Below are 68,119 nucleotides of genomic sequence, written 5' to 3' on the forward strand. Positions count from 1 at the left end.
ACCTCCAGGCACCCCCTTTGCAATAGCACCCACCTTGCGTTGAACCCTCCTCCCCTCTTTGCACCCCTCCTTGCATCGCATCTTCCTCCTCCACACACCCCCTCTGCACTGCACCCCCTCTTGCAGCTCCTGCGCTCCCCCTTTTCTGCTCCAACCCCGCTTTGCAGTTGCACCTTGCTTTGTACTGCACCTCCTTTTCCACTAGCACCCCACACTCCTGTGCTGCCCCCTTTGCCCCACACCCCTTCTTGCACTAGCACCCCCACTCCCACGTTCCCCCCTTCCTGCTCCCCCCTGCTCTGCAGCAGCACCTGGCTTTGTAGGGCACCCCTTCTTCCACTAGCACCCCCCCACTCCCGTGCTCCCCCCATTGCTCTGCACCCCTCCTTGCATTGCACCCCCTCCTCCACGCACCCCCTTTGCCCTGCACCCCCTCTTGCACTAGCACCCCCAGCTCCTCCCGCCCGCTCCACAGCAGCACCCGGCTTTGTAGGGCACCCCTCTTCCACTAGCACCGCCCCCCCTTGCTCCCCGCTTTGCCCCGCACCCCTTCTTCCACTACCACCCCCCGCATGCTCCCCGCTTTGTCCTGCATCCCCTGTTGCCCTGCACCCCCTCTTCCACTAGCACCCCCCGCGCTCCCTCTTCCCGCCGCACCCCCTCCTCCACTAGCACCCCCCGCGCTCCCCCCTTCTCCCCGCACCCCCTCCTCCACTAGCACCCCCCGTGCTCCCCGCTTCCCCCCGCACCCCCTCTTCCACTAGCACCCCCACCCCCCCCGCAGGCCGCCCCATCCTCCGCGGCCCCCCCCGCCCCGCCGCCCTCCTCCTCCTCCTCCCGCCGCCGCCGCCGCCGCTGCCTCCGCCCCTGCCTCCTCCCCGCGGCCGCTCGGTGGGATGTGCCCCGGCGCCGCGGCCGCCCCAGCTGCGCTCCGGCTGTCGGCGGGGCGGCTCCAGCCCCACGCCGCCGGCGGGCCCCGCCGCCCGCCCGAGCCCCCCGAGCCCCCCGCCGCCCCCCGCCGCCATGGGCACCGCGGCCCTGCGCGCCCTTCCCTGGGCCCTGCTGCTGCTGGGGCCGCTGCTACCCGGCCAGGGCTTGCAGGGCCAGCCGGGCCCGCCGTCGGGGGGTGAGATCGGGGGCTTCACCCCCGCGCCCCCCGCCTCCGCCCAGGAGATTCATCCGCTGAACAAGCAGCCGGCCAACGGCTCGGGCGAGGGGCACGCCAAGCCCCGCAAAGCCTTCCCCGTCCTGGGCATCGACTACACCCACGTCCGCATCCCCTTCGAGATCTCCCTCTGGATCCTGCTGGCCTGCCTCATGAAGCTGGGTAGGTCGGCGGCGTGGCGGCGGGGTCCCGGGGGAAGGGCACCGGGGAGGGACCCCCCCAGCACCCCGGGGAGGGACCCCCAGCTTCATGGTTCTGGCAACCCCGAGCATCCTAAGGAGGGGCCCCCCGGAAGCATCCCAAGGAGCAACACCCCCCCCCCCCCCCGAGCATCCCAAGGAGGGACCCCCCAGAGCATCCCAAGGAGTGACCGCTCCCAGAGCATCCCAAAGAGGGACCCCCGGAGCATCCCCGGAGCATCCCAGGGTGGGACCCCCCCCGCCCCCCCCAAGCATCCCAGGGCAAATCCCCCAGCACATTCTATGCGACCTCTCAAGCACCTGGGGTGGGGGTGGGCACCGCTCTCCCCGCGACCTTGGGTCTCTGCCCTAGGCCTGGCAGGCAGAGCAGCAGCACCCCAACCCCTTTGCTCGGGTGGGACTCGCTGGTCTCGCCGGCCGGCAGCGGGGCTGAAGGTGCTCCCCGACCCCTGACCATCCCCTGCTTGGTCCAGGTTTGCTTTCCTCCCTTTGGCACTCCGGCAGCAGCAGGGAGGAAGCATCCGGTTGGTTTCTTTGCTTCCTTTTTCAACCACACATGCCTTTTGTAACCTTGGAGAAGTCACTTAAAAATCTCCTAGTGCTTCAGCCTCCCCTTCCTCCCCCTCCGCAGCAAACCAGGGTGAGCAGCTACCTCTGCTGCAAAGCGTCCGGAGGATTCCTGCGTTAAAGATAACAAGCATCAGGGGCCAGCAGGCTGGGAAAAGTCACCCGCTACGATGACCCACTCTAGGAAAGCACCAGTCTGTTAGGGCGGGTGTTGTTGACAAAGTGTTTTCCAAACTTCTGCAGCTGCATCAATACCAACCGAATCACCCAAAAGCGTGTGACGTGATGCAACTGCTCCGCGCTCGCTGGCACCGGCGTGCCGGACCCGGCCTCCGGCAGTGCAGAGGTCGAGTTGGCCCCGGTCCCGTCAGTGGCGATAAAGCCAAGAGGGCAGGTGAAACGTTTGCCTGTTCCTGCCTTAGAGCGGGTGATGGGAAGGAAGGGAGCTCTGTGTTCCTTCATTTTGCTCCAAAATTACCATCAGCGATTTAATAACGCTAACAGCAGCGCTCTTTATGGAGCACTCCAGCTTGCTGATTGAGATCTTGCTTTGGGAGCTTTTTTAAGCTGGTGCCTGTTGGAAACTGAGCCCTGTCCTGGCCCAGAGGGGTCTGAGACCACCAAGAGTCCAGATCCTCCCTGTCCAGTTTTTCCTAAAAATATCTCATCCCCTTCCCAGCCTGCTGTGAGCGTGCGTAGGCAGGTAAAGCCCCATTTTCACAACCCTTCCTGGATGTTTTATTTACATGTAGGCACAGGAGTGCCAACACTTCAGACCCGGAGGCTTCCTGCCTCTCTGGGAGACAAGTGGTTGGGGCAGAGTGGAACCAGGCGGGATCTGTGGGGTTTATCTCTTCCCGACTTTGCCCAAAATGATTTAAGTCATGTTTAGCTCGGAGGTGCCTCACCGTAGGAAACCCAGTCGCGAAATCTCCTTTCTCAGGGCTCACCCAGCGCGTGTTAAGCGACCTCTGCTAGCTGTTCGGGGCTATTGCACTGCGTTTTCAGTCCTCCTGCCTCGCAGAGCAAAGAGTGATGAAATCAGAAGTATCTGTGCGGAAGCTGCTGGAGAAAGGAGGGGCTAACAGCGCTGGCCTGCGGCCCTGCTCGGGGCGTGCTTTGAAAAACCGCCGCTGGAAAGCACCAGAATGGGCAGCGGAAAGCGGTTCCCTGGGGACGTATGTGATGGGGGACACGGGGGCATCGCTGCCCACCGGCTGCCCCCCTCCCCTGGGCACCCTCCGTCATCGGCGCTGCGCTGGGTCGCTGCCTGAAGCTGTTTCTGCCACCCTTGCCTGAAGTTAGGGCTCGTTTGTGCTGCGGGAAAAGTTATTTCTGGCGGTGAGCTGAGCCCCGTCGGTTCTTACGTGTTAAAAGTATTATGCAAGACTGCGTGTTTAAGGGGTGTATTTTAGGAGGAGCTGCCTTGCAAGTTTGGCAGGGGTCCTCTGGAGATGGCAGGTGCTCTGCAGAGCTCCAGGGATGCTGGTTATGCCAAAATCCACACCTTGGGTTACCTACACCTCTAACAGGGGCTTCGAGAGTGGAGCGGTCCTGGGGCAGCCTTTTCCTTGGCCTTCTCTCCAGGGTTTTGAAGGGGATAGCGTTGCTTGTTCATGGTGTCTTGACATGTAGTTCCCAAGTTGCTGGTACAGCTGAATATTCAGGCTCCCTCTGCTCCTGACCTGCAAAAATGTCTCACTGCTCAGTATCTAAATACCGGCCCGGTCGATCCTGCCCTGGATCAGAGGATGTTGTTCAGGAGCAGCAAAATGTGCTTTTTTTAACCCAGGGATAAGCTCTTACACAACCGGGCACTGCTGCACGCCTGTGCAGTACAACCTGTGACGGCAGGATGGGGCACACACATCTCCAGGCTCCCTAAACCGGCCAGGGTTTGGAGCATCCAGTTTCCATGTAGAGGGGAAGGGGAATGACGAGCAGAACAGGAATTTGTGGCACTTTCTTTCTCCCCCCCCATCCTGTTAGTGTGCATCGGGGTAACCCTGCAGGGGACAAGCATCTTTTCTCCAAGAGTGGGAATTTGTGCAGCATGGGCTGTGCATGACAGCTTGGCACCCCCTGATTTCCCTTCCCCAGCTTCGGATGCCCCTTTGCTGGGTTAGGGCTGGTGATTGAGCCACATGTTGCTGCAAAACTGAGTCTTCAACCCTGTGAATTGCTTGTGGGTGTCATCCGCTGGTGTAGTGCAGGGTGACAATGTAGAGGAGCTCAGAAGTGCTTACAGGGCTCTTTTCTGGGCCAGGAGAAGCAACCTGACCCTTGTCCCATTGCTCCATTTCCCCTCATCGCTCTTGATGCCTTAGACAGCTATTCAGGCTTAAATGAGTCCCGGCATTGTCCCTTGCAGGTGATTTACCCTCTCTCCAGCAGCTCTAACTGCGAGTTTGTTTGGGGAATCAAAGGTGTGAGTTGAGCCCTTCCCCTCTTGATGCAGTTTTTGTAAAATGCCTCAAAGGATGTTGGTTCCTGGAGGATTCACCACCTGACAGGGGGGTGGCTTTCTGGGACAGAGGAACTTGTCACACCAGCATGTCCTGCAGGCGTGGGCTGTTTCTGCTTTGCTCGTCCCAGTAGAGAAAGGGAAGACTGGTGCTGGCTGCTTTATTTAATACTCACGTGGTATTTTAAGACTGTGGGAAAGGAGGCGGTAAGGGACAGCTACAACCACACCTTTCCCAAGCTCCACCAGCTACGTGCAGACCCCATCTGGTGATGGCTTGACTTTGCCAGTAAAAGTGGAGAAGCCTTCATGGCTGAGGGTTGCAACCAGACTTTCTCTCAACTTGTTGCATTGCTGCAGAAAGTCAGACCTTCGTAAAATATCCAAATCAGAAGCCCTCTGTGCCCGTCTCCAAGGTTTTACAAGGATATTGTAAGGGTTTCCTCCGCGCCGTGCCCAAGGAGTGGTAGGGAGGAGGCTGGGGAGTTTCTCAGCACAAGAACTGGTTTCCTGACTCTGAGGACTGACCTTTCGGCTCACATGGTTCCAGGAGACATTCAGGGGAATTCAGGTTTGATTGTAAATATGTTTCTGTCTCAGGAGAAAGGAAAGGAGTGAGTCAGGAATGTAGATAACAGACTGGCTAGCAGTCCCTTTGCTGGCTGTGTGGACACAGGCTGGAGCCCAGTGGTCAGAGCTTTATTGCAAGCCACCAGCTCTTACCCACCTTGGAGAAGTGTTGGGGTTACCTGTGTCTCCAAAACACATTTCAGGCCCTACCTTCTAAAGCAGAAAAGCACAGAGGTCATATTTCCATCCTGCATTAGGAGCCGCCTTCGATCGAGGCATGCCCTGTCGTCTGTCTGCGGGGCCGTCTGTCTGCACCAAACAGCTCTTCAGCATCCGAGAGCTTCCCAGCCTCCTTGGAGCACCCGGGCCATTCCACCCCGCAGCTCAAGTGCGTAGTGGGGGCTTGATCTTCTATGTGTCCACGCCGGAGACTGCTGCGGAGGGTCCCTGTGAGGCACTACTCCATGGCTGAGCTCTCTTAGCCTGCTTTTGCTCGCTGATGTGCGCTAGACGCTAGCTCGCTGCCTGATGCGGCGCTCCAGTTGGGGTTGGAGCCTGTAGCAATCACTGAGTCATTGCTCTGTCTCTTCTTCCCCCTTCGCAGCACTTGCCTTTTTCGTGTGTCTGGGTTGGGGCTGTTGTCTGGGGTGTTCCCCCTCCCTCCAGACTGTCTGACAGCAGCCAGCGCCAACCTGGTATTTGCAGAAAAATCACCACTGTGTGGTTGTCGGGCTGGTGTAAAGCGAGCCGGGGAGAGAGTCTGTGCTAAGCGAGCAAAAAGGGAGCCCAGAGCTGTGGGCAGCGGTGTGTTATGCTGCTGCTTTGGGGGTTGTTTGGTGACACATCTCAGCCTGGTTTGCCAGGCACGGGGCATCCCAACGTCAGGCTCCAGTGTCAGTGGTTGCCTTTGGCCACTACCAACCGTCCCCATTGCTGCTGGTGTCAGGAGGAACGAGATTAAGGAAGTTCCCGGTGCCTGCGGGCTGGTGATAGGAGCTGGGAAAAGAAGAGCAAAACATGATGGATGCAAGTGGGGTTGTGGAGCCTGGCAGAGGCTCTGGGCATGGCTCCTGCACTTGAAGGAGCAGGGACGATTTCAAAATTGTCAAAGAAACATTTTTAGAGGCTGGCAGCGGCTGGCTGGCAGTGACATTTGGGTGCTAAAACACTTGGGTGCTTTTCAAATGCTTTTAGCAGCCCACATCCTTCCCCTGAAACTTTGGAGGGGCCACCCCAGAGGTCTTACAGAGACCTGTGAGTCAGGGACTCGAAGATTTCTTTGGGTGAGGAGTGATAAGCAGGGTAAGAAACTTGTTGCGGTGGTGGCACAGGATGCAGGAACTGGATCTTGAGACCAGACGTGGCAAAAAAACCCCAGAGCAAAGCCACCAGCCTGGGGACACTGGTGCCACCTGCAAGGGTTGGAAAGGGGACAGCAAAGAAGCGTTTGAAGACGTGCGTCACCCCAGCTTTCATCATCCTGCTAGAAACACGGGTGTCTGACGTACGGGATGTGTGCGCCGGAGGTTATCTCTGTTGTCCTTCTGCCACCACAAGGTTGGCTTCTTTCTCTTGGGCGCCAGGCAGGGCTGTGCCGGGCAGGCTTCGCTGGGGATGGCCGTCGGCAAAGCTTGGCTGGTGGGAAGAGCTGCTGGAGGTTTCGTGGGCTGTTTCATCTGGATATGTGGGACTGGTTGATGCGGATTCCCTCACTGAGCCAGAGGGAAATGTTTGTCTTAAAACCTGCCCGCTCGCAAGCGGCAGCCCTGGATTATTTCATGCGTGGGCTGCAGATACCAAGGTGGAGTGTGGTCTGAGATCCCCCAGATGCTTCCCTGTTTGTATCGGTGAGCTGGTGGCTGTTCTGCAGGGGAACTGAGGCTTGATGAATAACTGTCAGCAAAGGATTTTGAAATACAGATGCAGCTGTTGCCACAAAAGTGTAAATTGTCATGATAATGAATTTAAACAGCCTCTTCTAATGCAGACTTGTTGCGTTCCCGCTTCCTTATTGGGGAATGATTCAAACACAGGCTGTGGTTTCCCTTTCTGTCTGCTTTGCCATCTCAGAAAGAACAGCCACAGCATTTTTTTTCCTCCCTGGTCTGCCCGTTGCTGGTGTGTGAGCAAAAAACCATCCAAACTCTCTCCTCCATGGATCTGAGAAAACCATTAGATTAATTAGGGCTGGAAGAGTGAAAGGTTCCTGCTGTGAAATACGGGATACTGATGGAGTGGGAAAAACTGAACACATCTGTAATCACAGCCCATACCTCCCTGGTGAGCCCTAATGTCCATTAAAGCAGAATTACGCTCGGTTTGCAGCCATGGCTTTGCTCCCCCCAGGGACCTGTCACCCGCGGCAGTGCCCACTTCTGCTTTCTGGACCTTGAGGCCACTCAGGAACTGAAGCTGTTGTTCCATCCCGTTAATTAACGAAGGCTTGGGACACCTCATGCCGGGTGTCAGGGACGGGCTGGCTTCCTGCACAGTCTGCAGGTGGAATTTGGGATGTGGGTGTTGACTTGCTGAGTCCTGCAACGGCCAGAGCCCAGATGGGTGATGGCCTGGCTTTCGGGGAGATGCCGTGAAGTTGCCCTGAGACCTCCAACAGAGCTGAGGTGGTTTGTGGGGTAGGAGGAGAACATGCCAATATTTGGCCTGTTTGGTTCGTGTCCTTCATCCCAAATTGCCCAGGGACCCAGCTGTGGCTTGTCCACAATACTCAGAGATGCTGGAGTTGCCTTGGGAATTAGTGGGGTGGAGAACGAGTCTTTTGTCTGCAATTAGTGTGGCTAAATAGAGTCCTTTGGGGTTTTAGAATTACACGTGGGAGAAGGGGAAACTGGGTGGTGGTGGAGGGAAGGGGAGAGGGTTGTTCTTTGGGTGACAAGTGTGTAAACCTGTGGCACTGAGGGACGGGAGCCCCTCTTCTGCAGAAGAGAGACAGACATCTCAAAGGCACTTGCATAAACCAGAAGCTCATTAGGCTTGCAAAAGAGAATTTTGTTAGCATAATCCTTTCCCTTTTCCCTCCTGCAAGTCCTGGGTTGTGGCAGTAGACTGCAGAGATGATGGGGGTTGTAGAGACTGTCCCAGGGTCATGTAGGAGTTGGTCCTTTACTAGAGCATTGTTGGAGCTGTGGGTACTTTAAAAGTAAGCAATAATGAGGATGAATTACTGCAGCTGCCTCGTAAACATTTGATTTTTTTATTATTTTTTTTTCTCTTTTGGGTCCCCAAGGCTTAATTTGTTCAAATAAAAACTGAACTCCATCCGGAATACTCTGTGAAAACACAGCCTTGCCGAGCGGAGACGGAGCTGGGATACACCGCTCCCCTCCGCTGGCTTCGCTGGGCTGCCTGGGTTGTCAGCAGTTTCTTCTTGCCTGTCGGGGCTCAAAGCTGCTGGGTAGGTTTGATGACAGCCTCTGTGTTTTGAAATCTGGGCTGGCCAGCTTCAAAGGGAACAGCAGAGGAGCAGGGAAGTTGTGGCGATGGTTCGACTTGGACCAAGTATCGATGCTTGGTCCTCTTGCTTCATGGTGCCGGCCCGATATACCGCCCTAGGCAAGCTGTGTGATTGCCGTCTATTCCACGTGGTGTTTGATATCTTGCTTATCTTTCTAATTTTTCAATGTCTTCCAGTTGTTAATTGAGGGATGGCTATCTTGTCATGTTTTGTTCTTCTGCTTTTTCCTCGGGCAGAAGAATCTGTGTGTTTCTGCTTGGGAAGGAAGAAGTGAAATTAAAATCTCTACAGACAAGCATGCACACACACGTTGCTGCGTGTTTTTTTCAGAAGAGGCGAGATCAAAGATTGATGATTGCTTGGAGTGGAGTGGTGAGAATAAATTTGGTGGTGTGTCACCTTTGGTGGTACATCACCCCATGGCTTGGGGTTCCTTCCCCAGAGAGCTTGACCCACCTGCGTGATGGATTTGTTAGGGGCAGGACTGACCAAAGGCTCGTTTGAAGTTGGGGTGATGTTCTGAGATCCCCGAGCAGAAGGTTGGAGAATGCAAAGTACTCTTTGTAATCGGAAGAGAACAAACGCGTTTCCTCGGGTTGCCCAGGAGTGACTCACAAACGTCATAGCATCTTTGTCTCCAGAAAGTCACAATGCAATCAACCTCGAGGGACAGCTGGTAGGGAAATAATTCTCCTCTCTCTATCAAGCCTGCAAGACGCACATTTGCAGAAGCAGACTCCCTTTTGCAGTGGGTTTTTTTCAGTGCCTGGAATTATTCTGCATTTCAGAGTCATGCCATGCTAAGTCTTAACGATGTATTTGGAGAGAAGGCAGTTTCCCACCCCGACGCTGGAGATTTTAACAGCACAAATGCCACAGGCGCAGAGTTAAGCACACACAGGCCTTTAAAGAGAAGAGCTGGTGTATCCAGCCCTGCTAGTGCCTCAGTTTCCCTTGGGAGCGCTTTTCCCACAGCAGCCTCGGTCCCTGGGGGGGTTGTTTTGCAACGTACGGGCTCCTCTCCTGTCTGTGAAGTGCTGCGTAGAGGAGAGAGCGTCTGCTCCCAGGAGCCCTTCTGTTAGCTTGGCTGGGTGTGAAATAGCATCGCCTGCATCCCGGCTGAGGGGGGACGCTGGAAGGCTGAAATGGCGTCTGATGGGGACGGCTCTCCAGCCCCCGGCTCTCACTGGCGCTGCAGTTAGCTGGTGGGGTCTCCACGTGCCGGCAGCTCCTGCCAAAAGCTGGGAAAGAGGCAGAGGTGACTGCGTTGGCTCTCGACTTGCCGCTGGCGTATGCTACGAGTGGTGTTGCTTTGTCTGGATTTGCAAAGCCCGGTAGTAATCAGTGATAATTGCAATTACCTCCTCCCTCCTGTTGGAGTGGAAACCAACAGGTTATTTCCTGAAGAGCTTTTGTTTGTCTTTCCTGCCCCTGTTCCCGGTAGGAAATCTGCCCTTCCTGGGAAGGGCAATTGGCATTGCTCTGCCTGGGGAATTTGTCTGTGGTCACCTCGGGCTGGCTCAGCTTTAACTCTTCCTGAGGCTTCGCGAGCCAGGAGGAACCATGTATTAAATGCTGTGCCATGAGGGTAAGGGCAAGGAGCTGGGAGAGCAACTGGAGCCTTATTTTGGGTGACCACATTGTAGCCTTGTTTTGGGTCACCGGGTGCTGCCTCTCCACATCACCTTGACTACCTTCTGCTCCAGAACAATACAATATCTGCATTAAACAGCGTGAAGTTTAGCTTTGCACCATGCAGAAAGTAACTCAGAGGGTTTTATTGTAGAAATCCCCCAGCTTGAGGCAGACATGCTGTGCTGACCCCTCCTAGCCCAGCTATTCATGGCATCCAGTGGGCCTTGTGACAGCTGAAGCAATCTGGGAAGAGCATGGCTAGTGAGAGTTATGTTTAGCTCCTGGCCCCTTTCCCTGGAGCTGGAGCAGTTTTTCTAGACCTTTATTTTATTAGGCCTCCTCCAAATGTGCAAGTTCAGCTGCTGTTGCTCTTCTGATACTTTAGAAGGATATAAACCTGGATGAGGATGCTTTTGTCCTATAGAAAACTCATTTTTCCAGGGTAAATGAGCTGTGTCAGGAAGAGCCCAGCCTTGCTGGCTTGGCTGTGGGATACACCTATCCAGAAATGGTGGGAAAAAGTCAAAGTGAGTCTTGGAGCAACAGCAGCAGCAATTTGCATGGCAGTTTGTCCTCGTGTACCTCCGTACCTGCGTGCCCAGCTCCTGCTGGGTGAATGCCACAGGCTGGTAAAGATTCATACGGTCCCACCTTAGAAAAACCATGCATGGAGCACGCCTGAAGGCTTTAAACAGGTTTGCTAATCTCAGCCTGTGGTCTGGGAGCAGCCTTGTAACATGCCCGTTAGAGGAATGTAGTCATCAGGGATCGGGGTTACCGGCGTACCCGTGAGTCACCAGAGATTTTTAATAGCCAGCTTGGCACGTAATGCCAAACCCTCAACCGGTTTCTCAAAGCTCCTCTGGAGGAGAACGTTGGGTTTTGCAGCATCTCATTGTGGGGCAGCTCTGGAGCTGGAGAGAGGTGGAGGAGAGCTGCTCTGCTCACAGCTGCGCACAGCTGGATCTGGAAGAGTTTCTTCAAGATGCCATGGAACCAAGCCTTGAGGCTTCCCAAGCCATCACTGCTGCTCCATCACCAGCTCCAGCTGGCTCTGTGTTTTCCTCCCTGTTTAAAATGCTGTAGCTGTTGGGTGACAGTCCAAGGCGCCGTGGGTTTCTCAGTCTTTAATGGCAATTAGGTTCTTCTTAATGTCTGCTTTTCTTGCAGGCTGCCCTTGGCTTTTCTTCTCGTTTGAAGGAGAAACATTATTTAAACATGGGACTGGAAATTGGGAGCTGCTGGGTTCTCACGCCAACTCTCACGCCATTCACTTGGGGACTTGGGCAAGTCCATTTAATGCCTTTTGTCTCTCATTTCCTTTTTACAGCTGGGAGGAAATTAATACCAGCTCTGTAAAAGACTCCCAATTGATCTGTTAATTTCTTGTGAGTGCTTCAGAGATAAAATGAGGGTACGTGCTTTTGCTGTATCGGTTCTCCCTGCTCTATTCAAGTGTTTCTACTAAACGCCTGTGTCCATGGATTGTCACGGCGCATTACGGTAGTGTACGGGCAACTTCTCCTGCCGGGAGGCTGATGCTGCCCTCCCTGTCCTCCCCGGAGTTATCACCAGCGCTCTCTTAACCCAGCCAAGGTGCCGTTGGGCGAGTGGCAGGCTGTGGTCTGTCCCAGCCTGGGCAGAGGGGGATGTTGGTCCCAAAAAGCTGCTGTTTGATGGTCACTTCCCACACCATGAGCCCTCGGGGACATCTGCCTGCACGGATGCTCCCTGCGAGCTGCCCGGAGCCTGCCTTTGGGCTGCCTGCTGTGCTGCCGTTTTCCGTTACGTGCGGGGCTGGGCAGGCGTCCTGATGTGAAGTACGTGGCGGGGAAAAAAATGGGCTTTTTAGGGCTTGCCTGTGAGTCGCCAGCTGAATCAGGGGCGGGTGAGTCAAGGGAGGCAGCAATCACTCAGGCCCTGCCCTGCCCTGCCCGTGAGAGCAGCTGCAACCTGGCACTTCTCTGCCTGTTTTAGGAATGTTTTCCTGGACACAGGTCTCCTCCGAATGCGGCTCTTGCAGCAGGTGTCCCAGGTCAAGGCCAGCTCTGCAGGGAGGTGCTGTCTGGGCTGGAACCCTGGGCTGATTCCTAAACCTAAGCCTAAGGCAAGTGAAAGCACAGGTTGGAGTGGTGCAGATGGGGAGCAGGATGACTCCCTTTCCCACTGATGGACGCCAGCGCCACAATTAGAGTTTGCTGCAAGCTGCTCCACGCAGCACAGTGTAGCCAACTGTTTAGTTTGGGTTGATCTTAATTAATTAGTGTATCTTTTAGAATTGGAGGGGGGAGAATTAGGCAGCACTCGAGCTGTTGCTGGCTCGCCTGGCAGACCAGACCTTCTGGGTCAGGGCAGCAAAGCTTAATTGGGAGGAATTGCTGCCGGCTGTTTGGCACTTGTCTGCAAAGTTGCCGGCTCTGTGGCATGAATGTTTGCTGTCTGGTTTGCAGAGCTGCAGGGAAGGCTGGGTGGGTGTTGGACCATGCAAAAGTCTCAGCCGGCTTCCCTGAGCTGTCCCATGCCGGGAAGAGAGAGGGACACAGCCCCTTTCGGATGGGGGAATAGCTGAGCAGGCAAAACACAAACCAAGGAGCAGCCCCCCAGCTTTGTGCTGGAGGGGCGAGCTGGTGCTGAGCCTGGATTGGGCCCCAAGGAAGAGATCTCTCCTTGTTATTGTTGAAGTTCTCTTGGTCTGCGTAAACAGCTTGTTTATAAGTGTATACAGCGGCTTTCTGCAAGGGGGGTCCGCCCATCCTGGCAGGCTGATATCCAGGGTGCCTGCAGATGATTCACAGCTCTCCAGCACGCCTGGGTTTGTTGCATCCTCCTCCCGCTTTGCAGCACTGCAGTGCTGCCATCGAGGCCCCGCAACACCCGCATTTCACTTGACTGCAGCGCAGCATCCTCCTCCCCTGCGACCTTCTTGCAAGGCTCTGGGCAGAGAAAATGAGATTTCCCTTGCCAAGGGGAGCGTTTTGTTTCTGTGGGGGGTGTCAGGGCAGGTAGGGAGCTGGGCTCATCTGCATGCAGCTCCTGACTCCAGCTGCTGCAGGATGCAGTGACGCCTTTGGTTGTGTTCCCCAGGCTGCTCATCTTTTCAGGACTTTTCTGCATCTCCGAATCCAGCCCTACGCTAAAGGAACAACCTTGTGGTTTCCTGGTAGTGCCATCATCATCCTTGGGTATTTCTCTGCTGACGCTGCCTGTGGCTGGGAGGGGGCTGCATTGACAGGGTGTGACGTTTGTGGCACCCCTGCACCCCTTTGGAGCCAGGCAATGCCTGCCACAGCTGCTACGGCCCTCGGCAGCCCTGGGGGTGCTGACCAGGCGCTCCTGGGGGAAGGCAAGGCCCTGGCAGGACTGTGAGGATTAGAGGCACGTTCCTACATGACGCTGCTGCAGGCACTGAGCTACCAGAAGAGGCTTTGCCCTTGCTCGGCTGTGGCCATTGCTGCCTGCGCGGGGCTCGTGGGTGGTGTGGCTCAGCTCCTCTGCGCTCCCAGCTGCGTCGTGCCAGCGGCCGGTGTGGGGAGGTGGGGGAGTGGTACCTGCCTGCTCGCCCTCCCCTCCGTGCCTCACCGTAACGGACCCTTATCACCAGTCCCCACGGCCCTTACTTATCCCAACAGCTAAAATACATGAAATGGCTCTAAATAACTGCTCCCTAAAAGGCTCCAGGCGTGGAATAGCACAGCCTTGCCCCCCCAGACCACCTCTGAACTGGCCTCTCCTTGGTCCCTTGACCTTGCAGAGTGCCAGACCAGCATCCATCTTGCTGATGCCCTGACATCCATCCCCCATGTGCGCAGGGCATGGGGAGCTCTCAGCATCCTCCTGAGGAGGAAGGCTCTGGCTGCAGCTTATTCTCTGTTTATCCTCTTCTGGGGTGTGGGCTTTGCTCCCCGAAAGTGCCCAGGGGACACAAGATCTGGGAAAGGCAAGTGCGTGTCTGCTCTCTCCAGCTGCCTTGGCGGTGCAGGGTGGCTAGACTTGTCTCCCCTCCCATCGAAGGATTTATTTGGGGCCTGCCAGTGGGAACTGGCTGCAAACTGCTGCTGCTACAGGAGGATGGTGCAACTGGGACACTGTCAGACATCGCAGCCGTGCTGCAACCCCCCCCCGCCAGCCCCTCCTGGCAATAGAGATGCAGAGAAGCCGTCTGCCCTTTGCCAGGGATGAAGGGCTCTTTCCCGACGCTGTGATGCTGCGCTGGCGGGACTGCCTGCTTTTGCTAACGTGGCTGTACTTGAAGGGCTTGACCAAGCCAGTTTGCACGAGTCCTTGCAAGGTCTGCAAGGGCCAGGCCACTGCAAATTATCAGTTGCTGTGACTGACTGGCTGAACTGCAGCGAGGCTGTTGCACGCTGGTACCTGACAGTGTCTGCTTTTTGTTCTGTAGCTTTCAGGTTTTGACTCATTCGTGGGCTGGCCCGATACTATCAACGCTGTTCTTATCTTCTGCAAAGCAGGCAGGGTCCAGGCAGGTCACCTTCTCATGCACGCCTGCCTCGCCGTAGGCGTTAGGGCTGAATACACGAGATTGAGTGAGCTGGAGGCTGTACCAGGCGGCTCTCGCTCTCCTGTCGCAGGAAACTCTTTCCATTTGCCCCCAGTTTGTTTGCAGTATTGGGGGGAAGAGAGGGAAAACAAGGGGCAATTCAGCGGCTGTTTGAACAAGGTCTGTAGGCAAGGGGGACAGTAACGTCACACCAAGAGAAAATAAACCCGTCCTTCGGCAACTAGCAACGGGTCTTAATGGTTATTGACGGCAGCGACGCAACTTGCAGGGGTGTTGTGTGCAATCCAGCTCAGAGCTGAGGTCTGGGAGTTGGTACGATGGCAGCCGGGCTGAGCTGGGCACCTTGCGTTGGGGTGGACAGACCCGGCACAGGGCTTCGTCTCCCTCCCCACCTGCATCCCGTGCGGACGTGCCCTGCTTAAAGCAGACAAAATGGTTCTACTCGATCCCTGCTTCTTGCAGACTGAAGATGTCTGGAGGCTGCAGTGCTGGATGCTCGTGAATTTTAACCTGAGTCCTGCGCATCAGGCTGGTCACAGCCCCCTGCCCGCGGGCTGCTGGGGTACACAAGCATGATCCCCAAAATGAGGGCTGGGTGTCTTGCTTTTCACTTCTCTCCCTGTCTTTGCTTTGCACACCAAGCCCATGGTGAGGTTTGGGTGGGTGCCGGCTGTGTGGCCCCTGTGTGGTATCTGCATTAACTCAGTGAGTCACAAAAAGCAGTATAAATTAATTACCTTCCTGGTTCTTGGCTTTTCTTTGTAATTAGCGACAAGAAAATAATGAAGCTTGAATGAAACATTTGGTTTAATCTGAGGAAATTGTTTTGCTTAGGAGCTCTTTCTGTACCTGTATCTTTAAAAAAAAAAAAACCAAGTCAACTTCTAACCAGGAAATGTCATTTTGGGGTGGAAAATTAAAGCTTTTCCATTCTGGACATTGAGGCCATTGAATTCTTCTCTTAGAGGTTGCCCCAACCAACCCAAATTGCTGAAATCAACCCAAAGAGAGCTGCAGGAGAGCACCTGGGAGACGGGGACCTGCATTAAACCCCTGCCTGCTCCGTGGTGAAGCAGAAAAGGGGTTGGCAAAGCCAAAGCTGTGTCAGGACCCCGCACGTGCCGTCCCAGCGGGGTGGCTGCCGGAGCGAGCCACGCTGGTGCTCGGTAGAGCTGGAACCTCAGGGCAGATGATGACGTTGGAGCTTGCGAGACGCAATGGATGTAATTTAAGTATCATGGTTTTACCACCTCCCCTTGCAGGGTGACACGAGCCGTGGCCTCGCTCTATTTTTAGGTGTAAATCACCAGCTATTTAATTCCTTTCTAGCAAGTTCAATTTTCATCCCCTTCCCGTGAGACTTCCCCATTACAGCTGGGACCCGTGCCGGTGCCGGGCGCGTGCAGCTCTCTCTCTGTGCCCTTCCCAAGGCTCCTCGCTCCCTGTCTTTGCTGGCAGGTCGATGGATCCGGCTCCGTTTTACAAGGGACGCTGCACAGCGGGGCTGAGACACGCTCCCAGCAGCTACAAGACATCCCACGAGGGTTGTGCTGGAGGCCACCAGCAATCAGCAAAGCCTGGCTGATCTTTGGGCAACTGTAGCAGCAGCCAATGGTCAGGAGGGGAAAGAGAAATCCGGCGACTTTTTTTGGGAGGAAAGGGGATAAATGGAGAGAAGCTGCAGCCAAAATCTGTGAGCCTGAAGTGGGTTTTCCCCTGGGAGCCAGTTGAAAAACATTCTGCTCCTGCGTCACCATCCTCACAGGGCTTTAACCCTACCAGGGGCTTAGCCCCACATCTTTGACCCTTTACCACTGCACAATAGAGAGCGTGAACACCAGGTCACGGTGGTCTTGGTGCTTTGCAGACCTTGGAGTCCAGCCCCAGCCCTCCCCCTCCCCTGCTGTTTCTTCTAAGTGGAGAAAAAAGAAGGGGATGGTGCTGGGTAATGGCTTTGCGGATGACTAGTCCCCGTGGATGGTGACACATCAGTGACTTTCTGGCTCATCCAGCAAAGCATCCACGTGTCAGGGCTGCCCGTGGTCCCTGTGTCCCACGGGAGCGTGGGAAGGTGTTTGCACCTTCCTACATCCCTCACCGCTGGGTTGATGGATTTGGTGACGATGCAGGGCTGCTGCGTCTCTGCATGGCCCACCCAGACCCCGCCAGCCCGGTGTCCTAAAGGGTTAAAGTGGCCTTTGGAGGGGCCCTGGTGCTGCTGAGACACGTGTGTCTCCTCCAGCCGTACTCTCTGCAGTGTCCTTCAAGAAGGGCAGCCCTTCTGAGCATGCCTGCTCCCCCTCGCTGCCTCCTTCCTGGACCCTGTGCCTTCTCCCGGAGCTTTTCCAGCACCGCAGCACGCTCTGCACCCAAGCCATGCGGCCGCTCGGTCCCACCCTCCAGCCCAAACAAGCACCCATGGGTCCCCCAGGCTGCAGCAAGCGTCACCCGGGGGTCTTCACCACCCCCTCACCCATCTACCGCCTTTCAGAGAAAATCATTCAGGGGGTGGAAGAGCTGCCTAATCCCTGGTTAATAATTGTGTAATTTCTCTCTCGGGGCTGCTGCCTGCCTGCTGGAGCCTGCAGCCGCGCTAATAAACTTCTGAAGCTTGGGAGGATGGGGTGTTTTTGTAACCGTTCTCATTTCTTGTGCCTCCTCTTAGCTAACAAGCATCTTCCTGGAAGCAGCCTGACTTTCCCGCAAGGCTCCCCGCAAGGCTCCCCATGTGTGGGCGCTTGGGAAGCCGGGGTGAAGCCGCAGGAACATCCCGCTTAACCATGAATGTGCCAAGCCCTTCCAGCCATGCCGTGTGCTCCCTGCCCTCCTTCCTCCCCCTGTTTAGCTGGCTCCAACTCAAACACCAACCTAGTGGGTTTTCTTCCCTCCTCCTTCACATTGCTTTTCCTCCTGTGATAGGAGAGGACGTTAATCCCAGCCAAATTCCACCTGCAGCTCTAGGAGGGTGTGATGGCTGATGGCAATCCCAGCTGCATGGTGGCTCTGAGGGCCAGGGGGACCCCACAGTCCCCAGGGCTGGCACGCTGTCTCGTGGTGCAGGCTGCCTCCAGCATTGGCCTTAGATATATTTTTTTAAAATATATAAAAATATTTTTATTTATTTTATTTATCGCCTCAAACACCAGTATTTTTCAGGGCCATGGGGACTGCAGGGGCTCTTACAGCTTTGACTCCAGCAATGTCCCCGTGGTGGGAGCCAGGGTGGGAGATGCCGACGTCTCTCAGAACTGGCCTGGAGCAGGGAAGTGCGTGGAGGCTTTGCCTCCTTTCTTTCATCATAAGTGTTCTTTTGAAGTGTTTGATTAAAAAGTTCTTAAAATGTTATTTCTGCACTGCTTTGAGAGAGGTCTTTAAAATTAGGGGAGCGCTGTCAGAGCTCTGACTAAGCCTGACCTTGGGTCCCATGCCATACGGAGCTGTGTGGGGTGATGGGAAGGGAGAGAAGTCCTGCATGGGTGGGACAGGGAAATGCCATCAGGGAGGGAGGGAGGGGGCCTTAGAGATGCTGTAGGACACAGTGCCTGTGGTCCTCGGAGCTTTCTGTTGTGGGATGAGGCTGGGCTGAGCAAAGGGGGATACTCCCTGCTTTCTTTTGCAGTAGGTTCCCAGCACCGGAGCCACCTCGAGAGCTGTTATTGGTTTGAGAGCTGCAAATCATCTCCTTCTGGCCTTGAGAGAGGGTTTCCAAATTGCTGCGAGCAGCTCAGGGCATGGAGATCGCCTCTACTTCAGCTGCAGTGCAAGAAGCATCACCCCAGGCGAATGCTCGTGTGGGACCCAGCTCCTTTTGACAGCAGTGCTCGCCCAGGGCGGGGATGCTGGGTCTGGGTTGGGTGCCCTTTCCTCCATGTCCCTTCCCTCCATATCCGTTCAGGCTCCTCCTGCCCAGGCTGAGGATGGAAGGAGATCAGATATGGTGGGTTTTGAGTCATTAGGCAGCAAAGGAGCAGACGCTGCTGGATGGAGCGTACGTAATGCCAGGCACAGCATCCGGCCTGTGCACCGGGGCTGCGGTAACCCAGATACAGCTGAGGGAGGAAAGAACCACACGTAGGTCAGAATCTCTCCCAAGCTGTTTGGTCGGGAGTAAATATTTACATGGCACTGCATCCGCCAGCAGCCAGGGCCTTGGGAAATGCAGCCCAGCTCCCCCTTGGTGGGATGGGGAGGAACCTTTAGCAGCTTGAAATGGGAGTCCTCACATTTGGTGGGGCAAAGTCTGAAGACTGAAGGCAGCTCACCATGCTGGGGCCATGCTCATGTGTCTTCATTCAGCTTCCACAACCTCCAAAATACGAGCCTGCTTTCTGCACCTAGGGGCAAAATTAACCTGCCTTGCTGCAGAGTCCAGCAGACACTGGTGGTTCTTGCCACCGCCAAAGTTAGTGAAGGAAAATTCCTGATGTTGCCCTCGATTATCTGCACTTGGATAGAAGTGGCCCCGTGCAAATCTGCTGACATCAAAATGAAGAGAACTGGGGTTCAGAAGCAGCAGAGCAAACTTTTGCAGCATGAGCATTGTCTTGCAACAGCTTTCCTTGCTCAAAATCCCTTTAATTTGAAGGATGGTGATTTCCTCCTGTCCTTCAAGTGCTTAGACTGTGGTTAAAACTGGAAAACCAGTCCCCAGCTCCTTTCTGCCCTAACCCGAGGGAGAGCTGACCACCAGCAGAGAGCAATTCCCATGTCACCTCGCTGGGCCCATGCAATCCGGGGTGCGTGATGTGGGCAAGGAACTGTTTTAATAGGAACTATTAACTTCTGGATTTCCTTTTTGCTTGTTTGCTTAAGCTCTCGGGGTTGATGTTTACTCAACTGGTCTTGCTTTTAATAGTTTCTGTGGTGTTTGATGCTGTTGATAGGGGAACTGCTCCCATGGAGTTTTGTTTTCCAAAGGAAGAAACTCGGGTGACTCCGTGTGCCTAGTGCTGGTGATTTGGGGATCGTGGATCTCTCTCAGGGAAATGGGGTCTCGGGGGACTTCCCTCCTGGTGGGGTTCAGGAAAACCAGCTGAAACCCAGGGGGTGCTTCTCCATGGGAAAAGCTGCTCCACGTGCTCGTCTGCCCGCTCCTGCACATCCCTGCTCATCCTCCGGATGCGGATGTGCCGGAGACCGGGCTGCCTCGTCCCCCGCTACTCCTGCATCACTTGTTTATTCAGGGTGTGCTGGCAGTGGCGTGCTGGGAGTCTCGTACGCCTGGTGCAGGCGCTGCCTCTCCATTACAGCTCCTCAATCCTTAGGGAAGCACTTCCCGTGCAGCTGGCGCAGCCCTCCAGCCAGGGAGACCTCTTAGATGCTGGCTCCTGCCCTTCTGCTGTGGCAAGAGGCACTTGCTGCTTAACAGAGGAAAATGAAGGAGTGCTGAGGGTCTTGCTGTCCCCCCCACCGCCTCCCAGCTCGTACCAGGTTTGCGCTGCTGGCAGAGGATTTGCAGCTCCCACTGCAGTAGCTGAGTCCCAGTTTGCAGCAGGGCCACCACGTTTGGGGACAGGTGGGTGGCAGCATCAGGTACCAGCGCAGGCAGGCAGCACAGGTACCCGCTGTGCAAATAGCCTTTTACCAAAGCAGCTGGGAACAGGAGCCTGGGGGTTATTAAGGCTTATTATTATTATTATTATTAAGGCTATTATCAAGACTTACTCCTCTTCCTGCTGCACCTGGATGTGCCCATGGCCGGGCATTCCTCATCGCCCAGCACCCTGCTGCAGCCTCCTTCTTCCTCCGGGAGAGAAATTCAGGCACGGAGCTGGGATTGGACCAATTTGCCCCTGCCTGGCATCACCCCCACGGCGAGAGCGTTTCTTCCCATTAATCACCCCCACCCCAAAGCGGGATGCCAGCCCGGCACTCGGAGCAGGATCCCAGCAGGATCCCAGCAACAGATTGGTACCGATGGGCTTTCGAGTGCTCTAAAAATACTGAGCGGGGAAAGCAGGGAGTGAAAAATGGCTGAGATTCAGTGAAATCAAAGGCATAATTAACATGCAGCCCATGTGAGTGTATTTTTAGGGCCCCACAAAAAAGCTCTAAAACATTGAATTCACATCAGCGCGCGAATGTTCCAGTTTAATGGGATCCTGGGGCCTGTGGAGAAGAAGTGAGAGATGCTTAATTGTCAGTGTTTGTGTTTTATTCATGATTGAACGTACTTAGCAAGCAAAAACTGATTTGCTGCGGGCTTCTTGCTGCTTGTGTGGCTTTAAACCTTATTCTGGCCAGGGCTGGTGTATGCCAAGACAGGCAACCGCCCGGTGTGCTGGAAGGGCCCGTCGTTCCAGGTGTTTGCAGGGCACGGAAAAGGGATTATCATGTCCCCTCCCGTGGGGAGCTCCCTGCCAGGGCTGCCCTGGGGTGCTCAGCATTTGCGTGGGCTCCGGGGGGGATCAGAGACAGAAGAAAAATCCTGTGTGGGTAAATCAGGTACTGCATCCAGCCCCGGAGGTCCCTGAATGCAGGTGGCTGGACATTGGGAGAGCAGTGGGAGAAAGCTCAGACGCTTCCTATCTGCTCCCGGCTTCCGCTCATGCCTGCACCCAAAGGCCACAGAGCAGTTTGCTCAGAGGTGGGTGCTGCTGCAGCAAAGCCAAGGTAGAAACCAGACTCCTTCCCACATCGCTCCAGCACCCGAGACCTGTCTGAGCTGCCTGGGCGCTGCCAAAACGGTGTGGCTGGAGCATGTGCACGGAGCCTTGGGTGTGATGAATCCTCCGGCCTCTGCAGGGCTGGGCTCACCCATACCAGAGGCAGCACCTGCAGCTCAGGTAGCAGTCTGAGGTCTAATCCTGCCCTCGGCGACCTGCGCGGGGCCGTGGCCAGTACCTGACTCACTGCTGGTCCTTAGGAGGGATTGTGGAAGCAGCTGCTGGATTCATGCGGCACCTTCTCCGCTCGCTGCGCAGGTGGAAGAGGGATGAGCCGGCACCACAGCGCAGATGTGGTCCCTGCAGGCTCGGCAGGGGGGGACGGGGGGGCTCACCGTGACGCAGAGCCGCTCCTGATAGTCAGCGGGATGGTGGCTCGTTGGGGAGGTTTTTTGTTTTTTTTTTTTTTTTAATCTGTTGTGAAACGATGTGCAGATGGCACAGCCGCCCGGCCGGAAGGAACGGAGGAACACGGGATGCCAAGGCAGGGTTCCTTATTTTAAACTGCTTCCCTTGCCAGGGAACAAATGTGCCTCACTTCAAAATAATAATTATAAAGCCTGGGAGAGGATCCAGGGAACCCAAAATCCTTCTGTGGGTATCGGTGCGTTGGCTGAAGCGCTGCTTTGGTTGGCATCGTGCTGTCTGCCCGGCTGGGCAGGCAGATGCCCACGTTGCTGAGGCTGTGGGGTGTTTGGTGGATGGATGTCACCCCAGCAGGTCACGGCTGGCTCAGAGACCTGCATTTGGGGTCATGTTGTGATTCAAAAAGGGGAAACTGAGTTCCCTCTTACCTTGCACGCCAAGGAATAGCCCTGCACCCCGAGGATGTGTCCTGCCCTGCTCTGGGAGCAGCCCAACCTGCAACCTTCCAGCTTGCTCCTGAAGCTGCAGGAGGGGGAATAAGGAGCCGCTCCAATTGCATCCGCAAACCCACCGAGCACCAGCTCCCCTACCTGTCCCCTGCGTCAGGGATGCCCAGGGATGGGCTCTGTGCTGCTGCCTCCTGCCAGAGCCTGGCACGCTGGGTGTAACGGCACTCGGTGGGCAGGCTGCCGTCTGACAGGAGGTAAATGCCAGTGCCTACGTGCGCTCAGGATTAGTAGGTGTGATGGGAAGAGCTGGAGCCAGCGACAGCTTGTGTTGTGAGAACTGCCTGTGCTGCAGACGGCTGTCGTGGGGGCCTGGGGGTCCCCTGAGAGACCCTGGAGTGCCCAGAGGGCAGTTGCTGCCTGCTGAACTGGGACTCGCTGTTATTTTCTGGCCTGAGATCAAACAATGCCAGGGTATGTGGGTCTGGTGAAGCTGCAGTTTCCACTTTACAGCTTGAGACCTTGGGGAAGAAGTCGGTTAGAAGGAGAAACTGAGTCACACAAAGAGTAAATGATCCTGACGCATGCAAGGAGGGCTGGGAATTGGTCCCCAGCTCCCGCAGTGGTGTCCTCCTGTAGAGAGCATCCTCCATTTGCATAGCCAACACGTGTCTTGCTCTCTCTTCCTCCTCTCCAGGCTTCCACGTGATCCCCTCGGTGTCCAACATCGTTCCTGAGAGCTGTCTGCTCATCGTGGTGGGCCTTTTGGTTGGGGGGCTCATCAAAGGAGTGGGTGAAAAGCCCCCCATCCTCAAGTCGGACATCTTCTTCCTCTTCCTCCTCCCACCCATCATCTTGGATGCCGGCTATTTCCTTCCCTTGCGCCAATTCACTGAGAACCTGGGCACCATCCTCATCTTCGCCGTGGTGGGGACGCTCTGGAACGCTTTCTTCTTGGGTGGCCTCATGTACGCCGTGTGCCAGCTCGGTGGCCCCGGCTTGAACCACATTGGCCTCCTGGCCAACCTGCTCTTCGGCAGCATCATCTCGGCTGTGGACCCGGTGGCCGTGCTGGCCGTCTTTGAGGAGATCCACATCAACGAGCTGCTCCACATCCTGGTGTTTGGGGAGTCCCTGCTGAATGACGCCGTCACAGTCGTAAGTGGATGAGGGGGATCGGCCAAGGGGATGGGGTTCGCTTTGGTGGAGCATCTCTGGGTGGTGGCACCAGGACCGGCAGGCAGAACTGTAGACTGGGCCACTGCAAGCTGCCAGGTGCCTTCCGCCAGCTGAGCTGCAGCAGCTCCACTTGCTCCTGACCTTTTGCAGGTGCAAAGCTAAATATAGTGGCTTAAAACACCGCAGAGGTGGGTTAAGGTGAATCATTTTACTTGGCAGTCTGGGGAGACTGAGAGCATGTGCCCAAGCCAGCTACTGCCTCTCGGTGAAGAGCAGGACTGTCCCCAGCACCTTGGTCTCCTGGGAATCTGCTTTCCTGGGTGAAATTGCTGCCTGATGCCATGCTCGTGCCAGGGAAAGCGAGCAGGAGTGCCGAGGGGCTGGTGCTGGGTCAGGCAGAACTGCCGTCTACCTGCTGCTCCCTCCTGTCTCCTTCCTCATGGAGTCTTCCTTGCCATCCCCCAGCTGCAGCACCGAGGAGGTGGAGGGACAGTCATGGCGAGGGGGGAGCTGTGGGGGCTGTGACCGGGCTGGCATCCACCTGGGTCACCCCTCAGCCCCTTTCTTTGAGCAGCAGCTCTGCAGGGACCTTTGGGAGGTTTGGGGGCCTGGCCACCCGCTCTGGGGCCGTGCCATTTCCAAAGGACATCTGTGTCCAGGTGCTGGCTTGGCCGTCAGCGGGGCGTCCTCCTCTCTGCAGAGCTGACCTCTAAATTTACTTCTAACCCGCTGCTTTTTCCTGGCTCTTCTCCCATACCCCAGCTGTCCGCTTCGGAGCTAGCTGCTCAGCGCACTGCTGACGAGGTTCCTGGTGGCGAGGAACGTGCTGTCCCACCACAGGGCTTTTCCCAGGCACTTCTCCCCGCTTTTGTCCAGCGGGGCTCCCTGCAGGGTCTGTGTCCCTGCTCCCATCCCTGGGGAATGCTTTTGCCTTCTGCTGTCACATCTGTCCCTGCCCATGGCCCAGGACCTGGCCGCAGCAGGCGGGAGTTGGCACCTCGTCCTCTCACTGCTCGCAAGCGCTGCCATCCCCGCGGGATGCCCTAAAGCCCATTTTCCATCCTCACATGGCTGCGTCAGCTTCTGTTTTAAAATCTCTCCGGTAAATGTCGTTGGTGGTGGGAGGGGATGATGCAGCCCCGGGGTGGGCTCCTCCTCTGAGGTTGCCCTCTTAGCTACAAAGCTGCACTAAGGGTTTGGGCTGTTCTCTGGGCTGAGCAGGACATCGGTGGCCAACGTTAATGGGATGGGCTTCAACAAGGCCAAGTGCCAGGTCCTACACTTGGGCCACAACAACCCCCTGCCTGGCTACAGGCTTGGGGAGGTGTGGCTGGAGCTGTCTGGAAGAGAAGGATCTGGGGGTTCTAATTGACAAGCAGCTGAACATGAGCCAGCAGTGTGCCCAGGGGGCCAAGAAAGCCAACGGCATCCTGGCTTGGATTAGAAATAGTGTGACCAGCAGAAGTAGGGAGGTGACAGCCCCCTGTGCTCTGCACTGGTGAGGCCACACCTGGAGTGTTGTGTCCAGTTTTGGGCACCTCAATACGAGAGAGATCTCGAGGGGCTGGAGCGAGGGCAGAGGAGGGCAACGAGCTGGGGAAGGGCCTGGAGAATAAATCCTGTGAGGAGAGATTGAAGGAGCTGGGACTGTTCAGTGTGAGGAGGAGAAGGGGAGGGGAGACCTCATCACTCTCTACAGCTCCCTGAAAGGACGTTGTGGAGAGGTTGGTGCTGGTCTCTTCTCCCAGGGGATTAGTGACAGAACAAGAGGGAACGGCTTTAAACTGCAACAGGGGAGGTTCAGACTGGACATGAGGAACAAATGTTTCCCAGAAAGAGCGGTCAGAGAGTGGAATAGGCTGCCCAGGGAGGGGGTGGAGTCACCATCCCTGGGTGTGTTTAAGGGTCGTTTGGATGAGCTGTTGGGGGATGTGGTGTAGGGGAGAACTTTGTAGAGTCGGGCTGATGGTTGGACTCGCTGATCCCGAGGGTCTTTTCCAACCTGAAGGATTCTGTGATTCTGTGACCTTGGCTTTTCTCTCCACGCCGCTCTCAGGTGTCCCCCAGCCTGGATCTATCCTGAGCTGCTTGTTGGGAGACAGGAACAGTCTCTGGCAGGTTCAGACCTTGACTGAAGCCCCTCCTAGGACAACGATCGGGGCTGTGTTGGAGAGCAGAGCTGTCCCAGCCACATCTCCGATGGCACCATGTCCCTGTGAGCCACAGAGGACGGGGAGCTGGTCCCTCCGGCTCTGTGTCTCACACAGCAAAGCACCACCAGCTTTTTTTTTGGCATGAAGCTTGACCCAGCTCAGGGTCACCAAGCACTGGCACATCTCATCTCAGGTGTGCCATGCTGGGGACCTGCCTGGCTTCCTTTGCTGCTGCTCTCCCAAGAAAGGTCCCCGTGCAGGTCTCCTCTGAGGTGAGGCTGCAGGGCAGTTTGAACCCCCCCTCTCCCTTCTCCCTCCCCCAGGTCCTCTACCACCTCTTCGAGGAGTTTGCCAACTTTGAGCAGGTGACCATTATCGATATCATCCTCGGCTTCCTCAGCTTCTTCGTGGTATCGCTGGGCGGTGTCTTCGTGGGTGTCATTTATGGGGTGATTGCTGCCTTCACATCCCGCTTCACCTCCCACATCCGAGTCATCGAGCCCCTCTTCGTCTTCCTCTACAGCTACATGGCATACCTCTCTGCTGAGCTCTTCCACCTCTCTGGCATCATGGCGTGAGTTGGGCACGGGTGGGATGAGACACCCTCCTGTCCCCAGGACCATTTGGGAGGATTTATTCTGGTGTAACCACAGCCCTCTGACTGTCCCAGCATGGCCAGTACATGCCCAGAGGTGTGTTTGGGCTGGGATATGCAGGCAGGCAGATGAGGGAAGTGACTCTCTTGAGTTGTCGCACAGATCCTGGGGCGCTGGCAGCCCATTGTCCGTTCTCCTCGGCACACAGCAGCAGGCAGGGCTCAAGACAACACAGTTTTGTGCTGTCTGGCTCCAGTGCTCACTCCTGCCCTGCCAAGGGGAAGGAGAAACCTCATGTTGCCTTCTCTGGAGGCCTTGAATAATTGCTGGTGTCTTGCAAGCCCTGTCCTACTCTGGGGTTTGGTATAAAAACACAAAATGCTGCTGCAGGATCAGGGGTTGGGGCTGTCCCCGTGTCCTCATGGCTTCTGAGTGCCCTGACCTTGCCCCTAGGCTCATCGCCTCCGGCGTGGTCATGCGGCCCTATGTGGAAGCCAACATCTCCCACAAGTCCCACACCACCATCAAGTATTTCCTCAAGATGTGGAGCAGTGTGAGTGAGACCCTCATCTTCATCTTCCTGGGTGTCTCCACCGTGGCTGGCCACCACTACTGGAACTGGACCTTTGTCATCAGCACGCTGCTCTTCTGCCTCATCGCGAGAGTTTTAGGTGAGATGTCAGCGAGGTGGCAAAGACCTTGGGGATGGGCAACTCTCAAGGCTGCGAGGCCCAGGTTTGCCTTGCTGGTGGTTGGATTTGTGGGGAGGTGGGGTTAAGGCCATGTTTGTGGGGTTGGCGCTGGTGAGAGGTGCTGGGATGAGCGAGCAGGACAGCACCCACCTGCACCCATGGCCCCGAGGGGGTGACACTGCTGCGAGCTGGGCTGCCGGTGGGGTCTGTTTGAGGCTGGAGGGCGTCCTTCACTCTCTGCTCACACGAGGCCCTGCCCCACTCCCCCAGGCGTCCTGGTCCTCACCTGGTTCATCAACAAGTTCCGAATTGTGAAGCTGACGCCAAAGGACCAGTTCATCATCGCGTACGGGGGCCTGCGGGGAGCCATCGCCTTCTCCCTCTGCTACCTCCTGGACTATAAGCATTTTGGCATGAGGGACATGTTCCTCACAGCCATCATCACAGTCATCTTCTTCACAGTTTTCGTGCAGGTTGGTGGCAGGCAGGTGGTCACAGCGTGGTTTTAGAGGGAAAGGGGGTTATTCGTGTGTGTGTGGAGAGTGAGGAGCGCGTCCCCAGCCTCCATCCCTGACCCTGTCACTGTCCCCCTTCTCCAAAACCTCTTGAGGCTGCCTGGTGACACCGGCAGCGCAGAGCCCTGTGGTTCAGCTGTGCTGAACCCATCCCGCTCCCACCGGGGTGCCTTGGGGAGGGGTCTAACCCACCCTCCCCGTTCCCTAGGGCATGACCATCCGGCCCTTGGTGGACCTGCTGGCCGTGAAGAAGAAGCAAGAGACAAAGCGCTCCATCAACGAAGAGATCCACACGCAGGTAACCCGCTGTGCCCGGCCAGCCCTTCCCGCGCGCTTCTCTTCGCCGCCTTAGCCCTCTTCTCTTTCTGCTTCTGCCACCTCCACCGCTGTAGCCAGGCGGGTTTACAGAGTGGGAGCTGCCCCTAAATCGGTGCCCAAGGTAAGGGGGGACGGAGCGAGGGCTCTCCCCTGTCTGTGTCGTCCATTGCCCGCTCCGACCCAGACCTCCCCTGTGCCTGGTAGAGCCGCAGCCCGGTTGTGTAGGACCGTGCTGCCCTCCTGAGGCCCATCCTGGACCCACAGCCCTGATTTTGCACCCCCTGAGTGCCCTCAACCCTGTGTCAGCGTGGGTGTCGGGGTGGGGAGAGGGTGGGCAACAGCCCTGCGAGCTGCCTACGCCTTGGACTTTCTCTTCCAGTTCTTGGATCACCTTCTGACGGGGATCGAGGATATCTGTGGTCACTACGGGCACCACCACTGGAAGGACAAGTGAGTGCAGAGGTTTCATGACTTTGAGGGACCCGTGGAGGAGATGGGGAAGGGTTTGAATCCCCACCTTGCAGCTTTTCCAGCCCTGTGCTAGATTTTTCCCCGGGCTGTAAAACACACACTCCCCTCGATGAATTACGGCCCTGGGTTGGGTGCGAGTGGGGCTGCACCCCTTCACCACACCACCCACGGCATGTCCACAGCACTGGGGGAGCTGCGGGTGGCAGGTCCCCGCAGGAGCTCAGGACCATCCGTTGTGTTTCAGAGGGTGCCTGACTCGGGAGAGAGTTGGGGAAGCCTGGCCTGACCTGCGTTGGTGGGAACTGAACCATCTCCTGCTGGCCTGGGGTGGGGATGGGGAGTGGGTGCCGGGGCAGGGCGAGGTCTGATGTACCACTGCTCCTCCTTTCCCCACGTCCTCGGGAAGGCTGAATCGCTTCAACAAGAAGTACGTGAAGAAGTGCCTGATTGCGGGGGAGCGGTCCAAGGAGCCCCAGCTCATCGCTTTCTATCACAAGATGGAGATGAAGCAAGCAATCGAGCTGGTGGAGAGTGGGGGCATAGGCAAGATCCCCTCTGCTGTCTCCACTGTCTCCATCCAGTGAGTTCCCCAGCCCTGGCTGCCCCTGTGCCTCTAACAGGCCCCTGGTGTAGGCTGAGTGTTCCCTGTTAGTGGCCACAGGGCATGCTAGTGGCCACAGGGCAAGCAGCCCTTGGGCCCTGCCATGGCCATCACAGTGTCACTCTGAGTCCTGTCTGTTCACACAGGAACATCAACCCCAAGACCCTCCCTGTGGAGCGCATCCTTCCAGCCCTGTCCAAGGACAAGGAGGAGGAGATCCGGAAAATCCTTCGCAACAACCTGCAGAAAACTCGGCAGAGGGTAAGGTATCCCCTGGCACTGTGCGGGCCCCCTTTGCTTCCCTGGAGGTGGCCAGCACCGCTTCCCACCAGAAGCCCTCAGGACCAGCCCTACCCTTCACCCCCAGTGTCCCTGCCCTCCTGCCCCTCGTGTTCCTGGTCCGGCTCTCCCTCCCCAGGAGGCTTTTCCTCCTGGGATGGTGCTGGGATGGTGCTGAGGGGGAGGCTGGCTCAGTCGGTGGCTGAGTTCAGTGTTTAAACCCTTGCTGGGCTAAGGTGGGTCCAGATCAGGCATCCCATGGTAGCACAGAAGGGATGAGCCACCAGCTTTCCTGGACATGCTCTGCCCGCTGGTGGCTGCTTCATCCATCTCCAAGGGAAACGGTGCCGTGACCTTCCTTTGTCATTCCGTGTGGTTTTTTTAACCTGTCTCCTTTTCTTGGGGCCTTTTCCCAGTTGCGATCCTACAACCGGCACACGCTTGTGGCCGACCCCTACGAGGAAGCCTGGAACCAGATGCTCCTGCGGAGGCAGAAGGCCCGGCAGCTGGAACAGAAGGTGTCAAGGGGACGCTGGAGCAGGGACGCTGCCGCAGGCTGGGGAGGACGGGGAGCCGAGGGGGGCTTCCCGGCCTGGGAGGGACAGTGGTGTCCTGCATGGGGAGGGGGCTGAGGTTCAGATGCCAGTGGGTGACCCCACACCTTGGAGGTCCTCTGAGCACCCCAAGGCTCTGAGCAAGTCCTTGCAGCACAGCTGGGAGGATGCATGCACGTGTCCTCTGCACCTCACTGCTGCTTCTTGCTCATCCCCATGGCCTGGGGTCAGTTCCCTGCCCCCCTTCCCCATTTGTCCTGACCGCTCCGATGGAGACACTCCCTGTGCTCTGATTCCAGATGAACAACTACCTGACGGTGCCGGCTCACAAACTCGATTCTCCCACCATGTCCCGGGCTCGCATAGGCTCAGGTAGGTGGGTCTGACCTGCTCAGGGAGCGCCGTCACCAGCACCTCGCTGGGCATCGCCGTCACTTTGGTGCTGAAACGCTCGGCGTTGTCCTGCACCCCCCCAGCTCCTCTGTGGCCTTCCAGCCCCGTCCCACTCCGCCATGGCCATGCAGCCAGGGGTTTGGTGTTCTCCAGCCCCAGCTCTGCCAAAGCAGAAACACCCAGCTTGCTTCCCAGCATGATTCCCACTGGGAATTCAGCCTGGCCGGTCGGTAGATCTGTCCGGAGCTCAGCTCGCTTTGTCCACGCAGCCGCATTTCTGTCCATGCCTCTCCCTGCCCTCTGCAGGGGAGAGCACCAAGAGTGCTCAGCCCTGAGAGACCTGCCCCTGGACTCCCCGGCTTCTCCATCACGCTTTTGCTTTGCCATCTCTTTTTTTTTTTTTTCTCCATCACGCGTTTGCTTTGCCGTTCCTCCTGTCCTGCGTGTCCTCTCCTGCTTTGGGGACAGTGTGACGGGGTGTGACAGGGTGTGACGCTGCTGCCGGCGCTTGCCGAGCTGGTGGTTAATCGGCAGAGGGCAGCTTCGGCCCTTGCAACCGGCACAGGGCTGGGCTGTCTGGAGCAGCTCCAGATGGCATGTGGAGATCAAAAAAAAAAAAGGAATTAAACAGCAGACTTGGAAATTGGAGAGTGAGCGAGCCCAGGCATCCCAGCCCCAAACTGGAATGCATTAGCTGGGGGTCCCTGAGACCCCCCCTTTCCTTCCCCGGGTTATGCTGACCCGATTTGTTCATGGTACTGCAGGACGGGCCCTGCCTGACCCCTCTCTGCCTCCCCAGACCCGCTGGCCTATGAACCCAAAGCGGACTCTGAGAACCTGCCCATCATCACCATCGACCCAGCCTCCCCGCAGTCCCCAGAGTCCGTGGACCTGATGAACGAGGAGCCCAAGGGCTGCGGTGGCCTTCCACCCTCACCCGAGGAGGACGAGGAGGGGCTGGTGATGCGGGTGAAGGAACCTTCCTCCCCGGGTACTGACGATGTCTTCACCCCGGGGACCGGCGACAGCCCCAGCAACCAGCGGATGCTGCGATGCCTGAGCGACCCGGGGCCGCGGCCGGAGCCGGAGGAGGGGGAACCCTTCATCCCCAAGGGGCAGTAGCAGCTGGTGCCCGAAGCCTCACGTACCTCTATACGGTTTCTCTCTCTCTTAATTTGTTCGTTCTTTGCTCTCCTGTTTGGTTTCCTCTGTCACTACACACCGGGTTTGGGAAGGGGAGACTGTCCTGGATGGACTGGGATTACCAGGACAGCTTTGCCCAGCAAGCCCTGGGCTGGCCCCGAGGAGCGGGGAAGGCGCCCCCGGGATGCACCGGGCACCTCGGCCGCCGTGGCCTGGGGGTGACGGACCATTTACCACCCGGGACTGGGATTTGCAGGTTCCTCACAGCCCCAGCGGGGCTTTCCCAGAGGCCGCCCACCCACTCAGGACCTGCGAGTGGCTCCTCGGGGCGGCTGCAGCCGGCACGGGGTGGGCTCTGGCCGGGGAGCTGGGGGTGTCTGTGGAGGCTGCCCCGCAGCCCAGCTTCGTCTCTCCCCAGCTTGTGTTTTACCTTCCCCCTCGCCTTGCTCCGGATGGGAAGACGGGAGCCAGGCTCTGCGCCAGGGCTGGCGCACCCACCACCTCACCGGCACCCTCCCAGGGTCCTTGGGCTCGGCCGCTGCTCCCTGCCTTGGCCGCTTCCCCCACGGGGCCGGCTGCCGCCCGGGACCCTCTCCTCTGGCCCTGCATTTCATGCCAGGTCTTGTTAAATAAATATCCTAGAGCCATGCAAGGGGGGAGCCGGGTCCCCCCTCGCTTTGAGTGGCCCCGCAAGCCCGGGCTTCTCCGTCCCTCCTGGAACTGCTACCTGTCACCCAGCCCTGCGGGGACCCTCTGCCAGCCTCGGCCCCTCGCCCTGTGCTTGCCCGGCCACGTGGCAGCGGCACCAGCTGCTCCTTAACCAAAGACGGCGTCCGGGCTCCCTGGGGAATGGGGAGGGGGCATATGGGGGGGTTGCGTTTGCTACGTGGCAGGGGGGGTTATTTTTCTCTTCCTGCAGCCGAGAGGAGCTGGGGAAGAGCCAGGGGCTGGCTCGCCCAGCGTGGGGACACACTGGCGCCGGGAGGTTGGCAGGAGGGGGACAGTGTCCCCCTGAGGGGGATGGCTGGGGGGGGTCGGGGGTCCTGAGTTGGGGAGGACCCCTCTTTCCCCAAGGCTTGGCTGGGAGGGAGCGCTGGGTGTTTGGGTGACTTAGAGCCCTCCTCGGGCTCAGGGGTGTCCCGCGTTGTGCTGGAGCATGTCACCTCATCCCCAACGTGCCACCCTCTTCCCATGCCACGGGGTGCTTAGTGCCCCCCTCCCCAGGGAGCCCAGGCTGCCTCCCCCTCCCCGCACCGTGCCTTGCCACGCGTCCTCTCTGCCCCGCTGCCTTGGTGGGCACCCGCCCCACGCTCCCACCCGCTCCACGTCCCACTGGGACCCCAGGGGACCGGCGTCCGCGTGGCTTTGTCACACCGGGGCGAGAGCCCACGTCGCTGCCTGCGCCTGCCTGCCTGCCCCCGCTCTGTCTCCAGGAGGAAAAAAGCAATGAAAATTCTCTTGTATAAAAAGGAAAAAAAAAAACCAAAACAAAAAAACACATGTAAAGAGAATCTTGGTTTTTATCATGAATATTCTAATAAATTAATGTTAATTTTTAGTGGGGGTTTTTCCGGCTGTTCGAGCTCCTACCCCTGCCACAGGGTCCCGGCTGTCCCAGGTGAACAAGGCGGCTGTGAGACCTCGTCCCCATGGCTGTTGGGTGGAGGGTTTGCCCTTCGCCTTCCCACTGTGGCTCGGGGAGAGGTGGAGCCCCGGCCAGGGGGGCACTTTTTAAGCCATTCCCAGCTTTGACAAAGACAGAGCCTCGGCAGAGCCCAGGCTCCCGCATCCCTCCCCGGGGCTGGTGGCGGTGTGAGAGTGTGTTGGGCAGGGAAGAGCCGTTTTTCTCACGTTGTAGGGGGACAAAGCAAAAGGCCGGTCCTTTTGCAGAGGCAGGATCGTCCTGTCACAGCCCCGAGGTGCCGGCCGGGTGTCCTGGCACAGCTCTGCCCACCCTGAGCCCCCCAGGGAGGAAGGGGCAGCACCTGCCTGTCCTGGGTCCCTGCCTGCACTGCAGTGGGGTTTTGGGGGGCTCTGTCCCCAGGGGAGGGGGCTCAGGGACATTTAAGCCCTGTGATTTTTTTCCTGGGTTTCCCCAAGGGCCGAAGCCGAGCTCTCGGAGAGGAGCTGATTCCCACCAGCATCCCACGACCGGAGAGAGGAAAGAAGCTCAAGGCGGTGCTGGGGTGAGGGGCTGCACCCCGACCCAAAAATCCCCCAGGAAAGACCTTCCCACAGCTCCAGCAGTGCTTGCACCTTATCCCCCCACCCCAGACCTGCCCCCCCACCAGGGCCAGGGTGCCCCGGGGCGGCCGGAGCTCCTCGCTTTTGGGCAATTGCGACGGGAGCGTGTTTCATCGCTGCAAATTAAAGCTCTGATTCAAGGAGGCCGTGACTCACCCCCTCGCCATCCGGCAAGCGCATAATCGCTGGCCTTGCTCATGTGCTTAAAATACCTGAAGCCCAGGGTCCCCCCCATGGCCCCGGGCTGGGACTTGGCTCAGCCACCGCACCCCAGGGGTCCCTGGGCCAGACAAGGTGGCCAGGGATGTGGGGCTGGCGATGCGGTGGGGCCCACGAGACAGGCGATGCCGTGGGGCCCGTGGCAGAGCCGGTTCGGTGGGTGCCATCTTGCGCCCCACGTGGGATTTGGGGTGGCTCGTCCCTGGGATAGCAGTGCCAACGGGGGGGACCCCAAATCAGGAATGGGCAAAGCCAGGCCTTGGCTCTGTCCTCGCTAGAGGAGAGCAGCGGTTTGGCCAGCCCAGCCCGAGGGGTGGCAGCAGCCCAGAGGCCAGGTGATGGTCACCCAGCGCGGGCACAGAGGGGACAGCAGGAGCTGCCCGAGCATCTCACCTGCCCCACGTGCCAGCGAGCGTCACGTGCAGCCGCCCTCTTGATTTCAGTCATACCTTTAATGCGAGAACTCACCAAACCCAGGCATTTCCAGGATATTCTTGTTTCTGTCTTCAAGGGTGAGTAACTTTTTTTAATGAGGGAGGACTAATGATCCCTCCAGGGATGGGCTGTCACCGCTGAGCAACTGCCAAAGCACACGCAGCGCCAAGGCTGGGGGGGTGGATGGGCCCCGGCGCGTGGCCCTGGCCCCACAGACCTGGCGGCGATGCCTTTTCCCTGTGCGTGCCCCCCCCCGTGCCCTGTACCCCCCCAGCACCCGGCTCCCCTGCTCCCTCCCAAAGCGTGTCGGGGCCATGGTGGTGGCACCAAGGACAGGGAGAATGGAGGGACCCTGAGCGGGACGACCTTGTCCCTGAACACACCTGTGCTGTTTATCCACCTTCCCGTAACCCTGATCCGTGGGGATTAAGGAGCTGCTGCCTCTGCAGCTGCAGGAATCTGCCCCAGCCAGGATGTCTGGGCTTCCTCGTGCCTCAGTTTCCCTCTGCGTGGTCCGGCACAAAGCCCAGGCTTGCAGCGAGGAGCAAATGGCCCCACAGCCCCACACCGCTGCACGAGCAGCGAGGACCGAGACCCCTCGGGAAAGGCCGTAAAGTCACCCCCACTGTCACCATCTCCGGGTTCAGCAGCCCCCCAAAGCAGAGCTCCCTGACAGCTCCCTGCCTTTCCCAAGAGGGGTTTTAGCAGGACAACCAGTGAGGGGATGCCAAGCAGCTGGCGGGTGATGGGACGGGGTGTGCTGGGGCTGCCACCACCTGCAGCTGGGCTCGGGTGTCACCAGGGGCCCCAAAACCCAAAGTGAAGGGATCAGGTGTGTTCTCTACCAGGCTCAAATTAATGGCGTTGAGCTGGGTCATCCCTTGCTGTGGCTTTAAAAGCACAAGTCACACCAAGCAAAACAGCATGTGGTGTCACCGGGAAGCCACCGAGCCCAGGACACGCAGGACGAGCCACAGGGGGACTGAGGGGACGGGGACCTCCCCAGCCAGTGACACCCTAGGGCAGATTTGAGGGGGCACCTCAGTCCCTGCCCCGCTCTGGGGGCACATCGGTGCTGTGTCCCCCTCCCCATGCCCCGGTGGTGCCGTGTCCCCCCCAGCCCTCCCCAGGCAGCATTTTGCAGCAGCCAGGGGAGATGACAGGCGCCATTCCCCAGCTCTGTGTCACCCATAGTAATAACACCCTGCGCTCCCTTTCATCTCAGGGCCTCTAAGGTGGCCCTCTCCGGGGTGAGGACGTCCTGGCGTCATCACTTATCATTAATTCCAGGAGGCAGCCAGGGATGGGGTGGGGTCTGGGGGTCCCAGCCGGTGACACGGGGACCCCAGGCTGAGAGCAAAGTGACACCTCTCATGCTGGGCAGTAAACAAGGGTGCTCACCATGCAGCCACTCTGCCTGCAACACCGAATTTGGCCTTGTTGGGGGCACTCGGGGCCACGGAGGCAGCTGGTGGCACAGCCCTGAGGACAGGGGTGTCGTGGCAGTGAGGGTCTGGGGACAGCAAGCAGCGGTGGCACCTCTGGGACGGGCTGTGCGGGAGCGAGTGGGGCTGGACGGGGGTGCAAGTGACCGGGAGGTGTCTGGGAGTGGTGTTTGCTGAGGGAGACTTCGGACACAGCCGATGAGAAGGGCTCCACTTCCCAAAGCCCCAGCGGGCGTGGGGAGGCAGCATGTGCTTGGGGACAGTGACATGTGTGTGGGCACAGCAGCACGTGTACATGGGACAGTGGGCATTTGCGTGGAGATGGTGGCACTTGTGCATGGGGATGGCAGGCAAATGCACGGGGACGAGGGGACGGGTGGCGTCTGCATGGGGACAGCTCGTGTCTGCATGGGGACAGCTCATGTCTGCATGGGGACAGCTGGCATGTGTGCATGGGGCATGCACAGAGCTGGCCGGTGCGTGCATGGGACAGCCAGTGCGTGCACGGGGACAGCTGCCGTGGGCACGGGGACAGCCCGTATGTGCATGGGCACAGCCAGTGAGGGCACGGGGACAGCCTGGGACACAGCTGGCGTGTGCGTGGTGGCGATGCCGGGGGTGGCTGCTGTGGGAGTGGGGCAGGAGGAATGCCCCCACCCCAATGGGGAGCATTGCTGCTCCCCCGGGGCGATGCTGGGTGACGTTGGTGGCTCTGGGAGAAGGGCTTGGTCTCTCCTGCTTGCTCAGGGAGTTGGCACACACCCTGCTTAATGGCGGGTGGGACTGAGCCGGTCCCACGCAGGTCAGGGAGTCCCTGAGGTTTCTCTTCACCTCCAGGTTGGGCTTTCACCCCCTGGCTTGCTCTCCCAGTTCCTTCAGCCCTTTCCCCCCAACTCCCCCACTGAGCAGCCCACGATGGGCCCCTCTCCGTGCCCCTGGCATCAGGGTGCCCTGTTCCTCCCCGTGCACACTCCAGGGCACGTCCCAGCTCCTCCCTGGGTGATTTCCTGGTGGGGTGAAGCCGGTGTTCCCCAGGCAGAACCGGGATGCTGCCAACCCCAGATCCATGGGGCGAGCAGGGCCACGGCACCCCTGAGCCCCCCCATCCCCCTGCCCAGCCCCCAGCCCACCCTCACAACCCCAAAGGGGCTTTGCAACCCTCATGCCATCACCCGGGAGGCAGGATCCACCCGCATTTCACCCCAAGACGGGTGATTATTCCTTAATTGCGAACAAAACAAACAAATAAAGCCCGGGCTGGCCCTTGCTGAGCTGGAAGGAAACGGCCTCGGTGCCATTCCCAGCCCTGGGTTTGCTGCTGGCGGCTCTTTGGGATAATCGTTTGGTGATGGATGTTAACGAGCGGCTCAGCCAGTCGGGCTGGAGCGCGTCAGCTCTTTTTAATGGGCCGATGTTTTCTCTGGAGCCATCAGCACGCTGGTCCCTCTCGGCTGGGCAGTGCCAGCGTGTATCTCCCGGTTTATCACCCGGCCACCGGCTCTTCCCCCAAGGATCTGCAACACCTTGTTCATCCCATCGGCTCCGCGGCCGCATCCTGCCCCACTGCCCAGGGGTATCGTGAATGGTGGGTCCCCCAAACCGCCCTGCCCATGGAGCGCTCAGCACCCGGCCAGTCCTTCCTCCTGCACCCCAATCCCTCCAGCCCTGGGATGGGCCAGAGGGGCGGATCCTGACCCCTAAAGCCATTTGGGCCCTCTGAGCATCTTGGGAAACTCCTGATCCGGCTCTTTTGCCAAGAGGATCAAAGGGGTTTTGCAACGAGAGGTGGCTGCTTCATTTTTTATCAAGTTCCTTGGAAAATCACTTTCTGTCAGGGGTCCCCTCCTCCCGTGCCTCAATTCGGGGCCTCGTGGGGAGTAACCAGGAGCAGCATTTAATCCTGATGGAGATGCCTGGTGGAACCACACAATGACATCAGTGGGAGCCAGAGAGCAAAATGCTGGCATGAGGAGTGTCCCCACGCAGGGACCCCAGCGGAGGAGACTCCAGCCCCCCATGGGGACCCATGGGCTGTTGGTGCATCACGGGGTGGGGAGGATTTTAGAGGAGACCAGGGCTCAGGGTCCCCTCCTCTCCCTTCCATCCCCAGCTGTGGGTCCTCCTAAACACTCCATTTACCCCCAAACCCAAATCCCCCCATCGCTCAGTTACTCTTTCCGCAGCCAACTCCAGCTTCCAGCGGCAGACCCCCGGGAGATGGGAGAGGACAACGCGCTGCCATCGAGCCCCAGCTTCAGAGACGGACTTTGCAGCACCCAAGAGCTCTGCAATGGCTTTTCCCGAGGCGAAATGCCCCAGGCTGGGGGTCTGGGGGGGTTTCAGGGGTGCATTTGCAATAAATCCCTGTGAGGATCAGCGCTGGCTCATTCCCTGACCTGGCTTTTAAGGCTGGATCCCAGCTCCAAGCAGGAACTGGGGGAATGGGAGCGGCGGCTGCAGATGCGGAGCCTGGAGTCGTGCCCGTCCGTCCGCGGGACCGCGGGGCATCGGGCACCGGCTGGGCGGGGAGGCGCCTCCTGGAAATGTCTGCAGGGTTAAACGCCGCGGAGAAACGAGCTCTTCAAAGTGATGGGAATTGTGGGGATGAAAGGAAACGGGCGTCGGGAACACGGCTGGCCTGAGGAGGAGGTGGTGGCTTGGCCCGCAGTGGGGCCATGCGGTGGGTTTTAGGGACTGGGGTTGAACTCTGGGAGCTGGGAGCACCCGGCATCAGAATCAGAATCACAGAATCCCAGAATCATCTCGGTTGGAAAAGCCCTTGAAGCTCCTCCAGTCCAACCATGAACCTCACACTGACCGTTCCCAACTCCACCAGATCCCTCAGCGCTGGGTCAACCCGACTCTTCAACCCCTCCAGGGATGGGGACTCCCCCCCTGCCCTGGGCAGCCCATTCCAACGCCCAACAACCCCTTCTGCAAAGAAATCCTTCCTAATATCTAGTCTACTCTCCGGAGCTGGTGGGCTCCATCCCCCCGGGGTGTCACCCCCCGGAGCGTCACCCTGTGTCTCCCCGGGGGGGACACACAGAGCCATTGCTCCCTGCAGCCGACTGGCGCGGGGCAGGGGGGGGGTCCCTGGGGACACTGCTGGCCAGGGAGAGAGGGCCCTGGGGTGGGGGGAGCGTCAAGCCGGGGGGCCCTGGGGGCCGGGCCGCGGGGTGTCAATGGGGCACCGGGCCCGGAGCATCCCTGGGGCAGCCCCGGGAGGGCCCTTTAAGGCGCGGCCCGGCCCGGCCAATCAGCGCCGGGATTCCCGCACGCAGCGGGCCGCGCGCGGAGGGGCGGGGCTCCGCCGGCCTGCCCCGCCCCTTCTCCCCTTTGACCCGCCTCTTTCCCTATCCGCTCCTCTGATTGGCGCTCACCCCAGCCCCCAGCTTCCTCTTGGGCCTATGAAAGCGCCGGAGGAGCGGCGAGGCCGGGCAGGGATTGGCGGCGGGGCCGGGCCAATGGGGGCGCGGCGGCGGGGCCTATATAAGGCGGCGGCGGGGCGCGGGGCAGCGCAGTGCTCAGCGTAGCCGGTGGCGGGCGGGGGGCGGTGCGGGCCGGTTCGTTGCAGCGACCCCCTCCGGGCACCGACCGCGCCTCCCCGCCTCCGCCCCGTGGGAAACGCCCCTCAGAAACACCTTTTTTTGCGCTTTTTTTGTTCGTTTGTTTGTTGCTTTGGTTTTGTTTTTTTAAAAATTTTTCCTCCCGTTTCCCTTCCCAACCCGGCACTTCCGGCTGGTTTCCGGGCCGTTTCCGGGTGACTTGAGCTCCTCTTCCGGTGGCGTTTCAGCCGGGGGGAGGGCGATGCTGGTGGCGGCAGCGGCGGGGCCCGTTCCGGGCGCCTCGGAGCAGCGCGGAGGAGGAGGAGGAGGAGGCCGCTTCAGCGTCCTGTCGTGGGAGCAGGTGCAGCGGCTGGACCAGATCCTGGGCGAGGCCGTGCCCATCCACGGCCGCGGAAATTTCCCCACGCTCTCGGTGCGGCCCCGCACCATCGTCCAGGTGAGGCCCGGGGAGGCGGCGGTGGGCCCCGGGGGGGCGGTTTGGGGGGGGGGGGGGGGGGGGTGTACGGGCCGCGCTCCGCCGCCTCGTTGGACTCTGCCCCGCTCCCGCGTGGGTCAGGGAGAAAATAAAACTGCTGAGGCGGCGGTAACCGGGGCCGCCGGGCCCTGAGCCAGCCCGGCCGAGCACCCTCTGCTCCCCCCTCCCCGCCCCCCCCGGCTCAGGGCAGAGCGCCCCGCCAGGCCGGGTGCGGGTCCCCCCGGAGGGGCTGAGGATGCTCCGGGGTGTGGGGGGTCACAGCCAGGAGGAGTGCGGAGGGGAGCCGCCCCCCATCGTCCCGGGGGGGGCTGGGCGCTCGGTTGGCCCCCCCCTTCCCGGTCCTGGATGTCTCGGGGTGGTGTGGGGGGGGTGCTGCCTGCGCCGGGCTCTGCTCTGCCGGCAGTCTTAGCAGAAATACCTAAAGACCCTCCTGGAAACAGCTTCCTCTAGAAAAATCACGCGCGGTTAAAATTTGTGCCTGATCCCCAAAGTCGCTGCAGCTCGTGCCACGGATCCCGCTTTGCTTCCTCCCAGCCCTGGGATTCTTCTTTTTTTTTGAGTCGGTTTGGTGGCCTAAGAGGTTCGAAATGTGGGTGGCCGAGTGGCTTTTTGCAGCTGCTGCCATGAAATGGCTTCGTGCTGGTGGACATGTTGGGCTTGTGCGTTGTGAGAGGCAGTTATTAATTTAAATGCCAGATCAAATGTCAGTGTCCTTTGATTCCTGTCACACTGACTGTATCCTCCAGAGTCTGCCTAAAGACTTCATCTTGTTAAAGAGTTCCTGTTAGTTTAACCATAAAGTAATAACTGTGTTTAATATTAAACTTAACAATGTAGTTCAAATAAGCTGATGCATATTCATGTTTGGGAGGCAACTTCATTCCTCAGTAATGACTCATCAAATGTAAAATCGGGCATGTTAGCTTCTAATTAAAAAGGCTATTCACAAAGCTAAAACCCAACTGGCTTTCACAATAAACTAATCACCAGGATTTCGAAGCCTCAGCTGCTTGAAGTATTTCTACTTAAGCCTAGAAAATGGAAAGGTGACATTTGAAAGACACTTTGCTGTATGAAAGCCTCAGCTGATTTCAAATTCCTCGAGTTCCTGCTGCATCTGTCGGGGGCAGAACTGCTAAACATTGCCTGCTAAAGCTTTAAACTGACCGACAGATGAGAGCTGCTGTCAGGACACTGCCCTTGGGTTGTGCAAGGCCAGCGAAGCTCAGGGCTGGGAAAAGCCCGGCATGGTGCAGCATCAGATGTTCCACCAGTTATTACTGTTTGGTTCCACAAAACTGAAGCCATTCGGTGTCAGAGCTGCTGAAAAGGATGTTGCCACTAGCAACTTCAAACACTAAATAACTGAGGGCTGTAATTCTGACCGACCGCGCTGGCAGACCCTGTATTTAGGGCTGACTAATCTGAAACAAGTAACCTAAAAGGCAGTTATTTATTGCACGCTCTTGTTGTTGTGGGAGGTGGGAAGCGGCAGGTCGGGACGCAGGCAGGGTTTGCTCCCTGCCTGGCTGTCAGAGTCAATTATGTGAACCACACGTAACGTGAGGTGCTGTTTTGGGAAGCAGGTCAGCAGCTGCCTAACCCTCTAAATATCCAACCCCCTGGGGAAAAAAAACCACATACCTGAACCCACGGGCTGCAGCCAGGGAGATGTGCTTCAGGTTGAGACTGGTAGGCTGAAGCCCGCTGTCCTCGGGGGAAGTGGAAAGGCTTGCTGCTCCCTGGTGCTCTGCAGGTTGGAGGAGTGTTGGGTGATTTGGGACAAGACTGATTTGAGCAGTTGGAATTTCCCCCCCCCCGCCCTTTCTGAATACATCTTGCATGGGCCGATCTGTAAACCTGGGGAGCTCCAGAAAGCCTGAAGCTCATGGGTCAGAAATGCTGCGGGTCCTGAGCTGCGCCCAGAAGGGGCTTAAGCAGATATTCTTTGGGGCTAGGAAATTAATCTGGAATGAGATCTTCTCCCAGCACTAGTCCTAGCTCTGCATCTAACACTTTTGTGACCTATATCTTGTCTAGCTAAGCCTAATAGCACACAAAACTCTTAACTCCACTAGTAGTGCTGGAGTTGTGCCTCGGGTGAGTGAGTCCAGTGACTGATCAGGTGGCAACAAATGCACACCAGGAACTCCCCTGGGTCAACTGCATGATATTGGTTCTACAGGGGGGAATAACCCTGTGTCTCTTCTAGGAGTAAATTCAGTTTTCAAACTACCTGCGTTTGAAAACAACTGCTTTCATGGCTGGGTTGGATGTGCTGGTGGGGACTTCCGATGGTGAATAGCTCGCTGGTTAACTGTTGCCTGACATGTGACTGTCACCATTCAGTTGGCAAACAGCCTGGGAACACTTCTAGCCTGAGCAGCAGCGTCAGGGAGTAATAGGGGAAACACCAGTGGAGAAGCTGCATCATGAGACTTAACCACCTCCAAGTTTAAAAGCGTTCATCAGTTTGCTCCAAGGTATCTCCTGTTTGCACGGGGACCTTGGGCAGCAGAAGTTTGCTGGCGTGGCCTCTTAGCTGGGTCACCAAGAGGTCTGTGACGTGCTGAGGGTTGCGTACCACAGGCCTTCACCTTTTCTGTATTGTTTCTTCTAAACAAAACTCGGAGGGGCAGTTTTACAGCTGCTGAGACTCACTGGTGCTGCAGTGCTCTGACATCTCCAGAGCTGTCTGCTCAGGGCTGTGTAAACCAAGCGAAGGTTTGGGCCCCTCTGATAAAGTTTTGAATTTCAGTGGGGCCTCTCAAACTAGGACAGCCTCTCAGGGCTGAGTAGCCCAGTCAAACTGGCTTCTAGTGATATAATTTGTCCATTTGTATCCCAAGCTTTGGCTCTTTCAAGCTCTAGCCTTGCATCTAGCGCCGGGGGAGCAGGCTGGCTAGCTGGGACTCTCAGGACAGTGAATAATTGTTGGAGAGAAACATGAAAGCAGGATGAGAGATGGGAAGAGCTTCTGGTGGAAGATGTGAACTTAATCTTCCTGGGATCTTTGCGCTCAGTTAAACTCAAATTATAAGCTGGTGTCCAGATAGTTTATTTTATGGTCTCAGGGTTATTTCAGCCTCCTGCATGTTAAGTAATCAGGCAAGTGATTCAGCTTCACTCTAAATGAACAAAGCTTTGGAGGTACTGGTGGGTGTGCCAGGACTGAGCAGGCAGCATTAAAATCACCAGAGTAACACCCGTAAGATGAAAGCTGCCTCTTGTGCTTGATAGCATGCCAAGTTCAGCACGAAGCTCTGACACACTGGAAATTGTTAGGATACACTTACTAGTTAGGACATGAACTTGCATACGCCTGGCTGGGGCTTTTGAGCAGTTCTGGCATCTTGATTTGCCTTTAATGAATCTTGACAGGCAAAGGGGATGGCTAAAAGGAGTGAGCCACCCTGATTAAATCAACAGGGACTGCTGCAGACTGTGCTGCCGCCTTGTATTTGGAGTCTTTTTTTTGGATCGGCTGGTCTTAGCTGGCTGGAAGGGCTGGCTGCAACCGTGGGGGGATGAAGGGGGCAGAGAGCACCCTGAAGAATGGGTTCAGATAACCTCTCTGCTTTGGGGGGGGAAGGAAGGGAAGAGCAAGCAGCTGTACTGGAAGCAGAAACATCTGTCTGTGGCAGTAAGAGCCCTCTAATGCAAGGGAATAAGTCAGGGAGAGCCACCCCCGGCTGCTGGCAAGACTCTGGATGCTTTCCAAAGTGACCTATTTCTAATGGATTAGCTTTTTATTTCCCTGGCTTGCACTGGAGCGACCCATATAAGTGCAGGGAGTGAATCCTGCTGCTGTAACCAGACTGCTCCAAGAATGCTTTCTCGCTTCTCACTGACTCTCTTTATGCCTCAGGTTGTCCGTAGTCGCCTGGAGAAGAAAGGAATCGCAGTCCATAATGTAAGGTTGAATGGCTCAGCAGCTAGTCACGTTCTGCATCAAGACAGTGGCTTGGGGTACAAAGACCTAGATCTCATCTTCGGTGTAGATCTGAAGACTGAAGATGTCTTCCAGCTTGTTAAAGATGTGGTCATGGACTGCCTTCTTGACTTCCTCCCAGAAGGTGTCAACAAAGACAAGATCACCCCCATGACTCTAAAGGAGGCGTACGTGCAGAAGCTTGTGAAGGTGTGCAACGAGACCGACCGCTGGAGCCTCATCTCTCTCTCCAACAACAGCGGGAAGAACGTGGAACTGAAATTCGTGGACTCTCTCAGACGGCAGTTCGAGTTCAGCGTGGACTCCTTCCAGATCATCCTGGATTCGCTTCTGCTGTTTGGGGAGTGTTCAGAGAACCCCATGGCTGAAAACTTCCACCCCACGGTCACGGGGGAGAGCATGTACGGGGACTTTGAGGAGGCAATGGACCATCTCCGGAACAGGGTCATCGCCACGAGGAACCCGGAGGAGATCAGAGGTGGGGGGCTTCTGAAATATTGCAACCTCTTGGTGAGGGGGTTTAAGCCCAAATCGGAAGTGGATATGAAGGCACTACAGCGATACATGTGCTCCAGGTTTTTCATAGACTTCTCCGACATCGGTGAGCAGCAGCGGAAGCTGGAGTGCTACCTTCAGAGCCACTTTGTTGGGATGGAGAGCAAAAGATATGACTATTTGATGACCCTCCACAGGGTGGTCAATGAGAGCACAGTCTGCCTCATGGGACACGAAAGGAGGCAGACCCTGAACCTCATTGCCATGCTGGCTGTGAGAGTCCTGGCTGAGCAGAACATCATCCCCACGGTCACAAACGTTACCTGCTACTACCAGCCAGCTCCTTATGTCAGTGAAATAAACTTCAACTACTACGTCACCCACGTGCAGCCCTTCCTGCCTTGCAATCAGTCTTACCCAACGTGGCTTCCCTGTAACTGAGCCAGGACAAACTTCAGGGTCTGTCCTCCAAGGTACTTCCTTGCCTTGGGGAATGGGGAGGTGGGGGGGGAGGGCAAAAAAAACAAACAAACAAACAACAAACCTTCCTAGAACTGCAACAAAAGGAAACTTCCTGGACTCTCGCTTGAGTGTCTTGTTCCTGGGGTTGTTGGAACGAGGCCTGTCTGCTGTACACTGTGATGGGAAGTGCAGTGTTATGGAAACTAGATGACTTGGACGTTTACAGGAAGACTCGATCGCTTACTGAATTCTGGAGGCAATGGGGGAGGGCGGGGGTGTGTGAGGGGAGATTGTAGAATTACACTAAGGTAGAGCTGCACTGCCCTGAAATGGATCTGAATTGTGTTTTTTAGTGCAGGAGGTGTTATGGGTGTGCAGACTTGTGGTTTCTGAAGATAGAAGCCAGAGTGGCTAATTCCTCTGAAGGACCAAAGAATCCTGTTTAAGTGCCTGTAACAATATAAACACAACTGTACTGTAAACCTTATTTTTTTTGCAGGGGCTGACATCCTAAGAGCTTGAGTGAGGATGTCTGAAGAGGAAGATGTTTCTGTTTGGGGTGGGGAGGGTCGTAAGATCATTTCTAGTAACCTCGCTGAAGCAAGAATGGGATTGCAGGTTACATGTCGCTGAGGTTTTTTGGCATGGCTTTGCTGCCTGTGAAGGACCAGCTGTAGCAAATGGCTGTCAGAGTGGAGGTGCATAAACAGGGGTGGGCTTTGACTGACTACGTGTAAATGCCTAAAACTGGGGACACTGGGGTGGGGGGGAGTGCATGGTGGAAAATGCTGTGCAGAGCTTTATGGAGAAAAGGCAGCAGGGACCTACAGAAGAATTTATTCAAGCTCCCGAGTCTGCAGTGCCAAAATGTAATCATGTACATAAATGATGAGGCAGAAGATCTGTCCAGGAGCCTGCCCCAGGCTACTGTACCTAATCGTGTATTTTCTAGGGGAATTTGAAATGCTGCTTTTTTTTTTTGGCATGCAGTGTGGTTTTAATGCACAAAGCCAGAGGCCAGCTGGGTTATCTGGGAAGATGAGACTTGTCCTTTGAAGCACAAACCAACTAGTTCATTAGTCAGTCATCTCCGGCTGTTGCTGTGATGGGGGCTGGAGCCTGTGTCCTCCTAGGAGATAGGCAGACCTCTTCCAGCCTCTGGCCTCCTACGGCTGGAGATCTTCCCTCTGCCCTTGGGCAGGTCCTATCTTCAAAAGCAGCCTGTGTCCAGCGATGTGATTCCACATGTGAGCCACTGATAGCATTTGAAATTCATTCTCTAGCTAGAAATGGAGCTTGGGGGTTGGGAGGTTGTGCAAAAGTCAGTTGGCCTTAGGAAAAAAAAAAAGTATGTCTTCTCTAAACAAACCCTCTTGTGTCTTGAGGATTTGGCGCTCTTAGTCAAACGTGGCTTTGAAGTTGTTGGGTGTCTAGAGCACAAACAGTCTTTCACTGCGGTGCCTGGATTGCCATGCCCGTTCTCGTGAAACATCATCTCAGACTTAACTATGCACGGAGGGAGAGGTGGGCGAGCCAGCAGGCACTCCCTGGAGATGCTGCTCTGGGAACACTGTGACTTCATGGTGCTTCCTCTGAGGCTGACATACTTGAGTATCTTTAACTTGGTTTTTTTTGTTGTTTTTTTGTGACAAAACTGTAATAGCTGGGCAGATTGAATGCGCTAATAAAGACTAGATCCTTGGAATGTGTATAGCCAGATTGCTACCTTTTTTGGGGTAGGGGTGATGTGGAGTGGGTGTAAGGGGTGGGGGGGAGTGATCTGGGGGCTCTTGCACTTAACATGAACTAACCAATTGGAAATTGGTCCAGCTTTGCTTCCCATCCAGTCAGAGCTGAAGAAGTGTCACTAACGATGTAGTTATTACAGGTTTAACTGCCTTCCTGTAGAACAGCTTTGCCTTCACGGTCAAGGCTGGTGTGTAGACTCTGCCACAGCCCGGTAACTCCCTGGTGCCCAGAGCCTAATCCCTGTGGTGGGAGCTTGAGATTTTCCAGTGCAAGGTAAAACTGGTTTAAGGGCTGCTTTTGAGATCCTAAGTGTGTCACCTTCATGGCTTCAAGGAAATATTTTTTCTTGCATTTTAAACTTCAGATGAACATAGATGACATGTAGCATGCTTTTTTTTTTTTACAGGCTGCTTACCCTCTACCCACAGACACATAGACGCACTAAACTGAGATTCCCTCCTTCCCTTTAAGGTGTCAAAAAGATTCCCTACAGCCAACAGCTCGACAGGGCAACTTACGTTGAGATTGCACTTTTGATTTACGGAGTGTGTGTGGTGGGACTCTTGTGAATGGGTTGAATCTGAATTTTTCTAGACCTTGCAGTGATACTGTGCTGCCTCCTGTGAGGGGGCAATTGGAAGATTCCAGTAGCTTGAATGGCACTTGATTTTGTTTTAAATGTCTTTTTTTCCTACACCTGTATCACTTGTCATGCAATGGGCTTGACATAGACTCACTAGATTCTTTAGAATCTGTTACAAATAAATACAGTGTATTCAAATTTGTTGGGTTTTTTTGTTTGCTTGTCCATCCGGGTAGTGTGGTGTTGAGAAGGTTGACCCTACCCCCATCAAGAACCAGGCTCTGAACCAACTGGTTGCCTCGAGAGGAGTGAGCCAAGATCCTGGGTCTGGACCTGGCCCAGTGCTACTTGTACGTCAGGCTGCTCCGTCCCTCAAACCGAAGCAGCTACGCAGCCTGGGGAGCGTGTAGCTGTTGGCAGGTCACTCCTGCGGCCAAGGGAGGCTTCTATTTATAACACTCTTCAGTGTTGTGCATCTTCCTTTTTTTTCTGGTGCTCCTCAAGTTGCTGGTGGGGGAGGGTGGCCCGATGTGGAGCCTGCTGGGTGTCGGTGGTGATCTGAGGTCGCTGTTGGTGGGGGCGGTACTGGGAGACTCTTGCTGCTGCTGCTGGCTTTCCATGACTTTGTTCTCTGCTGCTGATGGTCATGAACAGCAAAAGGCTGCTTGAGTAATTCAGACTTGCTTGTTTTGTGTAGCTGACCCACCTGCAAAGTGGTTCCTCTTAGAAAGTGGAGGGTGAGGGGCTCTGAAAGGTTTATCTCCCCAAAAAAAGCTTGGATCTGCTGATGTTCAGGCCAGATTCCCGTGTGGTGGCTGGAAGCTGGCTGCCTCTAGCTGGGTGCAAGCTCCTCCAGCTCTGGCTGCCCTCCAGTCTAAGATGAAGTTTCACTTCCCCTTGTCAACCTACAGGCAGTTCTGGTTCCACTGCAATGATCGAGCTGATGACGTGCCAGTCCCTCTTTGGGACAAACTTGCTGGCTCTGCATCTCCAAATTTTTTACAGTCTGGGGCCAAGCTTCCCTCTAACAACAGGTCTGGGTTGTTCTTGCTGGGCTGGCAGGGTGTAAGATCGTGTCCCTGTCGCCTGCTCAAGTAGGACTCTGCTCTTGCAGAGCTGATTTCTCTTGAAACCCGTTGCCAGTGAGATGGGATGTTTGCCTCTTGCTGGCGCACAACCCAGCACAAAGCTCCTTCCTTCCCCGAGCGTGTCTCACGTATGGGAGTGACTCTAAAATATCTGCTTAGTTTGTCAGCTGTCTCCTCAGTGCCAGTGGTCGGTCCTGCCGATGGCTGTTGATGCTCTGGTGAATAAGCTGCCTCTGGATTTGTGACCCTGAGCAGAGCAGCAAAAGCCCTGACAGTCGGCTTGTCATTGTTGGAGCGGATCAGACTATACAAAGGGATGTTCGTGGAAAGTACTAGTTGTGATCAGAAAGGAGCTATCAATGTTTACAACCGAGATTTGGATCCCTCTTTTGTTAATTGTCAAATAAAAAAACAAACATATATTTTTCTCACAGCCTGTAGTCTGTCATTATTTTTCTCTTTGAACAGAGAGTGATGGACAAGTCAGGATGTGCCCGAGTATCTGCTGGATGAGATTCGGTCTCTAGCGATGGGTGTGTTGGTGTGTGCTGGGTGCCTGAGTGTGTTTCTCTTGGCCTTGGCTCTGGAGGTTTGCTCCGAGGAAGGACGTGTGTTGGGGTGCCTGTGGCTCTGCCCCAGCAATTCCCTATATTTAGGCCACTGGTTTTATGCCCGTGGCAGACTGGTCCGGGTTATGCTGGCAGTGCCCAGCTCAGACAACTAGTCAGGAGTGGAGAAGCCCACACCACGGCCGGCGTGTGAGCACGGCAGTACGGCACGAGCCCTGCAGCACCTCTGCAGAGGGCCGCCGGGTGATCGATGCCTTGAGATGCGTCCAAAAATATTCAGTGTTGTATCAGCCAGATCGTTTCCAGGGCTTGTGGTGCAGGGTTTACATCTGCAGACCTGCCCACAGCAGCTTTTCTCCTGGAAGGACACCTGGCCGAGCTCCAAAATCACTGAAACCGGAGGAATTTGTCTTGAATCTCCAGAATGCAAGAAGCATCTTGCTCCAACCTTCCTGCTTTCAGCTGTCCTTAATCTGTCAGCTCAATGCCGAGGGTGGCACCGTCTATACGCAGGCGGGTAGCTAGACCCAGCATGGCATCCAAATTGATTCTCAGTCGCTTTAATTAGCCTCTCTCTTGTAGTACGCCAGCGTTTCTACCCGGTTTCCCTCCTCCTCGGTAGCCGCTCGGGCAGCGCGGGTGTTAACTCTGCTATTTGAGATCATGCAGAATGAGAGAACAGTCTGTCTGTGCGGCTCCTCTTTCCATTTATAGCTGTGTTTAGGCGATCCAGCACACGGACCCTTGTGCTCTGACGCCTGGTGCCAAGCACGGGACAAATGCTTCATTGATATGTACATACCGGGAGGGCAGTTTGCTCCCGGCGGGGCTGTGGCAGCGGGGTTGGGACGGAGCTGAGCTGCCGGAGGATGGCACAAACTCGGTCGCCTTTGCTGCGGTCCTGAGCCCCGGGGAAGAAGCTGAGCCTTGCGGGGGTGAAGGCTGAGAGTGAGAAAACAGGCAGCGTGCAACTTGTGCCCTGTCATTGAACCCTCCTATCTTATCTCCTGGCCCTGGTTGCTGGCCGCTGGAGGTTCTGGTCCAGGCTTTTGTATTACAAATAGGATTTCAGCTTATGTTGGAGCTGCTGTGGAGGTGGAGGAGTGTTTAAAAGGCTTTTTTTTTTTTCCGTTCTGTGCGTGGGGTATTTGCGGTGATCAGCTCCAAATGCAGTTTGCTGCAGACCTTTCTGCTAGCGGCAGTGGGAAGCTCCGTGAAACCCCTGGGTCAACCACTTTCCCCCACCTCTGACTTCTTGCATCCAGCCTCGAATCAGAAGCTCAGGTGTCCCCTCCTGAGCCATCACAAGAAGAGATCAGCCTGCGCAGAACCTCTCGCTTGCTCCGCAGCGATCCAGCTCCCCTCAAAAAACCCACGTGCTTCGGCAAAAGTTAACGCCGGCTCGCCGGGTGCCAGCTCTTGCCTGCTTCTTCTCTTCTAGCAGCCCCTGCTTGGGTGGAGCGAGCCACGACGTCGGCCGTAGCCGGTGAGAGCCCCACGTGTGCCAGAAGCTGCGGTCGCGTTGCTGCTCCCTCATCTGGGTGGATCCAGGTGCCCAGCCACCCATTTCAGCTTGTAGAAACTTGATGGCTCTGACAAATTTGATTGAAATCATCTGCTGGCATCCCAAGTTATTAAGGGGAATGACTGACAGCCATCTCAAAGTCATGTTTGCTTAGAAAAGGAGGGAAAAAAGGTCAATCTGCAGCCTCGAGCTGTTGCACAACTGAGCTGTGAGATGGGCCAGGGATGGGGTGTCCTTGCACCCCCCTACCCCAACCCGCTGCACGTCCCTTCAGCGATGCCAAGGGGAAATAATGGCATTTCCAGGAGAGAAGAGGACTTGTAGGTGGGACCGTGGGTTTGGAGCCAGGCATTAGGCTGGAGCGGTGCCAGGGGAGGCGCAGGGCGATGTGTAATGTGTTATCTCTCTCCCCGTACAAGCGAGGACATGCATTTTCACTCTTAAGAGCTCACATCGTTCTTCCAGCGTGTGGTAGCTGTTCCCACCTCTCCTCCCTGGCCAGGAGGTTTCTCTTCAATGACGGATGGAGACGTCTCTCTTTGGGGTAGCTCTGCGCGGGGCCAGCCCCGACAGCACCGGGGTGGTTGATCGTTGCCCTCTCCCGCCACTACGGCATATTTACCCTGCTTATCTCGCCACTATCAAACCCCAGTTTCAGCAAGAGCAGTGTCACCCTGCCTTCAAAGGAAAAGCCACCAAGCAGCGCGTTCCCCAGGGTGTTTGTGTGGCCTACATTTTTGCCTTGTAATCCAAGGAGGGGCTGGATGCACGACACCCCTCCAGCCCTCCTCCCTTCCCCCCCTCCCCGTAGCCACCGGGGCGGCGTGGCTGGAACAGCTGATTACTTTAAGCATCCCTCTACTAATATGCAATTACAGGTCGCTTGGGCTTGAAATCCTGGTTAAATCCGCATGTCCACAGCGTGACTCACCTAACTACTGCTCCCCTAATGAATCCTGGATGCATTCCTTAAAGACTGGACATAATGTTAACATGCCACTTACTAACCACCCTTTTCAAATATCACCAGTGTAACGAGTTTAGCCAGTTTCTTCCCCTGCTCCTCCTCCCCTTCAGCCCTGGACGGTCCGTGAATACTCCCATCGCAAAGGCTGAACATCCAGGGTGTAATCCCCCATCCAGGAGGGGTTTTCTCGCCGCCGCAGCGGGGCTCAGGAGGAATCGGCCCCCAAAAGGATGATCGTCTGCCCAGGGGTGTTTTAGTCGCGATCACAAGCAGCGCTGCTGTCCTGGGAAGGCTTAAAAAAAAAAAAAAGCCCCTAATTGTGGATGGTGGGAAGGCAGGAGGGACGCAGCCCTTCCCTATGGTGACAACCACCTGCGAGGGACTGCGGAGCGCGTGTGTCCTTCTCTGCAGCGCCGAGCTTGCTCCTACCACAAGCAGCTCGGCGGTTTTGTAACGTGCCCTCCTGAAAGCCGGCGGCCTTGGAACCCAACCTGCTCATTTGGGGCTGGATGCTGCTCTTCTGGCTCGTGCTCGGCGGGTGCTGCCGGGCTGCCTGTGACGGAGGGCGCAGAGCGACGTGAGTAAGTGCATCCTCACCACCACCCCACGTCACGGGTGACCTAACCCTGGGAGGGACCAGGTACCCTCCACCTCCCATTAACGCCCAGGGAATTGGAGACGGTCGGCATTGCTAATAGCAATAATTGCCCGGTGGTTATTTAGTTGATGACTTGTTTTATCCAGGCAGGCTGCGTTACGTCCAACCTCAACCCATCCACCCCGAGGCCATCCCGGGCTGTGCAGGTGAGCGAGGAGGGACCGCCGGGACAAGCTCTGTTTTCCAGCCAGCTCCCAACTGGATGAACGTGGTTTATCCGGTGCCAAAACCAAGCTCCGTCTCTCGGCCATCCAGTTTCTTATCTCCAAGCAGCTCTTTCTTCACTCCTTTGGATAGGGAGAATAAAAGAGGTGTTCAGGGCTCTTGTGGAAGATCACGGGAGTTGCAATGGGAAAAAACACATCTGACTCCATGAGTGCCCCTCTCGCTGCTGCCCCACTACCCCGCCCCAATGATAGGGACGGCACCTTTTTGGCCGGAGTAAAGGAAATTTTCCCCCCTTGCAGGGCAGGGACCCCTCCAAGAAACTGGGATACATCCAGCTCCTGGGGCTTGCCGCTCTTCCCCATGGCACAGATGTCCCCTGGCAGCTCCCCACAGCCCCAGGTAAGTGCAAAACCTACCAGCAGCCGGGAAGAGCAGGAGAGGTGACGGCAAACACTGCTGGCTCGAGCGTGCTGGGCTGGAGGGTCCATCTCCATCTCCCCCGGGGCACTTGGTGGGTTTTAGCCAATGCCAAGACACCCTTTGGCAGATAAGGGTGCTGCAGGGTGTTTGGGTGCTGGGACCTGTGTTGGCGGGCAGGCGGGGAGCTGCTCCGCTCGCCGGTTCATGGCTCAGCGAAGGCGCCGGGCTCCTCAGCCATCGCGTGGGAGCGAGGGAGGCTCATCCCACAGCAGTTGTCACTCGCCTAAACCTTCGAAAGCTGGGATTACTGGCGTTATCCTATAATTGAGGAAATCCACCCTCTCATTAGCCCCATCGGTGCCTGCTGCCTCCTTCCCTTTCCCCCTTTTTCTTCTCAGGGGGGTGCCCATCACTCCCCCCATCCGCTGAACCTCAGCGAAGGCACCACCAGCCCCACGTGGGGCTGGGGAGCCCGGGAAGCTGCTGGGGTTGCCACAGGGCTTCCCCCAGCCACCAGGCTCGTGCCACCAAGGGCTGTGGGATCAAAGGTGTTGGGTTGGGTTTTTTTTTTTTTTCTCTCTGCTCTTACTGCAGGCCGGCAGCCGCCTGCGTTTGCCTCCGGGCTGCTTTGGGGTAAAGCTTAATCGTCTGCACAAGGTTTTCTCCTTGGTGGAGCTGCCAGCAGGAGCCTGCTCCTCCCTGCAGCCTCCCGAAAGGAGCGTGGTCGCTGCCGAGCCCATCCCTTGGCATGCCAGCTCCTGCATCCCATGCCGGGACGTCCCTCGGTGAGCAGAGAGTGGACTCTGCTCCGGCATCGGCTGCCCCAGGCTCTGACTCGGCTCCAAGTCCAGCTTCGCTGGTGAGTTCCAGATGTGAGACATCTGCCTGTGAGGAAATCTCCTGGAATTCTGACCCTCCTCCTGCCTGTCTTATGGCAAGGGAAAAAGCCCTGCCAGCCCCAAACTCTGCCAGCCCATGGTTTCTCACCAGGCGTGGGGTGGTGGTGGTGAACGTGCCCCCCCTGCCCTGGGAGGACACATGGGAACCAGCACCACCGGCCAGTCCTGCCTCACTAAATCGACTCTTTGCAAGGTGGGGGCTTCTGGGGGGCTGCCTCTTGCCCAGACCCGTAGCTCCCTTCGCCCTGAGCTGGGCTGGGGGCACCACCAAGCCCTGTTGCTCTGCCCCACAGCTCAGCCCCACGCCGTGGCCTGTCCCAGCTCCCACCATGCTCTGCACCATGGGACACATGAACCTCACTGTGCAGGGCTGCTCCCCGTGCCGGCCGCCTGGCCAGGTTGGCTCCATCAGTGTCCCTGTGGAAGAGGAGGATGCTGAGACACCCAAGGAGCTCAGGCAGCATGAAATCCCACCAGTGTCTCCTGCCTGCCCTGCTGCCTGCATGGCATCAGCACCAGCCCATGCCACTGGCTGCTGGGTGAGTATGAATTTGTGTTTAGTTTTGGGCCCCTGACTCCAAAAAGGCCATTGAATGACTCGAGCGTGTCCAGAGAAGGGCAACGGAGCTGGTGCAGGGTCTGGAGCACAGGTCTGATGGGGAGCGGCTGAGGGAACTGGGGGGGTTTAGTCTGGAGAAGAGGAGGCTGAGGGGAGACCTCATGGCCCTCTCCAACTCCCTGAAAGGAGGGTGCAGAGAGGGGGGAGGAGTCTCTTGAGCCAAGGACCCAGCGCCAGGACAAGAGGGAATGGCCTCAAGCTGCGCCAGGGCAGGGTCAGACTGGCTCTTAGGAAGGATTTCTTTGCAGAAGGGGTTGTTGGGCGTTGGAATGGGCTGCCCAGGGCAGGGGGGGAGTCCCCATCCCTGGAGGGGTTGAAGAGTCGGGTTGACCCAGCGCTGAGGGATCTGGTGGAGTTGGGAACGGTCAGGGTGAGGTTCATGGTTGGACTGGAGGAGCTTCAAGGGCTTTCCAACCCAGATGATTCTGAGGTTCTGTGAATTAGAGCTCAACAGCCGCTCTGGTGTGTCTCAGTGGATTAACGGGGTGAAAGGAGGTGTTGCAATGTAGCCCTGCCAGTGCAGAGATTGCTCAGGGGAACATTGAGCTGGAGGAGACCTGGGTACAGGGTGCACCTGGAGCTCTTCCAACGCAGAGCAGAGCCTGACCCTCCTACATCTTGGCCAGGTGGCTAGGAGCCGGTCCAGCTCGATAAGCCGTGCACAGCTGGGCTAGGCCAGTGCTCTCAGGGCCATTTCCAGGGAGGACATGGCTGTGGGACAAGGTGATGGGGAGACCAGCGTGGTGGTTTCCCATGGCATGGGGAGGGGACACTCACCAGGGTCTCCCCCAACGTGGCTGTGCCCTCAGCTGGGCTTTCCTGGGCTTCTGCACAGGCATGTAAATACCCCGGGCAGATCCGTTGGGAAGGATGAAGAGTTCCGATTAGGCAGGAGCAGCTGTGTGAGCTCTGGATAATTATTGCAAGCTGCAATATTGATGGAGAAGTCAATTAACAGGCGGGAACTCACCCAGGGCTGCCCTGAGCTGTGGCTCCAGGTCACGCTGGAGTGTTTGAAATGTCGGGGCCGGTTCAGCCAGCCACGCTTCCTGGCATAAAGGGGTGCCAGGAGGTGCCATATGGCAGAGCCTAAATGCCAGCGCAAAGTGTTGGGCATTGGGAAGAGACACGGAGCCCGGCTGAGCCCGGCGCACCCTCAGGACCACACGCCCTCAGCACCCACCAGCACCCCTGGCTCCATCCGGACAGAGGTGAGGCCCATACCTCGTCCTCCCGTGCCTGAGGCTTGCATTGTCCCGGTGGGAATTGCCTTTTCAGCCACATCAACAGGGCTGGAGGGGCTGGGGGACGTGCATGCCACCAGCCTGCTGTCACAGCCAGGGCAGGACCAGGGCCACCCATGCGAGCGGGACAGCCCGGAGCAGGGTGCCGGCGGTGGGTGGGGGTGTCGGGGGAACATCACCCTCCCGAACTGGATGGGGCAGCTTTGGGAGTCCCCACGCCGTGTGTCACACCCAGGGAAGACCTTTTAATTGTCCCCTTGCAGGACACGGGCTGGAAAAAAGGAGACGATGAGGCACTCAGTGCTTTGTGATACTCATCTGCCCAACGTGCTGGAGAGGTCGGATCCTGCCTCGCGGGTACCGGTCACCCTGCTACCAGCATCAGCTCCGTCCCACAAAGCACAATGGGATGAGGTGAGCCCAGAAAATCCCCTTCCCATCTCTCTGAGCCCAAGCCCAGCAATGCAGCATCTTCTGCACTACCAGCACAGGACCAAAACATCCCAAAAGCTGCAGCGGGGCTGGGTTATTTGCTTTCGGTGGGACTATTTGAATTTGTCTCCAGCAACTCTGTGGCTCAGGCAGCCCCGGACAGAGCAGAGCGAAATCGCAGGTAATAAATTCCCTTCATCGTGCCCTGTTTGTCAGGTATTTCAAGATTACAGCAACCTTTGTGTCCTGGCCGCTTTCTCCCAGCATGGGCTCTGTGCACAGTACGGGAGATTACAGCCATTTAGTGTATTTACATACATAACTTTGGGGTTATCAGAAGAGCCGAGGAGAGGCAGATAGCAACATTAAAATAGCTTTGGGTTATAATGCAATTATAAGGCTGAATTGACAGGTTCCTAAAGCACATAAGCTGCAGCGAGTATGAATATTGCGCTCTTTGCTTCGCTTGGGATGGGCCAACAGTGCAGCTGTGCGAAGCCAGATGAGGCTTTTACCTTTTTAATAGTTTTTTGGGGCATATTACTGCCTGCTTTGACAAGCCAGGGTGGTAGGAGGAAAATAATGTGGCTGTTTCCCCCTCTAGATGGGTCGCTGTGCTTCCCGGGCTCAGCTGGACCCACGGGCACCACAGGCTCCGAGGTTTTCTCCCCAAAGCCCTCAGCAGCTCTTCTCTGGTGGAAACACAGCTTCACCTTGGCCAAAATTTTGGCAACAAGTGGAGATTTGGGCTAAAATCCTGGGCGGAAAGTGAAAACGGATGATGGGGGCTTGGAGGGTTGTGACCCTGGGAGCCCATGGTGCAGTTTGGGCTTAAATTTAGGATGTTTCCAGGCTTTGAGCTGATGAGAACGTCTGTGGTTCATCTGCCAGACTTCAAACTTTTATTCTCAGATATAGGAAGGACTTAAAAGCTTTTAGAAAGGAGGGGAGTGGGGAAAATACAACCCTATGATCCAATACAGAGGGGCTTTGAAAGGACAGGGAGGGCTTTCCAGGGTTCTCACCACAGCAAGCAGCATCCCGGCAGCCTTGCCGGCAACTCCCCAGCTAGAAGAAAATGGCAGGGACCCGATCCAAAACCCTCGCCAGGAATTTTTCCATGTGCTGGGCTGTAGATCAAACCTCGGGTGACCTGCAGGGCTGACAAAGGGAGAATGGTCTCTTGGGGTTTGTTTAATGTCCCTAGGGCTGGGAAGGGACGTTCCCGGCCTCTGACTTCCCTTTGTTCCCAGGTTGGGCATTGTAGCGCGGAGCCCCAGCTGCGGGTGTGCTGCCCCGGGCTTTCTGCTTAGTCCTTGGTCGGCTGGATTAAAGCCTTTGGGTCTTGGTGCTCACAAGGTTTTCAGTGGGTTTTAGGACTATGCCCGTGGTGGGGAGTCTGTTCTCTGGGGTTTTACAGAGGAAGGGGTGAGGCTGCAATGCCAACATCTCCCTGTGGTGGGAGGGAGCAGAGGGAAGAGGACCATTCCCAGGAAAAGGATGGAGCAGGACCCATTCTCTGCTCTCACATGGCTCAATGTGTCCTACAGCCCCAGTCCAGTGTGGGCAGGAGGTGTCAGCTAGGACAGGGGTTGATAGCACCCAAATCTCTCCATCAGGGCTCCCCCCGTGCAGGGGAAGGGATGGGTGCAGCAGGAGGGTGCTGGTGCCACCCACCACTGGTGGGTTTCCGTTTCAAGCCTCCGTCCGTCCATCCTCCCACCAGCACCAACGAGAACTGAAAGAGGAATTGCCACAGACAGGCTGGATGTGCTCAGCCTGCGGCCAAGCCCCCCCAGCCTGGCAGCCCGCAGCCTCCCGAAGCTCCCACATCCTCTTTCCCAGCAAAACCAGGCTGCGATTTCACACCAACTCCCACGTCTCGACCAGAGCATCGTCTGCGGCTTTGCCAAGCCCCTGCCTGCAGCCCCTGCCCACAGCCACGGCAGTTGGTTGGTAGCCGGCACGTGGGAGCTGGCAGAGGCCACAAATTTTGCTTGAGGTGGTTGTTTTACCCCTCAGAGAGGGGTTATCAGGGCAGCCACCTTTTTCCACTTGGGGCGATAGCGGGAGAGCAGCACAAGGACGTGGCAGGTTCCTGGGGACAGAGGGACCCCGGGGACAGGCTGTTGGCTTTGCCTATCACAAGGGAAAGGGCAGAAAGCAGGCAGGAAAAAATGTGGCTCCATGTGGCTGCGGCTGTAGGAGCCCTGCTGACATCAGCAAAACTTTCCATGGAAATTGGTGGCACTTGGCCGATAACGCTTCACCTCTGGGAAACACCACGCCTTGCCCCCGTGTCCTCCGCTTGCTGTTTGGTCACCCAAGGGACCACAAGCCACCCGTCATGTTGATGGGACAGGTTACTGGTGCCCTGTACTGGGAATGGGCTTTTAGGGGATGCAAAACCAGCACCACCCCGCAGTTGGGGTGTGATGCCCGTCCCGGGGGAGACGCGGTCCCACAGCCGTCCCTGCCACCACGGTGCTGCCAGTCCCCGTCCCTGCGTGTCCCTCCGGTGCGTATTTTTCTTGGCAGCCCCCAGGCAGGAATGTTTCCCCGCTGCCGAGTGAAAGTGGAGGCAGGAATTGCTGGAATAGCGACAGGCTGAGTAACAGCGCTAACTTTATTCTCCGAAACAAAGGCCAGTGTCCCAGACGCCGAGGGCTGGTCCGGCTCCCGGCGGCGCGGAGGCCAGGGCTGGGGAGCGCAGGCAGAGCCAGAAACGCTGCCACCACAGGGGCCCCTGCCCCAAATTCCTGCCCTGAAGCCCCCCAGCCATGCCCAACTCCCACCACAACCCCCTCTTCTGCAGCCGCCAGCCAAAAGTGCATTTCTAGAAGCAGAGGGGTTGAAAAATAAAACAAAAAGGCTGGGATTTCCCTCCGAGACCTTCAAGCAGCTTCCCAGCCCTTCCCAGGGCTCTGCCCTCCACAGGTGTATCCTCAGCCCATCTCCTAGGATTCTGGGAGGCTCCGAGCCCCGCACGGACACCCAATAGCCCTGAGCACCCCGCACGCCTCTCGCATGCTCCCTGCACCCCGGGGTGCTGTGGAATGGGGTGCTGACCTCCCCTCCGGCCCCACTGCCCCTTTCCCCAGGTGATTTCCCATGGTAGAGGTGGCCAAGTTGGGGCTGGAGGAGGATGGTCCCCTCACCCGGAGCCCATGAGCTCCACGGGCTGAGACAGCATCTCCCCACCCTGCTCCGAGGAAGGTCCTAAGTCCCTGTGGAGCATCCCCAGAGCATGAGGCCAGCTCCAGGCCGGCTGTTTCCCTTCAATAATGAGCACAGGTTTGATCTGAGCAGCATCCGTCCTTGGTGCCTGGTGCGAGCAGCCTTCCTGTCAGGGCCGGCCTTGGCTGCAGGGCTCAGGGCAAGGCAGCGCTTTCCAAAGCAAATATTTGCACAGCGCAATAACACGTGGGAAAGAGCAGGAGCGTTTGCTTCCCCGGCTCTGGGGGAGGTTCCCGGGGAGCTGGACTTGGTCCGTGGGGGTTCAGCCATGCCCTGACCTGTTGCTGTGCTGAGCTGCCCAGGTTTCGAACCTCTTTATGCTCTGTGGGTTTGCACAAAGAGGCTTTTAATTTGCAGCCCAGCAAAGGGGCATCGCTCTGGGCTGGCTCTGGAAAACCCCGGTGGGTGCCAGGGCAGGGGTGTTCAGGGAGCACCTGGGCTGTACCAGTGTCTGGCTCCTCCAGGGCTCTGCTCTGCTGCCTGTGCCAAAGATGCTCAAAGCTCCTGCGGTCCCCAAGGACCCCAAATCTACCCCCAAATCCTTCCGTGCATGAAGCTGAGCAGCGTTGCACAGTGGCAGCACTGAGCTGTCAGAGTGAGGCATTGCACCGGACACCCTTCCTCGCCAGTGCCATCGGCCACAATGTGCCTGTGTCACACAGCCCACCCCAAACCGCCCCTCGCCCCCATGGGGACAATGCTGTGCTTGGTGGGTTCCCATCTACCATTTAGTCTCTCCAGGGTTCACATCTTGAGGCTTTTCCCTGTGGCTGCAAGACCTTAAAGCATCATTTTCTATCACTTATAAAGCAAGACTACCCTGCAGTCCTCAGAGAGCAGCTGAGAACCAAAAATCCTTCCTGCTCCTACACCGCTGGGCCCGACGCTGCTCCCTCACCGCAGCCATTTCCCAGGCTCGGGCGCTGGGAGCGGCACACTCTGCACCCACCCAGTTTTTCTTGGAAACAATGTGGGAATTGGGGAACAAGCCCGTGCGAAAGGCAAAGGCTGATGCACCAGCACTGGCCCTGACCCGCCAGAGCACCCAGTGGCACCAAGCACCCCATGACCACCCGCCAGGTCCTTCTGCTCACGCCTGGGCAGAGAGTGGCTGACCCCCAAGCATCAAGGGTCAGCACTAATTGGGTATTAGGAGTGCAGAAAGCCCTGGGGTGAGGCCAGGTTAATGGCTGACTGCTCCCAGCCCAGTCACCAATGCCTGGTGTGAGCGCTTCCTCCTCTTCCTCCTCCTCCTCCTTTCCAGAAGCATTGGCTGTAATGTAAAGGTGTCAGCCCTGCCTGTGGTTCCGCTGGTTTTTAAATCCCTGTGTGCTTTATTGCAACAAGTCCCTGTGCTTGTGCCCAGGGAGCTCCCGGCGTGCCTGGCAGCTGCCTAAAACCTGCGGGGAACCCACCTCCCCTGACCGGCCACGGCGAGGACAGGGCCCTCTGTCCCACCATGTCCAGGCAGCTTCAAGCTGTGGCTCAGGGCTGTCCCCATGGATTGTGGCATGTCCCAAGTACGTTGTCCCCACTGTGTCCTGCCAGGGTGGATGGAGGCTGCTGGGGCCCCGCTGGGTGCCCGTGTGAGCCAGGGCTTCCCCAGGGCTTCTCCATAACGGGAGCTGCTCCCGGCCACTCTTCCCTCCGGCTCCTCTCCATAAGAGGCGAGGCGACGGGGAGAGTCGAGAGGAGCCTGCGCTTGGCTTCCCTCCGCAGATTCCTTTCCTGCCTGTCACCGACAGATATAGTCCCCGGCGTCAGCCTGGCCGCGCGTCAGCGGTGCCGGGGCCGGTGGGCAGGCGTTGGGCTGGTGGACCCTGGGGATGGCGCTGGGTCTCGATCCTCGTGGTGCCCCAGGGTCCCACGCAGGGTGCTGCTTCCTTCCTTCCTTCCTTCCTTCCTTCCTTCCTTCCTTCCTCCCTCCCTCCCTCCCTTCTTCCTTCCTTCCTTCCTTCCTTCCTTCCTTCCTTCCTTCCTTCCTTCCTTCCTTCCTTCCTTCCTTCCTTCCTTCCTTCCTTCCTTCCTTCCTTCCTTCCTTCCTTCCTCCCTCCCTTCCTTCCTTCCTTCCTTCCTTCCTTCCTTCCTTCCTTCCTTCCTTCCTTCCTTCCTCCCTCCCTCCCTCCCTCCCTCCCTTCCTTCCTTCCTTCCTCCCTCCCTCCCTCCCTTCCTTCCTTCCTTCCTCCCTTCCTCCCTTCCTTCCTTCCTCCCTTCCTTCCTTCCTCCCTCCCTTCCTTCTTCCTTCCTTCCTTCCTTCCTTCCTTCCTCCCTTCCTTCCTTCCTTCCTTCCTTCCTTCCTTCCTTCCTTCCTTCCTTCCTTCCTTCCTTCCTTCCTTCCTTCCTTCCTTCCTTCCTTCCTTCCTTCCTTCCTTCCTTCCTCCCTCCCTCCCTCCCTTCCTTCTTCCTTCCTTCCTTCCTTCCTTCCTTCCTCCCTTCCTTCCTTCCTTCCTTCCTTCCTTCCTTCCTTCCTTCCTTCCTTCCTTCCTTCCTTCCTTCCTTCCTTCCTTCCTTCCTTCCTTCCTTCCTTCCTTCCTTCCTCCCTCCCTCCCTCCCTTCCTTCCTTCCTTCCTTCCTTCCTTCCTTCCTTCCTTCCTTCCTTCCTTCCTCCCTCCCTCCCTCCCTCCCTCCCTCCCTCCCTTCCCTATGCTCATGGCATGACAAACCCGCTCAGCTCTGCTGTCACACACTCACGGGGCTCCAGGAGCTCGGTCCTTTGCAAGAGCTGGGCAGCAGGACCAGCACCATGTGCCCCTGCACTGGGATCACTCAAGCCCCTAAAAACACCCCGGGTTTAGCTCTGCCAAATGAGCTTTACTGGTTGAACAAACTCACCTGTAAAAAACAGAGGGTTGGAAATGTCTGGGGCCTTTTTTTTCTTAAATCCCCACCTCCTGGAGTCATGGCAGCGTGCAAGCCCCAGCTCAGGGGTGCCGAGGTCAGGGTGCGACCCATTTCACAGATGCACCAGCCTGAGGGGAAGGTGCCACACATGGGAACCAGGACAAGCCACCGTCTTGCAGGTGAAAACCTGGAGCTGCCTCTTCTCCCCCAGTTCTGGAAGGAGAACCCCAACACTTCAGACTCATTATTTTTGAGATTTGGGGGTTACAGCATTACAATTTTAGGAGATCCTCATGGAAACCCCAGCATGCAGATCCCAGGGACCTCTGGGTCCTCCCAGGGGAGGCAGCAGACGGGGGGCAGGGGGCCGCAAGCAATAACTGCTGCTTTTGGCAATTAATCTCTTTAAACCCCTTAATGAACCGTGATCAGGTTACAGGTCTCCCGTCACATCGGATTAATGAGGATTAGCAGGGACAGCCAAATGAAACGTGCAGGGTTTTTTCCCTTAGTGCCTCTGCTCTGTGCGGCCCTGCTGTGGGGTGGGGTGTTGGTTTTTATGTATGTGTGTGTATATATATATGTATATATATTAGGGGTTGGAGGGGAGATCTGTTCCCACCTCCCCCAGCCCTGCCGTGTGTGAGATGGGACAGCGAGCAAGGCGAAACCGCTCGCACGCACCTTGCCCTTTGCTGCACACGCTGTGTAGCTATTTTGGGGTGCAGCCCTCTCCCCATCACCCTTCCCAGGGCTGGCTGAGAATTTGGCTGCTCTGAGTGTAGGGAAACCCCAGTGCTGTAGGGAAGGGGCTTGTGCAGGTCCTGGGAAGCTTGGGATAAGCTGTAGGGAGGAGTGGGAGGATAACTGCCCTCTCTTGAAGACATCTTGGAGGAGATGCCGGATCCTGCCCAAGCTGGTGACATAAAGCACCTGTGGGCTTTGGGAAGGAGCCGGCTGCGGTGCAGGCGGAGGCGTGTGATCAGATTAGGGCAGCAGGGGCTGAAAATAGAGACGCCACTCCGCGACGGGAGGCTCACGGGGTGCTTCAGCCAAGCCCGGGGCAGAGGCAAGAGGGAGAGAGATTTGAACCCTGGAAAATCACAGCTTGGATGGTGCTGGCTGTTTCCCAACAACCTCCTCTGGCCCGGCCTTCCTGGAAGGAGAAAGGCCATGAGAAACCACAGCCCCAAGCCCACATGTAGCAAGGTTAATTACTGAAATGATTCCCTTAAAAAAGGGTTCAAATACCTGGAGAAAACCTTTCTCAACACCCAAACATCTAGAAGGGGTGTGGGTAGGGGAATGAGGCTGAACAAGCCACTTTCTGCTGCTCTTCTCCACCCAAAAGCAGAAGGTCTGCGGGGGGTGGGGGCCGCTGCGGGGCAGCTGTGCCAAGGAGGGGGGATATCACAGCCGAGCCTTGTCCCAGCTCTGCCAGGGAGTGGGGTGCATGGAGCAGGACCCCAAGAGAGGGGTCACCTCCACCAGGTTTGGCTGGGCCCCATGACATGGCTTTGCACCCTGGTCCAAAGGGTCGCTGGGCACTGTCCTGCCCGTGCCACACGCTGCCACGGATCCCCCGGGGCTGAGACAGGGGGTTTGCCCATGACCCCACTCCATGCGGGGCTGTCATGCTCAAAATCACCCAAGACGAGAGCAGGGGAAGACGTGTGACGTGACCTTAACTGTCCCCGCGTGGGCATGGTGACTCCGCAGGCTGGGCGTCAGGAGTAAGCCAGGCAGGAATTAGGCACATTAACTTGCAGGGCAAAACGAACTAATTGCTGAGGTTTAACCAGATCAGTGACTTAAAGAGCTTTAGCGGGGAAGAGAGAACTGGACCAAGACACACTTAGCACGGTGAGGCGAACGCAGGGGCTGGGCAGCCAGCCTGGCAGCCACACGCAGCGGCAACAGGCTCCCAAGACATGGTAGCCCAGCAGAGCCAGGGCAAGACATGGGGACATGGGGACAGGCTGCGCCGGGCTGGGGGTGCTGTGAGGGTGGAGCAGGGGGAGACGAGGTGATGGGGACAAGGGGTGTCCGCCTTCATCACCCAAATAGCCCCGGGCAGTGTCCCCCCACCTCCAGTGCTCTTCACCCCGGGGGACAGGGCAGCTGCAAACTCACAGTGAGCCCTCTGTCCCTTGGGCCTGGGGGGGGGTCTCAGGTCCTCAGTGGGGGGTCTGGACAGGCATGGGGAGACCAAACCCAGCCCTGGATCACACACCCAGCCCCTGCAGACACCCCCGGGCACAGGCTGCTCTGGCCATAGGACAGAAAGAGGCCAAAGTCCCACTGTGGTGACTTCCTGGCCCCTCTGGAAGCTCTGGGGGAGCCCAGGCTGGGCTCAGCTGCTGGAAGGGGCAACTCAGGGGCCAAGGGGGCAATTCCCACCCTCTGTGGCTAATTGGAGCTGTAACAGCCTCTTAAAGGAGTAAAGGCTGGAAGGGGGGAGAGAGCGTGAAATGGAGATCGGGGGGTCCCAAGAGGAAAGGGTTGGGGCGGGGGGGGGGGGGGGGGGGCTGGAGAAATCGTCGTTTAAGTGCTAACACAGCTCTGTGCAGGGAAACGCTGGGGAGCGGGGGGATGCTGCGGGGGTGAGGCCAGGCTTGGCTGGGGACCCCAGCGTCGGGGGGCCACGTCCCCAAGGCCGGGCTGGAGGAGGGAGCCGGGTTCCGTCCCCCCGCCCTCCCGCCGGCACCGCGGAGCTGCTGCGCGTCGCCGGGAGGCGGCTCCTGCAGTGCCCTCTTGCGACGGCGACCCGAGGGGCTCCGGGCCTCCTCGGGGACCTCCTGGCACCTGGCCTGGGCACCTTCGGAGGGGGCAGCCCTGTCCCTCCATCCCCATCGCCCTCGCCCCATCCCTGTCCCCCCTCCATCACCCTCCCACTGTCCCTGCGCCCCCCTGCCCTTGCTCCCACACCAACCTTTCCCCCTCTCCACTGCTCTCGCCCCGTCCCTGTCCCCCCTCCATCACTCTCACACCACCCTTGCAGCAGAATTTCAGCTCTGGGGAGTTTCTGTCCCTGCCCAGCAGTGCCTGCACCCTTGCCGCTTGTGCCAACATCGGGACTAGCCCGAAGGAATTAACAGCAGAAAGGAGAGAAGCTGGGTTTAGGTATTAACATGCCACATTATTTTTCCCAGAAAGTCTGTAACAAAATAATCTCATAAAACCAACAAGTGTTGGTGCTATTTATGTAACATAGTTGCTGGCTGCTGGCAGGAGGGCAGAAAGGCGAGCGGGGTTATGTAAAGCTCCCAGGGCAGGGGATGCTCCCCACGGCGGGCAGCGAAGGATCAGGCTGCTGCTCTGTGGTTCCCCTCTGGAGGTGGTGTGGGTTTTTCTTCCCAAAATTCATGCCCCACATGGCCCCAGGACCCTTCAGCAGGACTTTGCCACTATCCCCATTGTGCGTGAGCAGCTCAGTCCCGGTGTTAGCTGGAACTTTCTGGGGGTGGCACAGGGCTCCTGGGGGGGTTCACAGGCCAGGTCACCCACAAAACTAAACCAGGACGGTCCCTGGCTGGCACTGTGGGAGGCTCCTGGGTGGTGGCTGGACCAGCCTTGTCCATCCCGAAGTGAGCATGGACATGGGTACCAGCACAGCTGTGGTGTGGGGACAGCGCTTGGTGCACCCCACAGCACGGCTTTGGGAAGCCCCAGCGGGCTGGGGACTGGTGTCTTGCAGGAGCTGCTGCACAACTCACTGGGTGAGGATTTACCTGCAGAGACGTGGCCCAAAACCACGGCCCAGGGATTCGTGCGGATGCAGACGGTGACGTCTGCTCCCACGCAGCAGAGGCTGCGTTATCCTGGCCACGAGCAGCCACCATGTAATGAGACTCTGGGGTTAGTTTTTATTTTCTTTTTATTCTTTTTCCTGAAACAGGTATTGCATTCGCTCCAGCATCAGCCTGGGGAGCTGCTGTTACTTCTCCGCTCCAAAAACCAGGTCTCGGCTGTGGCCACAACCTCCCTCCCCATCGCCCCTCTGCACAGTTTAACTCCTCTTCCTGCCAAAAGGGGGGCCACCCATCCCCCTGCCCCGGGAGATGGAGGGGACCCCAATCGCCTTCCCCCATCCTTTGAAATCCCCAGTGTGGTGGTCCCTGGGTACCTGGAGCAGCCTTATTTCAGCTAAATGTGCACTTATTTGTGGGGTGGAGCTGGGAGGAGACCTGGGATCTTCTTCTTGACCTTCCACCCACCCTCCCCTCCTCGCTAACCACATCAGCCTCCCCTGTCCGGTAGGAAAATGGGAATAAGTGTGTGAATTGTAATGAATGTCATGTTCCAGCTAAAGATACTGCAGGAACACAAAGTGTGATGAGACCATAACCTTACCCAGACCAAAGGGTGGGGAGGAACCGTTGCATCGAAGGATTTTGAATGATTTTGGACTTACTGGTTTAATGCAGTTGATTTTTTTTTTTTTTTTAAGGTCTTTCCCTGCAATTCCTTTAAGTTGGTTCTGCTGTAATCAGGTCAAAAGCTGATTTGCAAATAATCACCAGGGAGGGAAAAACATCGAGGGATTTAAGCCCAAGCTGTGCATTTCATACTATTAATTGAAAGCCTGGGAGAGATAATGTGTCCCTGCTCCTGTCTGAGACCTGTAAGCTGCTATTAGCAGCAAACTCCTCACCCGGCTCGGGGAATCACCTCCTGGTTGGGATTACAGCCCTGCACACATGGGAAAAACCTCCAGCCGGCAGTGATTTAGTGAAAGGGCAGAAATTAGGGAGCATCGAGGAGATACGGGGTGTTAGAGCATCTGTGAGCTCCACGCAGGGCAGCACAAAACCAGAAATAACTGTCTGAAACCAGGGATTAACAGGAGAGAGACACATCCCACCCCAGCGCGTGACTGGTCATGCTGGTAGCTCAAATATTTCTCTGGCACCCGTTTTCTGCACACATTCACGTGGAAGTTGTACCTTATTTGTGACCTTATATAAATTTTTCAGGACAGACTATGTCTGTCTGTGTGTATATATATATATGTACATCTGCGGTGCCTGACAGAGACCCCAGATGCCCACACTGCTGCAGGCAGCTCCTAACACATTTTCCACATCCCCACACACCCGGAGGAGGCAAGAGGTCACTAATCAGCGAACTCTGGTATTAATTACATGCCGTTACCGGGGCTTATTTGCTAATTCCCCTTCTAATCACCCTCTTGGTTATATTTCAGCCAGCACCTAAGGACACCGCATGTAGTGAGTAAAATATATCAAAGTTTACTTCTGCTCGTGTCCCGCTGCGGAGCGCAGGCAGCACAGTGCAGGCAGCACCGAGCTGCAGGCAGGAGTCCGGCAGCAGCAGCAGCCGGCGCAGAGGCGAGAAGCGAGGATTACACAACAGACCTGCTGTCTCACACCAAGGTAGTCGCGGCACATTCATGAGTCAGTGAAATCTCCCCCCCCACCCCCCAACCCAAATGAAGTGTGGGTTGGGTTTGGTTGGTTTTTTTTTTTTTTTTAAATTAAAAAAATAAATAAATAATTAAGGGGGGTGAGTTATTGTTTTCCAGCAGGAGGGAGGGATTCGTGCAGCCTCCGGGGAAAGCCACTGCGGAAGCTTGGCGCAGCAAAAGCGAGACCCCGTTTCGGCGGCTCGGCCGAGGGATGCCGTTAACCCCGGGGACGGCGAACGCTGTGGCTGTGTCCGGCGAAGGAGCGGGCTCACGGGGGCCTTCACCGGCTGAACCGCTGCATGTCCTGGCGGGGAAGGGATGATGCTGTCAGGTCCGAGCAGTCTGTCCTGAGGCCGGCTCAGGGCTGGTGGGGCAGAGATGGGGACAGCGATGCCGGGGCCCTGCACAAACCTTCTGCCCAGAGAGGGGTGCTTGGTCCAGAGCCCACCTCCACCTCCTCGTGCCTTCTCACCTCCCCGGTGCCCACAGCGACAGGCTCTGCTGCAGGGTGACATTGGGAGTGCGCAAGGACTCGGGGAGGCTTCAAGTGCCACCTGCTTGCTCAGTCATCAAAGCAGTCCCAAAAATCCAGCTTGGTGGGAGACACGTGGTGTCGGTGCCATCGTGAGGACCAGTCCTCTTCTGCTCTCTGCCCCCATGGGGGTGCACAGTCTGGAGCTGAAATCACTGTCCAGGGACGGTGGAAGTGGGGCGATCCCGAGCCCGCTCGATCCCCCATTGAGTCTTGCAGGGGGGCACACGAAGGCTGCACCCAAGCCCCAGCGTGAGGCACGGTCCCACCAGCGTCCTGCTGGCCCAGGGTCTTGGGGACACCTCCTGGGGGGCAGTGGGGCTTGGACAGGGAAGGGGCCCTGCCCCACAGTGGCTGTCCTGAACCTGCTGCCTTTGCAGGGGGAGGTGATCCCAGGCTGGGCTGGGGGTGCTGGCAGCAGATTTCCCTATAAACCCCCCACCAAACCTGGCAAGATCCTCCAGGGACCCCAGACCCTGTGGGGTCCCTCGTGCACCCCAGCCCTGCTGGGTTTCCCAACCCCATGGGGTTTCCCAGACCCTGCTGTATCCCCCAGTCTCACTTGCCCCCCCCCAGTTTGCCAGCTCACTGCACACCCCTGGACCCCAGACCCTGCAGGGTCCTTAAAGCACCCCAAACCCTCAGGGTCCCCCAGGGACCCCCCCACCCAGATTCCTCAGGGCACCCCAAGGTCCCCAGACCCTGCTGGGTCCCCTGGAGTGTCCCAACCCGCCAGGGTCCCCTAAGGAACCCCAAACCCCAAAGGGTCTCCCCCCATCAGACCCCTTAGGCCACTGCTGAGGTCCCCAGACCCTGCTGGGTCCCCACAACTCATAGGGTCCCCCAGACCCTGCAGGATCCCCCTGGGACTCCCAGGAACACCTAAACCCTCCTGACGCAC

At 57.2% G+C, this 68,119-nt stretch overlaps 2 protein-coding genes and 1 long non-coding RNA gene across 5 annotated transcripts; 2 read left to right on the plus strand and 1 right to left on the minus strand.

The window, feature by feature from the left end:
• The first annotated feature begins 945 nt into the window (after nucleotides 1–945).
• On the plus strand, nucleotides 946–32,521 carry SLC9A1 (solute carrier family 9 member A1). The gene is made up of 12 exons (XM_074894321.1): nucleotides 946–1,327; nucleotides 22,767–23,227; nucleotides 25,725–25,975; nucleotides 26,451–26,668; nucleotides 26,960–27,162; nucleotides 27,413–27,502; nucleotides 27,902–27,972; nucleotides 28,400–28,573; nucleotides 28,741–28,855; nucleotides 29,290–29,391; nucleotides 29,727–29,799; nucleotides 30,620–32,521. Exons 1-12 carry the CDS (start codon nucleotides 1,024–1,026, stop codon nucleotides 30,940–30,942), a joined length of 2,385 nt encoding a protein of 794 aa, XP_074750422.1. The 5' UTR covers nucleotides 946–1,023; the 3' UTR covers nucleotides 30,943–32,521.
• A 6,317-nt stretch (nucleotides 32,522–38,838) lies between these two features.
• On the plus strand, nucleotides 38,839–46,789 carry TENT5B (terminal nucleotidyltransferase 5B). 3 transcript variants are annotated; one of them, XR_012632212.1, is made up of 3 exons: nucleotides 38,839–39,311; nucleotides 43,219–46,281; nucleotides 46,415–46,789. XR_012632212.1 is itself a non-coding variant. In XM_074894259.1 (3 exons), exons 1-2 carry the CDS (start codon nucleotides 39,117–39,119, stop codon nucleotides 44,236–44,238), a joined length of 1,215 nt encoding a protein of 404 aa, XP_074750360.1. In that variant the 5' UTR covers nucleotides 38,839–39,116; the 3' UTR covers nucleotides 44,239–44,270; nucleotides 44,759–46,789. The 3 variants fall into 3 exon arrangements, 2 of the variants coding, with proteins under 2 accessions (XP_074750360.1, XP_074750359.1); XM_074894259.1 differs by having other exon boundaries at nucleotides 43,219–44,270; nucleotides 44,759–46,789; XM_074894258.1 differs by having other exon boundaries at nucleotides 43,219–46,789.
• Nucleotides 46,790–66,487: 19,698 nt separating this feature from the next.
• LOC141954614 (uncharacterized) lies at nucleotides 66,488–67,776 on the minus strand. Its single transcript, XR_012632216.1, has 2 exons — nucleotides 67,098–67,776; nucleotides 66,488–66,990 (listed from the first exon to the last, which is right to left on the minus strand). It is a non-coding gene; the product is annotated as an uncharacterized LOC141954614 (long non-coding RNA).
• Nucleotides 67,777–68,119: the final 343 nt, after the last annotated feature.

Source organism: Strix uralensis, chromosome 25, assembly GCF_047716275.1.
Source record: "Strix uralensis isolate ZFMK-TIS-50842 chromosome 25, bStrUra1, whole genome shotgun sequence".
Classification (NCBI taxonomy): Eukaryota; Metazoa; Chordata; class Aves; order Strigiformes; family Strigidae; genus Strix; species Strix uralensis.

Coding starts and splice junctions, on each gene's coding strand:
- TENT5B (XM_074894258.1), top strand. CDS start 39,117: ATGCTGGTGGCGGCAGCGGCGGGGCCCGTTCCGGGCGCCTCGGAGCAG. Junction 39,312..43,218: donor GGCCCCGCACCATCGTCCAG/GTGAGGCCCGGG, acceptor TTTATGCCTCAG/GTTGTCCGTAGTCGCCTGGA.
- SLC9A1 (XM_074894321.1), top strand. CDS start 1,024: ATGGGCACCGCGGCCCTGCGCGCCCTTCCCTGGGCCCTGCTGCTGCTG. Junction 23,228..25,724: donor TGAATGACGCCGTCACAGTC/GTAAGTGGATGA, acceptor TCCCTCCCCCAG/GTCCTCTACCACCTCTTCGA. Junction 25,976..26,450: donor CACCTCTCTGGCATCATGGC/GTGAGTTGGGCA, acceptor CCTTGCCCCTAG/GCTCATCGCCTCCGGCGTGG.